Consider the following 69,239-nt stretch of genomic DNA (forward strand, 5'->3'; position numbering starts at 1 on the left):
ATCAAACGAATGGATAACAACTGTCATATTCCTGACTTGGTACAGGCATTTTCTTATGTAGAAAATGGTGGATTGAACCTGGTTTTAAAGCTAGCTAAACCTCTCACTTGTATGACAGTCGCATCAAATTCAGTATTCACAATTGTATCACTATTTAATGGTTCTTTGCCGAACACGGGGTTAATTCACTCCTACTGCACAAACTATTTGTAACATTAGAATTCACTCCTGCTGCACAAACTATTTGTTACATTAGAAATGGTATACTCACCTGAACATTCATGCATATCTAGCTTTTGGAACATTATTTTAAACATGTATATACAGTACGAAATGGTATTCAGAAGGATCCAGAATCCTCCTAGTGCAAATTGAAATTCCAATATCTGCTAGTAGAAATTTGAATTCTTATTTTAAATAATTAAAATTCTGTACAAATCAGAATTCCAAATCTACTAGCAGAAATTTGGATATCCAAATTTGCGCTTGGAAGATCCTTGATTGTACTAGATGATTACTAAAAAAAACATTAAATGAATTATTTTTTTGTACTTTATAATGAAATAAACTCATATAATCAAACTTGTTTACATCAAAAAGAAAAGAGGTACGACCAATTGCCTTTGAATTTATTTCACAGCAGAGCCTTTTCTAAAAGTCAATCAATCTAAGTTCATAAGAGGTACTTTAAGCTTTTTCAAACAACATTTTAATGTACATGCATTTCAGAACATTTGATCAAATTATAGTTTCCTTCAATTTTTGAAAGTTTGATTAATAATAAGGATTAACAAAAACCAAAATTTCATCGGAAGTATTTTAAATATTGGCTATCACATAAAAAATAAATTCATGTATTCTAATGATGTCTATACAAAATTTAACAAAAATATCTTAATTTTCAATAAAATTGTTAGTTTATCCAAAATAAAAAAAAATGATTAAGTGCATTAGTGAAAATAATAAATAATGAAATAAAAATAAAGAGTCCAGAATCATATTAAAAATAAATGTTAGTAATATCCTGGATCCTACTGGAAATTTAGTACAATCTAGAATCCTACTACTACAAATATGGATATTTTCCATCCCAATTTCTACTAGAAGATATTCGAATTCGGATTTGTACTGGATTTTTACTAGTATAAATAAATTCCAATTTCTACTAGCATATATAAGAATTCTTATTTGTACTAGAAAGATTCTGGATTCTACTGAATTCCAATTTTTACTGTGACACATACATAGATTTGTCATTTGGGTTTCTATTGTGGTATACATATTTAAAAGCGATTTAGTAAGATTTTGTTGTTTTTTTCTAAACTTTCACGGGTTACCTACAATTGAGTTTGTAATTTAAGTACACGGTCGCATAAAGTTCTCACATTCATTTTATCTGGTTGACTATATTTGTGATACCCTAAACTTAGAAATGGAAAATAAAATGTGATAACATTAAAACGAAAAGATACAGAATTACAGAAAAATTTACTAAAGAAATAACCTATGCAAAGAGCAATAACTGTTTTTGTTCATATAAGATTCGCTAGATAGACAATCAGCAAGCTTTATTGACATGAATGTATACAAACGTTTCTTTTTTAAAATCTTTTTATTCTTTGACCGATAAAAATAAAAAGTGAGATTTGATATTTTTAAACCTTTTATATGTTACAGGCATTTTCTTAATTTAGGCAATTTATTAAATGCCTAATCTCAACAGGCGTTATATAAAATGACTGAAAATACCTAGTCATTTTGTAAAATGACTGAAATTTTCAAACAATATTCAACAAATTGCCTGAACAGTTTCAGGTAATTTGTAGAAAATGGAAAGCATTAAGATACATATGACTTAAAACACAATATCTTGCAAAAAATATACAAATGGTTCAGAAAAGTAAGGTTTATTCTTCAAATAGTAGCTTAAAGTTTGGATGTCTATTAATTAGTTCTTCTTAGTGAAATTATGTTAAATATGTACTCACTCTGTATTTCTTATATAGTAATCTTATGATGTTCTTGTCAAGATGGCAGAAGGATATATTTTTCTTGCAATAGAACACAATTTACTTACGAATCTTTAGAAAATCTAGAATCAAAACGGAAATATGTAATATGAAGGAGAGGAAAGAAATGATGGGATGCATGATTGATTGGTGTTTGTTTGTGTTCAGTAGCAAATATTTCATGAATAATTGGGAAGAGAACAAATTGAAAATAAATCAAATAAGTTTTGCAATGGACTGACTTGAATAAAAGGACAGGAATATTGACTGCCACTTGAAATGAAGGTATGTTGGATAGGAACATAAATATTGCCTTCCAACAGGCTACCTACGGAACGGTCAAAGAGTTCTTAACGTGCAGAGAACGTGGCACTCTCCTTACACGAGGCATCAGATTTAATATCCCAATTCACACAAAGAATGCAAATTTATACATCCTGCACAGTCAAATGGATTCCCCTCTTTAGCATGGGGTTCACCATACAAGGCTGTGCTTATATCTGATGTAAAGATATGAATATCGTCATCTTCAGTGCCGCATAGGAATTCTAGGGTCTTTACAATCTGATGAATTTAGGCGACAGTACTCTATCGTTCTAAAATCAATCACCCGAGTGACCGTATGAACTCCATAAGAAGCGAGACAGGGTGCATGGACATGGTAAGCGTTTCCTTTTAAGCATGCATCACCCGCCATACGAAGATCTGTATCAGCTGTTGAATGCTCTAATAAATAAAGGCAACAGTTGTATACCGCTGTTCGAAACTCACAAATCGATAGAGACAAAAACAAATCCGGGTCACAAACCAAAACTGAGGGAAACGCATCAAATATAAGAGGAGAACAACGACACAACAAAAACACAACATTAAAATGTAACACACACAGAAACGAACTATAATATAACAATGGCCATTAATAAGCCAAAAGATGTAAGGCAAACCTAATCGATTTAATGTTTTTTTTTATAAATATTTTGGGAACACGTGAAAAAGAAGATATTGATGTGTATGCTTTTTTACAAAACCCCATGCATGTTGTTTCGCACTTTAAGTGTTTTATCATAAAAATTATTGACAGAGTTGAATGGGTCATGAACGGTTTTCACCAACTGTGATTGTAGTGCTGGCACATGTGTACAGAACCTGTCATTTAAACATTTTATAAAATAACAAATAATTGAAGAATGCTTGTGTGAATTTAAAATATCTTATCACTGCACTAAATTTCAGTAATTATCAAAGATAAAACTGCTCTGTTGTTCAATACTTTCAATGGCTCATTTATGTGAACATTTCATTCTATAAAATAATTCAACTTTACCCCTTCATCTGAGACTACATGTCCAAAACAGGACATTTCTTCTTCTGAACTGCATATTTCTTTGGTTTGATTTTGAGGTTTGCTGTTTTGAGTCGTTGGAAAACAGTAGTTAAGTTTTGTAGTGTTTTATTAAAACATTTCCCAAAGACAATATCATCATCATGATACACAAGTCATCTCTCTCACTGCATTTTCCATAAGACGTTTAAAGCTTGCAGGACTGTAACATGTCCAAATGACATACAATTAAACTGGAAGAGCCCTTTGTGAGTGGCAAATGTGATCTTATTTTTTCAGTTATCTTCATTTAACAATACCAGCTGGTAATTTCCATTGTAGAGAAATATTCGGCGACCGCTTGAGAGATACAAGAAATAGGATAATCATCCTTGCGCGTAATATCGTTCAGTTTTTTGTAGTCATCGCAAAAGCGCTTGGGTTGGATCATTCTTTTTCGCCTGCACAGTTGGCGCCGCCCAGAGTTACTGTGCTGTATAATGTGATATCTATCTCCGCAAGTATGGGCAGTCGCTGTCGTCCTTGTTTTATCGCGTCTCCTCTCACCTATCGATAATACTAGATTTCTAAAATATGGTAGTTTGTCCGAGTACCTCATCCAGTTCAAAAAAAATATCGGCATAAATTTGAATGAATGGAGTCAGTGCAGCAGCATGGTTTTGTGTTTTTTAATGACTTGTCTACAAATTGCTGCATATGCGATAAAAGGTTAGGACTTTCTTCCGGTCGTATCACTGAGATTTGTTTTTGTTTTAAATCACATCTACCTGCCTTCCTTAATTTATCTTCGAATGAACCTGTATCTATTCGACAGGGTGCACCGTTGCCACCTGTGCATTTATCTTTAATATTTTTGATTTGGTGTGGATTTCATTGGAAAGAGGAGACCGTTTTTAAATATTATCCTGGTCCAAAATGTCCAATTAATAGGAAAACGTAAGGTTAACGAAACCCTTGTGGTTGACATTAAAGGTATTTTAAAATCAATGTTTTAATCAAAAACATAATAAAAAAATATTATGACGTTAAAATCACAAGAAAAAAGGATTTGCCCCTAAACTTCTGCATTGTCCACGTGATATTAGTCTTATTGTATCCTAGGGACAATATACATTTGAAGGTGCAACTAGAGTTTTCCGTAAAGCAGGACTAATACCTCCCGTACAAACATTTTAGTTGCTGGTGTGAAATTCAGCTTTGAGACATTGAAATTTTGGGTTCATGTCATTCATTTTATATATAAGTATTGCATCTTTGTTATGTTGACACATGGTTACTGATAGGTCAATCTGACAGAATTATACTGACTCAGGAACAATGTCTGGGGTTTGTATACAGTAAATTCACAAAAATTAATGCATCCATCAGGTTTTAACTAACTCATTTTAAATTACGACAGTATAATAAGAATGGACTATACTTCTTATGTCTCATTTTTTAATCCACATCTGTGTTTAAAATTGGTGGACTTTTTTCCTCAAGAAAATTTCAAGGTAAAATATCATACAAATAACGTAAAGTAGCCTCTGTAAAGTGCTTTATTATTCCTAAAAAGAAGTTCTATTTTTGGTTGCAAAAGAGAGCCGAAGGATACAAAAGGGATATCCAAACTCATAAGTCGAAAACAAACTGACAATGCTATGACAAAAATAAAAAAACTGAAAACTACAGGAAGACAAACAACAGTGCATTAAATAAAAACCATAGAAAACAAGACTGGGCAACATAAATGATCTCAAGTCCTCAGGAAGGGTAAGCAAATCCTGCTCATGTAAGTACAAACCCGGTCATAAGTCTTATTAGATCACATTTGGAGAAAAGAGGACGGGATTGTGGTTACATCATTCGGAACATATCCGTTGTTCCGTTGTCATCTGTGAAACCGATAATCCATAACGGTCAACCAACTCGTGATGGTGTCAGTAAAATGCTCAAAGGGATGATTTCAACTTGGAAATCTTGGTACAATAGCTTCCTTGTAAACAGCAACCCTCTATCAAGGAAATCATGATAGGAAATGCAAGCCCTGAAATATTGTATCTACTGGGAGATATATTCTCCATATGTAGGTGCTGCTGGAATATTGCTACATAGAAATGGAAAGTTCACAATTGGAAAGCTGAAATCATATCTTTTGTCGTAAAGTTTTGTTCTCAACCGATCATCATTGTCAATTTCTAGATGTAAATCAAGATATGAGGCAGACCTAACTGTATCTGCTGTATCTTTTATTTCTAGTTCGATGGGATAGATATGTGCAACATACTAGTAGTCACCAAACTTTGATCTATTTAGTGAGAGGATATGTCTATTTAGCGGAAAGTGAAGTTAAAGGATAATGTTAGCTTCTTTTCATTCTTCCTAGAAGCTCCTGTATAAAGTCAGCCTCATACGAATAAAGGCACAAGTCGGCAAGATGAGGAACACCAACGTAACAAATATGTTGTCAATCCAGAAATCAAGCATCCTGATACAATATATATATATATATATATATATATATATATATCAATGTTGATATGCAAAATGGGAAGAATTTGATTATCTGTTTCTTTAGATACTGTTGTGATATGTTTTACACTTTTACGGCTAGTTTTTTGGAAGCTCTAATTGTCCGTATGTTTTTTTAAAATATTATATGTTGATATGATAAATAGAAACAGCTATGCTGTGTTGGGTCCTTCGTTGATTTACAAGCAAACTAACACAAACAGACATGACAAATTAAATACATTAAGGATGTTCTGACCTGCCACGTGTCATTAGACTTGCAGCCACTAACATAAAAAATGATCACTTTAATACACTGGAACAGGACTCTGGATAATTTCTTCAGTAGAAATGTTGATGTAAAAGTGATAGAGGAGTCTACCAAAGCTGTGTGTAGGTGATATTATAATTTGTCGGAAGCTATAATATTGCATAAAAAACTTTAAATTGTCTGTGTATTTGTTTTTCTTGAGCAAACCGATGTTGAAATCACCAGAAATAATACATGGACATCCATCAGGTACAGCATGAATCAGTCTCTCTAAATTCTGTAGAAATTTTAATGCTGGAGTCCTTGGTTTATTGTATAATAAAATGAAGACCAGTCTTACATCTACATCTGCCTTTGGAGAAATGCCAACGTACTGATATTTAATGTCTACATCTTGAACTCGTCTGTGTTGAAGAATGTATGTACAAATAGCTGCCTCCTCCTCTTTTTGCATTCTTTAAATTTTTATCAATGCGGGCACAACGCATGCTGTTAAGAATATTTTGATTGTCATCCGTAGACAAAAGCAGTCTTTACAAAGCCTGTAGGGTGAGATGTGTAACTATAAGTCTTTCTGCAGGCAATATACATGCGGGAGGAGAGAATTGATGATCAAGATGCTGAACTTTAAAATTATGTACTAATGTAAGTAGTATCTTGGCTACAAAGGATGCCTCCTTTTTAAGTCTTTTAATTTCAATTAGAGACGTCTGATTGACTTTAATTTTGGCAGCAGTCAAGTTTCCAAGCATGTTTAAGCCATTGTTTTTATTGGTATAAACATTGATTTTGTTATCAATAAATTAAAACCATACTAAATACTATTGTTATACACATATGCACATTCACGGTACTACAATCTGTCGATACATATATATTGGCATTGCACAAGGTCATGTTTTTCTCCGACTTTTAATGACGTCTTTTACTAAATCCATTGGATGTTGGATGTGTACTGATTGATACTTTAGTTTTAGATACATTATTTTTTTATTAGTTATTATTGGCTTTGAACTAGCTGTCAGTATTTGCGAGTACTCTCAGATCTTTACTTTGTGTCTTTTTTGTTGTGTGATGTATAGATACACTGCCACGTCCGGTCTATGTTTTCGTTAGATGTTTTCTGCCTTGTATCAATCTGATGAGTTAAGGCCTTTTCAACTGATTTTTATAGTTTGTTCTTTTGTTGAACTGTTACACCACTGTCCCAGGGTAGGTGGAGAGTTTGGTACCAGCAAACTAGTTTAACCCCGCCACATTCTATATGTGCCCGTCCCAAGTCAGGAGCCTGTAGTTCAGTGGTCGTCGTTGGTTCATGTGTCATATTTGTTTTTTCGTAAATTGTTTTGTATTGATTAGGCTGTTAGTTTTTTCAATTAAATTGTTTCGTATTTTTTCATGTCGGGGCCTTTTAAAGCCGACTATACGGTATTGATTTTTCTCATTGACGAATGCTGTACGGTTTCCTATAATTCTTTACATCCACTTCATTTGAAATTTGGTTGATAATTGTCTCATTGACAATCGTACCACATCTCCTTATTTTTATATGTAGTACATTCTTTTATCGAAAATATGTTATATGATCAATAATGTTAAGAAGGCTTATAATCTCACGATGAAATCTTTAAATTTCTCAATCACATATGGAGCATAAAAGTCAGCAGTATAAGGTTATTTAAGTAATATGTAATTTTAATAACTTTATCGACAATAGACCCATTATTGGTAAATATAAAGTAAATACGTAAGCTGACTCATGCTGTTACGACAATGAAATGATGCAGAATATTTTACACAATATTCTTGCATCTTTAAGTTGAAGACAACGAATACATATAACATTACATTAAGGTAGGTAACTCAGTCATATAGTTTTTCTGTTATAATCATGACATTATTTTAAAAGTAAAATTAGATAAAAATGTTTAATTTGTGTCCGAATATCCGTTCAACTTCGGTAAGTTGGTCACTACAGAAGGTTTAACTAAATATTTAGTGTTAACTTATTTCTTTCATTCACCGTTTGGGGTGATTATATGTCAAGAACACAATCGCATTCAATTTTTGTGAATACAAATAAATTTCACCAATTCGAAGCAGTGATTCAACAAGAAAAACAACTACAAACGTTTTGGATTTGTGGATGAATAATGTTTAAGTCCAATTGACTTACACAATTCTTCAAAAAATGTTTATTATAAATCTATTTTTCAAATCAACTTATTCATTTGCTACGGATAAAAGGATATGTGGGGTAAATGCCAATAAGACATCAACTCAGCGACACAAATAACGAAAAGACAATAACAAATCAGCGCATGTATGTATGTCAACAAATGATATAATTATTAAAAAAGTAATACAAAGTTTTTATGTTATGGAGTAAGCATAAATAGCGGAACGACCTGCCAATCAAAACAAAAGAACATAAATCTGCTTTGAATATGATTAAAATGAAGGGGTATCGGTCAATGAGACAGCAGCCAAACAAATACTAAAAAACTTCAAGAGGTCTACATACAGAATCATAAGCAACAGATAGTTGTCTATACAATATGTCAAGCTCTAACTTAAGGCCACACCAATTTGATTTTTAGTTTTTCGGACAAAAGCTCCAAAAAATATGGGGCGAGCGAGCGAAATTTTTTTGATTGTATTGACTTCTTGAAAATGAGTTTTGTTGAGGCGGGTGCTCTACGAGTGGAGCGAGCGGTATATATTTTTTTTTAAATTGTGCGATTTAGAATATTTGTACATGTTGAAACTGGGTTACTGCAAAGAAAAAGGAGGATAAACATGCTCTTATGCATATAATTTAAGTTGATGTATTTGTGCCTGTAGTACAGCCTGTACCATACCCAACTTTTTGGTTCGCTTTGGTTTAGTATAATTTTGATTATTTTCGTCAAATAAGCTTTGACTGCGTGAATTTTCATTTAAATTCATACATGTAAAAATAAAATTGAGAATGGAAATGGGGAATGTGTCAAAGAGACAACAACCCGACCATAGAACAGACAACAGCAGAAGGTCACCAACAGGTCTTCAAAGCAGCGAGAAATTCCCGCACCCGGAGGCGTCCTTCAGCTGGTCCCTAAACAAATATATATACTAGTTCAGTGATAATAAACGCCATACTAAACTCCAAATGTGTATATATTAAGGAAGCATATCAGATGCAGTTTAGCAAGAGGAATTATGTTAGTTAGGTAAATGAAATGTGTTGAATACAATTAAAATATGTGTATGTATTCCCAAAAAATGCCCATGAATAATAATAAATATCTTTTGATATAGTTGTTTTCATTATATGGTAATGATTGTTTATAGGCTGCTTGACATCCAGTTGGAACTATTTATCAATAATAGGATCAACATAATGAGTGAGGTGAATAATTCAACAACATCCTGAGTAAGATAATTATATTGCTATGCATGCAGATCTCAATGTATTAAAACATTTAATCCCGCTGCAAATGTTTGCACCTGTCCTAAGTCAGGAATCTGATGTACAGTAGTTGTCGTCTGTTTATGTAGTTCATACGTGTTTCTCGTTTCTCGTTTTTATATAGATAAGACCGCTGGTTTTCCCGTTTGAATGGTTTTACACTAGTAATTTTTGGGGCCCTTTATAGCTTGCTGTTCGGTGTGAGCCAAGGCTCCGTGTTGAAGGCCGTACCTTGACCTATAATGGTTTACTTTTATAAATTGTTACTTGGATGGAGAGTTGTCTCATTGGCACTCATACCACATCTTCCTATATCTATTCCCTTAAAATACATTTAACCACATTCACATGCATTATTCTGACTTAGCAAAATACTTTTTACATCGAGATGACCTTGGGGTCATTCAGATGTATTGCTATCGCCTAGATTTCCATTATGTAAATTAGTTTTGGGTTTGTAACCGATCTATAAACATGATAAATATGCGCACATAAACTAATGCAAAATAACATTCCTTATCGTTTGATATAAATACATCTCTTCAATGAATACTGATAAAAATATTTTTGTTTACAACATAAATTAATAATATGAAAATGTTTTGTAGTTAGATATATATATATAAGTAAAAAATCATTGATAATATCAATGCAGACGTACCGAAAAATTGTGTTAAAGCATGCGGAAGAATATCTCAGAGAACTTTTTGCGAGGACCGGTAACTCTGTAATTGTTTTTGCGGGAAAATATGAATGCCTACTCGTATCCAATCTTAGAAAAATCGAATTTTTACAGAAAAGTGTCCACCATGTATACTGATTTGTATCACTACAATATAATAGTTATTACGGTGAAGTTGAATTTCCTGTCATTTATTCATCATCCACGCACGAACTTGTCTCAGAAAAAAATATATCTCTGTACATTAACCTCAGTTTCAGGTAAAGAGATATGTTGTTTTTTTCTGAGACAAGTGCTTTTGACCATCATCAAGAACTTGTGGTCATCCGATGTTCAGTACTTCAGTACTTTGATTCCTTTTGCCCCTGAAACCTGCAATTAATGTATTTCAAACTGGAAGTGGTTGCACCAATAACACATACCTAATTATTATCAGCAGGCCAATCCCAATACCACCACTTTGGTCTAGAATGTTGGAACTCTTAAATTTTCCCTTACAAAAGAGTTCTGATTGCATGTCAATAGACTAACAAGGAGATATGGAGTTTTCATTAAAATAAGATAAATCTGTCATTTTTCAAAAATTCATGTGAATTTAATATTAATTTCATTCAAGACAGATAGATCTAGATACCTATGTCTGTTGTAGTCCGAGATTACTCTGACGTCCAACGGCTGTTTTGCCAGTCAAGCTCGGGCCGTGAGACAACAGCCCCCCATCTTGTCTGGCAAACAGCTGTTGGACGTCGGAGTAATCTCGGACTATGTCTGTTGAAACAATGATCGGGGATGACAATGGTTCTAACAAGTACTGATGTGATCGTGGTCATCTAACGAAAGATTTTTTTATTTTTGTCTCCTAGAACAGGTAAAACGAAATGCATTTCAAATAACTGTGTGTTTAATAACTACGTGTCCTCGGCAATGATCTGACACAACTTCATGTTGGCATCCCGATTTTTGACCTTTTATTTACAAATCGATTTATCACACGTGCGTTTGAATCGCTCGGAGCAATATATGCACGAGAAAAACGTCTAAGAGAAAAAAAAATGTCAAGGATAAACTAATTTTGGAGCGGCATGCGGCCCAAAAATTGGCGGAAGCGGTAATTATTTTTTTTTATTGAAAAGTCAATTTCTCCAAAACAGGAGCGGGAAAATCCAAAGAACTATTAATCAAATTGGTGTGGCCTAATGGTGGAAATATAGTCATGATCACAATATTTGTTTTTACGTTATTGCGTCTGTAAAAGAGCAAACAAGCTTTTCATATTTTGCATGGCTACGGCGACTTTCACAACAAAACAATGAGACTCTGCAAAGTTTTTACAAAGAAATATTGACAGAATAAACTTAATATGCATTCCTCATACGCAATAAAGCATAGCAACAAAGCATGAAAATTGAAGTAAAAGATAGTAGTAAAGAACTTCAGATTCTATTAAAGTCACAATCTAGTACGAGTAGTGTTAATATCAGATATTGAAAGACTTTTACTAAATTTCGGTCATGTAAAAATCTGCACTAATACTATATTTTCAATCTAGTGGAACCTTACTGATTGAAAAAGATCTTTTTTCGAAATTGTTAATTGTTGTTTCCCCAGAGTAAATTTAAGAAAAAGATTCAGTATCTATATGTTTGTTGAAAAGGATTTTTAACCAGGATGTGATTTAGTTTCAAATGGTATGAGTAAAGATGAACCGGAATACCATACAGAAGTATAAAACGCAAATGACAAATTATATTAATTCTAAAAGTGAAAAATACGATTGACCAGTTTGAAAAATTAAATAAATACATTGGCATAACTTTTTTCGGAAAAAAGAATGTGTTACATGACAAAACAATCTTTTGGTAATGGATAATGATATTACTTTGTCACAGTACGTACTATGGAAAACCTTATACCGGTATCGAATAGGATTCAAAACTAAAAGGTTGATATATTCAGAGAAACGATCGAAAGAAGAAAAGATTTAATTGATTAACGCATTTTAATAATTTAGAACAAGCAAGGGAAAGAAGGTTCGAACCTAACTATTTAAATGAGAACAGAGTTGACACTAATCATACATCACATCAAAGGACTAGTTCTTATGGTTCAAAAATTAGAAAAAAGTCCACTTGGTAAAGGAAAAAGATTTGAGGAGTTAAATGATGGTCGTAAGAATTACTTTCAACCAGGATGTGATTTAGTTTCTAGGGGTATGAGTACGAATGTACAAGAATATCATACTGAAATAAATACAGAGGGTTGAAAATGAGCCAGTACCAGCTTTTCAACAGAAGTAGCGTGGAAATGTACAAGGAGTCATTCCACAGTGTTCGTGTTTGGCGTATTCGAATTAACTAACTCATGAAAAAGATAAAATCATACATTTTAACTAAAGCTGGTGTGGAATTCGATAGCCAATCAAACAAAACAACGAAGCTCTGTCAAAAAATTAAAGCTAAGAAAATTGACCTCCTATACAAGGTAGATGAAAATAAAAGTACATGAACTACATAACTTCCTCCAAATCATTGCAATTTAAGCCCTATTGAACTTTTTCTTGGAGAAGTATTAAACTGAGTTATTGGAAAAATTATGCTATACAGGATTAAATATAAGGATTAAATCAGACGTTGAACTTTGATAGTGTCAATGATCTGATGAGACTAAAGATTATCACTAGCCCTAAAATTAAATTTGATATGATTAATGTTTGTTTCCTTTCAGAAAGTTTTAACGGAAACAGTGGATAATACCTTCCATAATCCATGTCTAATAACATAAGAACGTATATTTATAAAAAAAACTGCTGTATTCATTGCAATCGATAGATGTACAGCTCAATTATATGAAAACTATGTGTTTGATATTTATATACTATTTGTTTACATGCACAGATGGTTTGTGAAGAGTTAAAAAGTGAGTTACGGTTGAAGAACTTTGGTTTTGGTTACCCTCGTCCTAAAGTATGCATTCTCTCTCAGGTAATATAGATTTCAAAAGCCAAAAATTGGAAAATACAAAATGGAAAAAGTTAAAAATACAGTTTATGTTGATTGTTACTCATTTCTAGTAAAAATTAACGAGAACAACAAATTTACATAGAGCAATATTCCTAAACCGCTAAAAGAAAGATGAAAAATATGCAAAATGTCAGAAACCTATTGAAGTATGTTCGCCTTACGCATTGACTAGATAGATGAAAATAATGGTATTTAATTACAGATGTGAGGGAATACATACATGAGACGACAACGATGCGACACAACAATTTGTCATGGATTCTCGAAAAGTAGCACACATTTAAAAATACTTCGAGTGTTTGGCCTAAATGCATCTCAAAATTCGACCTTACACCTCTTTTTGTTAATATAAAACATTTAATGATGATATTGCCACTTAGAGCTGAATTACATTCATAACTATCCTATTATATGATTTCAGTGTGGACCCAAATGGTTATACCTTTTATGTACTACTGTGTTTTTGATCTACCATCTGAGCTGGTTGTGTTATGATATCTACGTACATGTAGAGAATAAAGAAACAGATGATGAACTGTATTTTACGAAACTTCCGAATTGGAGCTATACTCTTCTTATCACTTCATCTAATCTGATAGATTTTATATGTACCCTTAGTATCCACTGTAGGAGAAAGGATATTTTACATCAGAGCAAAGGTATATTATTGTTTTATCAAAATAAACAGGCGCACAAGCATCCTTAAAGAGGAGCTAATGTTGCCACTCCCTCGGGAAAAGTTGACCTAATAGAATACAAAAACAATTCGATTGCCAAAATGATTATACTAGAAGTCAAGTTGTATTTAACTTAAACAGTTAACTGAAACTATTAAATAAATAAATAAATAAATAAATAAATAAATAAATAAATATAAAATTAAAATAAAACGAAATTTTCAAAACATTAAGACGTTCTATCAGATAATTGAAGAGTAGACTGACTTATTAATTTTATCTGGAGTATTTTTCATAGAAAATAATGATATAGCAAATGTATTTTTGATAAATCTACAGAAAAATCCTGTTTGAAAAGGAAACACAATCAATTTACACTCTTACCGATACGATTTGCAAGACTTTAAAATTTCAATTAATTTCATGATGTCAAAATGTTCAACTATAGCTTATACAAAGTTAAATTTAATATTCTGTTTTGAAAGTGTAAAATATTTTAAAAAAAAAACTACATGAACGATACCAGGCATGTAATTTGTACGCCAGACTCGCGTTTAGTTTACTCATCAGTAAAACTAAACTACTGGTTTAATATTAAAAAAGACGACTGAATTAAATAACAATGTATATTCAGACTAAGAAAACATTACAATATAAACCAGTTAGGGAGTTTCTGCTAAGTGGGAACATCAAGATGTTCGACAGAAAATTTAAAATATGTATTCATCGGTAAGGTTAGAAACTTTACAATGCACTGGTTCTTCTCCGTGCAAAAATCGAGATATTTGGCATCAGATTTAACATCCCCCAGTCCAATCTGACGTGGCTACGTTTTATACATTCCTAAGAGTTAAACGGACGAACACTAAAATATGTTTTCTTGTCGGAAGGTTACCTAATTCTATGCTTTAAAAAACCTTTAATGAGGTAGGTCATAATTATGTATGGATTATACAAGAGGCTACCGCGAGCCTGAGTCGGTCTCCTTGTAAAATATGCCATTTGATATTCATTTTTACCTTATTTGCAATCAATTATGTCTGTTTATTTGTAACTGTTATCTAGACATTTTGTATTGCTTATCATTTTTTATTTTTACATTTTATGCCTTTAATTTTAATTTTTTAGATACTATAGTTCTTTTTTCTCACAAAAATGCAAAAATATGGATAAAAATAATCATTCAGAGGAAATAGATCCTTTAAGAAGTCTTACTGTGCTGAAAATATTTGCTGTCACTGTTTCTTTCTATCTTTTTAAGTTTCTTAAAAACCAGAAAAATAGATCATCTTGCAAGGTCAGTCACTCCTCTATAAAGGGTCAACTGACGATTTCGACGATATTGAATTATTTGTAGATCTTATTTTACTAAACATGTTTGCTCTCTATTTATGTTAGTTTCTACATGATTTAAAGGCAATAACTCCTGTAAGGAATCACTTGACTATTTAGGTTATGTTGACTTATGTGTTACAGTAGATTGTAACCTCTTTGATATTTATATTTTCTCTCTATCTATTATGGTTTCTGCAAAAAATGGGAAAATATCGTCTTTCAATGACAATAACTCTTTTTAGGGGTCAATTGACGATTTCGACCACGTTGATCTATTTGAAGAACTTAGTTTGCTGATTATTTTTCCATTTACAGTTTCTCTCCATCTATTAAGGTTTCTGAAAAAAAAATCATAAAAGGGTAAAAACCATGGCAATAACACCTATAAGGGGTCAATTGGCGATTATGGCATGTTAACTTACCTGTAGATCTTATTCTACTGAACAATTTTGCTATTCACAGTTTTCCGAGAGAAAAAAATTGGCACCATTCATCTTTCAAGGGCAAATTTTCCAAAGAGTGGTCAATTGACGATTCCGGATCGGTTGAGATAATTATTGATATTATTTTGCTGATTTTTTTTTCTTTATGCAATTTCTATCTGTATGGTTTCTATAATGGGTAAAAATCATGTTTCAAAGGCAATTACTCCTATAAGGGTTTAATTGATGATTTCGGCAATGTTGACTTATTTGTAGAACTTATTTTTCTGACCAGTTTTGCTATTCTCGATTTCTCTCTATTATATTTACTGGGACAAAAATGATAAAATCATCTTTCAAGGGCAATTATTCCTGTAAAGAGTCAATTGACGATTTCGTGCATTAAGCTTATTTATAAATCTTATTTTTCTGAACAATTGTAATAATGAATTTTTTTTTATCTCTAGTGTATCCGCAAAAATAATGCAAAAAGGGCAAAAATCAACATTCAAAGGCAAAAACTCTCAAAAGGGGTCAATTGAAGATTTCTGTTGTTCCGTTGTTTTCCTCTTATAGTTGATGTGTTTCCCTAGGTTTTGGCTTGTGACCCGGATTTGTTTCAGTTAAATCGATTTATGACTATTGAACAGTGGTATACTACTGTTGCCTTTTTTTATCTGGCATGTTGATTTATTTATATAGATCGTATTGTTCTGGCCATTTTCACTATTTAAAATTTCTCTGCATATATTTTAGTTTTCAAGATAGCAACCAAAAACTTCGAAATTTGCTAGAAATTAACATTTCAGGGGCTAGAATTCCAACGTGGATTGTCTGATTTAGACAAAAAAAAGAGATAGACCTTGGCCTGTTGATAATAGTTTACTCTTAATTGTTCTAGTTTTTAGGTAAACGCCAAAACTGTGAAATTTCTAAAATTTGACATTTCAGGGGCAATAAAGCCAAAACAGGTTGAAAATTTCTAAGGATTAGACCTTGACCTGTTAATTATTTTTATCGATGTCAATTTTGCTCTAACTGCTTTAGTTTTTTAGATATAAGCCGAGATCTGCATTTTCCTTCGATACTCTATTTTTTGCAACAGCAGCCATTTTGTTGAAGAATCGAAGCCCCGGAAAAAGTATGGTTACATTTGGTCCAGTAGAGAAGATTTTCAAAAGGTTAACATCGAAGGACGCCAAGTGATCGCAAAAGCTCACATGGCCCTGCAGTCCAAATGAGCTATTACAAAGGCCATAATACATTTGTCAAGGGAGTATTTACTTTACCTATAAACGACTTCCCTTTTTTATAGATGAAGCTGTTGCGATGCCATGGTACTCTCAACTGAACTGGTTATTCTTTGAAATAAGTAACACCATTGCAGTGATTATAACAATAGGGTTTTACAGCTTTCTAAAGCCAGGTAATATAGTACACATTGCCGAACTTAATGAAAATAAGAAAGCAACTTATTTAAAATAAATTCTTGATTCTTTTGAATAAAATCTATAAAAATAAAACCACGCATTGGTAATTTTGCGCATTTGACTTAAATTGGGTTATCAAATTTCAAAGAAAAAAATACAGTATACTTAATAAACTCATCATAGATAACAGAAACAGACCAAGAGCCAGATGCGCGTTTGTACAAAAAACTCATCATTGACGCTCGAATCAAAAAAGTTCAAAAGGCCAAATAAAGTACGAAGTTGAAGAGCTTTGAGGACCCAAAAGGTTTTGCCAAATGCACCAAAGGTAATGTTTGCATGGGGTAGAAAATCCGAAGTATTTTGAAAAATCAAAGTTTTGTAAACAGTTAATTTATAATTATGACCATATCAATGATCATTCATGTCAACACAGTAGTGCTGACTTCTCGACTGGTGTTGCCCTCGGGGAGGAAACCTCCACCAGCAGTGGCATCGACCGAGTGGTTGTATATATACTCATCTTAGATACTACTAGAAGGGTAGGATTAAAATTGTGTGCGCCATACGCCAGTTTCGTTTTCAAAAGACTCATCAGTAACGATCGAATCAAAACAGTTTAAAAAGCCAAATAAAGAATGAAGTTGAAGAGCATTGAGGACCCAACATTCCGAAAGGTTTTGCCAGATACAGCTAAGGTAATCTATTCTGTGGGTATAAAATCCTCTGTAAAAAGGCCAAATAGAGTACGAAGTTGAAGAGCATTGAGGATCCAAAATTTCGGAGGTTTTTGTGAAATACAGCTATGGTAATGTATTCCTGAGGTAGAAAAATCCTAAGTATTTTGAAAAATTCAAAGTTTTGTAAACATTTAATCAATAACTATGGCCATTCATGTCAACACAGAAGCTCTCTGGCTACTGGGCTAGTGATACTCTCGGGGACGAAACCTACACCTGCTTGTAATAGAGTGATGTTTTTATTTCTCAATATGCCAAAATCCGTTGGTTCGATTCGCACTTGAAAAGACGTCTTAAACTTACATGAACGTACAATTTACATTGCAAAAACATGTATACAATAGATATACGAAAAGCTTTTTTTGGTGAAAACTACGTTTTATCACAAATATAGGGATTTATTATAAAAGTATGTATAAGCTTTCTATACCAGCAGGTCAAGATTGTTTTATTCTGTCTTCAATAAATGTTGTTTATTTGGTCGTATGTTTTGTTTGCTTTTATTTTTTTACTATTACACCGGTAATGAGTCTTTTGGTTATCTTATTGTTTTGTCCTATAGTGAATGGCCTGTTGATGATGATGGCATATTTTGTTTTGTTTGTTATTTTAAACAAAGACCGACTTTACTACAATCTATACATAAAATGTCCATTTTTAGATAAAATATGCAAATTTTTCAACATTGATTTTAGATCATTGTATGTCTTAATACCATTAAAGCCGACATTTTTTAACTGAAATTGCTAGATCTCATTTTATTTGTTCATCAACAGAACTAACAAAATTTTGAATGGATTGAAGAATTTCACTATGTTTACAATTCCACTTGTCAAATTATGCTTCTTATCATAACTCCTCTTATAAGCGGGAGTAATGATCCTTAAATTATAATTCAAGTGGAAAATTGTCTTGTAAGCGATCTCACGCATATATTTCTTGTCGGATTGAAAGGAAACGTTTATGGTAGGATCTCAGTCAAATTTGTTATCGATTTCATGTCTACGTTAATTTCGACAAATTTTTACCAAATCACCATGAATGGTATTCGAGTATACAATGGTTGGAAAGTAAAAGTTAAGCTATTTATATTTTTGTACGTTACCTGTTTGGTGTCAATAGGAAATTGAATTTCCATTCGTCATTTCTTTGTTTATTAACTTCATTGATCTTTAAAGATACAGAAACAAAACGGCATCAATTCAAATTGAGTGCTTCCAATATGAATAAGGCTACATTGAACAAATGGCTATTTTTTCACGGGAACTAATTTGATTAAAATCAACATATTTTTTTTAAACTAGAGCACGAAATGTGCTTACTTTCTTCAGTCATGCATGGACTTCTCTCACTATTTGACTTCTTATATGATATCTACAGCGGGGGGAGACACTGGAACGCTGATTTTTGTCTCGCCTTGGCGGAGTAAAAAAGCGAGACTAGGGTATGTTGTTTCCGGCGTCGGCGGTAACAATGTATAAGTTTGTGATTAGGTCAGTTTATGGGGAACCACTAATGGTAGGTCAATGATATTTGGTATGCAGTTGTATTAGCATTGGCACATCTCATTTCCATAGAGATTATTTAGCCCCGTCCATCAGCCATGGTCTATTAACTTTGAAACTTTTGCTTACTTTACATGTATTAGTTGTTGATGAGGTCATTTAAAGAGAACCACTAGTGTTAGGTCAATGATATTTGGTATGTATATGCATTATCATTGGCACATCTCATTTCCATGGAGATTGTTTGGCTCACCCCCTCAGTTGTGGTCTATTGACATGAATGTTTTGCATAGTTTACATGTTAAAGTTTATGATAAGTTCAGTTTAAGATAAACCACTAATGACAAGTCAATGATATTTGGTAAGCACTTGTATAAGAATTTGCAAGTTTCTTTACCATTGAGAGTAGGTGGCTCCACTCTCTCATCATGGATCATTGACTTAAACTTTTACATTGTTTACAAATTACAGTTTGTGTTTATTTTAATGTTAAGTGAACCACTTAAGACAAGTCAATGGTATTTGGTATGCAGTTTTAAAAGCATAGGCATTCCTCATTTCTATGGTTATTTGGTCCTGCAAAATTAACTAATGGTTCTTTGAATTTTTGGGCATAATTTACGTTTTTAAATATTGCCATTTGCAAAACATTATCAAAATTACAAAAAGGCGAGACATATCTCGGTGTCAGCAGTTTATTAAAGAAATAGTTAATTGTGGCCATGGTTCATTGGATGGTTTAACACGAGTTGCTTTCTTTGCTTTTGATTTTATCTCGATCTTAAGCGAGGGCTTACATTTTTGATTGAATGATGCTTGTGTAATGTCCAGTTGCAAATATTTTAAGCGTATCTAGGCTAAGAACAAAAAAGTTAAGTCGACAAGTTTGAACTGCAACTAGAAAATGAGTACATTTTAAATAGGCGCAGAAATTTTGCCTTGCAACTAGTCACATCAAAGAGTTGTTTCAATGGTTCTATAACGTGCAGAGAACTTAATACTCTCCCTACACGAAGCAGAGTGTGTTACGTACTCATTCTAAACAGACGTGGATGAATATTTATCCCCCTCCTTTTGAGAAAAGGTTTTACTATCGGAAGGGAGAAAGGGGTTCCATATTTCTACACCCCAGTCAACCCTTTTGATGTTCAATTTTGAAAAATGATGTAAAAATCTTAAATAAGCATTGACCGCTATAAATTATTTCGATTCTAAAAGAAAAATTCAACACTTTTTTTGGCGTTCGAAGCGGATCTTCAAATCATTCGATTGTCAGCCATATTGTTATCATATAACAAAAACGTTATAAAAAACAAGTGTTTCACGAGTAAAAGTGTACAAGTATATAGACATACTGAAGATTTAATTGAATTTCATTGCGTACAAATCCCAAAATAATATGTCCATTTGGATATTCAACGTAAGATTTATAAGATTAACATGACTTTGCGAGAGAGAGAAAAAAGAGCGTTATATCAGAAAGGTATATTTTTATATTTGTACGAAGAGCATATTGATATTGTGTTTGTATTTGTAAATTACCTTTAATATCATTGACAGTCTAATAACTTGCGTTTATCATTTTCGATCATATGCTACATTTACCTTGTTTTATTTTACAGTTGGCACGCCTCTAGCCTTGGAATATCATGTCATCAACTCAGTATATGTACTGCTTAGTTTTTTCATCTGTTCTAAACCAGTACGCGTATTGCATTTTATATATCCCGAAATTTACATGGGTATTTATATAGTGTTTTCAGTTATATATCAACTTGGAGGAAATAATCCTGCTATATACTCGATTCTGGATTGGAATCAACCTGTCCGTGCTATGTACACCGTCTTAGCAGTAATATGTGTTGCAGTTCCAATTGTTCATATGACATTTTTTGGTCTTCATATATTTCGTGACAGGATTTATAAATGTTGTAAAAAGCAGCCAGGCATTGAAGACATGGAATATGAAGACAAAGAGGTTAAGGAGGCAACTGTTTAAGAGAACTAATGGAGATTTTATGTTGTACGACAGCCATGTACATTTTCCGTCATAGTAAACTTTTCGACGAATCAATTACTAGTATACAGTAATTTATGAGAGGCGGTCCTATAGACATATACACTATATCTAGATATTTTATCAACTAAGACGTCCTCTTGATCCATTGGGCCAGTGTTAGCTTTGGCATGTGTTGTCCACTTTTATGTTAATATCTGACAGCTTGCGAAATCGAGACAAAAGTAGTTTTTTTGTGAATACAAACATAAAAAATAGTTGTAGTATTGCTAAATAGACAACTGTCCACCGACGGACAGGGAAACTACTTCACTAGAAGTAATGCAAGGAATGACCTTTTATGATTTCTTAATTCTTTCTATATTGTAAGGCGGGATGTTTAAATATGTTTGGTCGAATTGGGGACGCTAAATACAATGCTTCGTGTCAGGAGATTGCAGTGCTATGTGCAACGAAGAAAACCCTTCAAATAAAACTTTGAAATTCCCCTATTTGACCTATTGCAAGGCTGAATCCCTCCCCTGTCCTTTTTCCTTTGTCCTTGTCGACCACTTTATGGAACCTTCCCAATATGTATTTTTTTCGTGATCTTGAAGGAAGGTGTGATTCATACGATATATTACAATCCATTACAAATATACTGTATTAAAAATGATTGAAGTCATAAAGAATCATGGTATGGGTTTTGTTCATTGTTAAAGGCCTTTAGTAATTGTTAACATCATTGTCCTTTGTATTTAAGGATAGTTGTCTCATTGGCAATCACATCAAATCTTATTTTTAAATTACATGATTATGATCTAGTGAACTTTCTGAAAATGATTTAACAAAACTCATCCATTGGTTATCCTACCAATCTCTTTTAAGAAAATTTTGAATCAAAGTCATATTTACGTAAAACCTATAGATTCAGATCAAATTATTGAGTAAGGTTTTGTCCGTAAATTTTCACAATGCTGTCAATTGCAATCAATTCAATATTTAAAGTGTTAAGTAGATCTAAGCTCCCTAAGCTAAGCAACATGTATTAAGGTTCAAGTAACTAAACAGATATAGATTGAGTGCAAAAAAAAACTATAAATCCGTTCTGAATCTACTACAAGGTAAAGTGATTAGAAATCTTCGCAAGATGTATGTTTTTTTCTGTGTTCGGACATTGTCGATTGTTATATTGTATATTCGAAGTTTCGGAGTGATAGAGAACCATAAAACTATAATTAATTGTCAAAAACTGAGGTTTGGCAAACATTAGTATGTTTAGTAACAACATTTTCTCACGGAAAATGCCAGTGTTCAGACATTGTAGATTGCATCAAGATTAAAATTTCAATTTCAGTTAATATAACTGACTTAGCATTTGTTCGTGTATAAAGAATATTAGCATTACTAAATATTTGAAGGTCAAATATATGTTTTGCAACATCTTGCAGTTTATCAGTAACAAAGTCATATTCTGACTAATTTTTCGCCTTCTTGAACCCGGATTTTGTAAAAAAAAACAAAGTAGTCCTATAATAATAGGGAAAGATAAAATCTAAGATTTGAGAATCTTAGGTATTAAAATTAGTTAACACCCAAATGGTTACATGGACATCTGCACCAAATCGAACGGTAGTATGACACCAAGACTATGTGAATGTGCATTTTAGAATTGCGCCGATATTAGCGATCAACATGCCTGCTGTTAAATACAGATTAAAGGTAAAGCATTATAGGTCAAAGTACGGCCGACAAAAGCATAATTAGTTACACCATCTACTCAGGAAAATGCCAGTTCCAAGACAAGAATATATCTTGTTCTAGTAGTTCAGTGGTTGATTTTCCAGGTTTTGTCCAAATTAATTGTATTTTGCAAATTTCATTTCTGCATATCTACTCTTCGACTGTGGTTAATTTTGTTATTCTCTTTATTACAAAAAGGTATAATCTACACCAAAGACGATAGTTAAGTCTGATTTCTATGTAAAAGGTATCAGATGAGCAGTAATGTACTACTCAAAAAAAGTTTAGCAACACAAATTCTGACTGAAAATAACGTATACCAAATTCTAAATTTACAAGTATCTTTAAAGTTTTGGTTTTCTTAATCTTCAATCATTTGGTCATATTTCAGACAGCTACATAGTTCGCAAACTTTGAGAGAAGTGGTAAAAATTTTATCATTTTTTTGCAACGTAGTCAAGTTACATAATGCATGCAACTCACAAAATTGACGAAGTAGTTAATCTGATGGCACAATTGATTACATATGAACAGAAACTAACATTTCCCATTCAAAAAAAGATATTAAAAAAAGGAGATGCACTTTTTATACCCCTCAAATTTTATCGTAGCTTTTTTAGTTTTCTTCTTTAGTTAATTCAACATCCTTTCAAAACAGGAATGTTGTTAATTTCAGATCATTTTGAGCAATTTCTACAAAGATATGAGCCCTCAAAGTTTGCCCCCATTAATTTCAGTGGAAGTGTTGCATTTTTTAGGTAAGTATATGGCTAGAAGCTTCCCTAGTTAGTGCCACGACCACTAGCCAGAGAATAAGAACATATAAGCCTAAATAAAAATAAATGTTAGCGGTCATCATTTTAATACAGAACATGTAAATACATAAAGAAATTCATCTCCGATGTCTCCAGAGTTACAAAGTAGACATTTTCTTTATTCTCTTGCAATATTTTGCCATCTCTCAAACTCAATAGGCAATGTATAATTTCCAGTTCTAAACAGGGAGGATGGTTTTCAATCAAAATAAAAAAAAACTGCTAAAATAAAAAATACCAGAGCCTGCAACTTCATGCATTAATCGTTTAGTAGTTCGCGGATTACATAGTCATAATACCGCTCCGTTTGTATACACGAACAAAAAGGAGGGATTCTTCTGTAAAAGAGAACTTAGTGAAAAAAATTTTGTCGTCTAAATTTGTGTACATTAGTGTGCCATGTCTGTTTAAACTGGTTAACTAAATTTTGTTAGACCGTATAGTCTATTGCCATGTACCACATGGCATCCCACACAAATGACAAACCGCAATTATCAAGTATGGATTTTACGTTTATAATAGATATAGGAAACCTAGTTATATCATTTCTTTTTTATATAATCAGTACTTATATGAAATTACGCAAGATCTTTTTTTTTTTGTTTTCCAGATAACAACTTTGTCCAGTAATTAATTATACGGAGTTTAATATTGATTTTCAATTGATATCTGCCCAATTCTCATATATTATAAATTCAGATGTAGATTTGTTTAACCTTTAGCAAAAGTATATAGAATTTCATATATATCCAGGTAAAAAACGGATGTTGTTAATATGAAAGGAGTAAATCTTGAACTTCATACTATTTAAGTAACACAATTATTTGTTTAGATTTAACAATAATGTATGAATAAAATAGTGTTTCATAAGTCGTTTTCGGCTGGCATCCTGTCACTAAATGTTAGGTTCTTATGACTTTATGTATATATAAATAGATACTGTAGTGGATGGTGACACTTTAATAAAATAAATTATCCATGTACGATAAGCTGCAAAAATTTCTTAACATCATCCGTTTTTACCTGGATGACTGCACGCGCCTGATGAAGCTAATTTGTTTAGCGAAATATTGCGTGAATATATAATATGTAACAACTATTTTTATAACACTCATTAGCGTGTTAAAGTTACATTCTTAGGCATTAATATATATATTTTATATACCTGTTCAGTGACATCAAAATACCAGATCAGTATTTAATAAATTCTACAAACAGCAGTTTATTTTATTGACAAGAGTTTTGCAGATAGGAAGAATAATTTTCAATCAAAATAAAAAAAATATACATAAAAAAATAAGAAATACCCTAGCTGTAGCTGCATTATAACAGTTTAGAAGTTCGCAGAGTTATATTACCGTTCCGTTTGTATACACGAGTGCACACGAAAAAAAGGAGGATTCGTCTGCATTTCTTGCTTGGACCATCCACATTTAATAACTTCAATGCAGAATCGAAGATAAATTCCGAGTTTAAATTCATTTTAATTCAACCCTGGTTTTTGGTTGGGATCGTGTTGTTCAATCTTTAGATTTCTATGTAGTCTTTTTGTCGTTTTTTTTCGTTTTTGCCATGACGTTGTACGTTTGAGTTTTGTATGTTCCCGCGTCTTCTTCATATCGTAAGTGGTTTTGTCCTCTTAACACAGTAAGACCCCGTTCACACTGGGACATTTAGATCGATTTAAACTAGATCGGTTCACTTTAGATCGATTTAAGGGCCAATGTGGACGCTTTGAATCGATATTTAATCGGTCTAAACTTAAACACCAAAAGAGGTAGTTTAGTTTGAATCGATCTGATGTGAACCGATCTAACTTTAAATGTGAACGCAAAGATCGGTTTAAACTAGTACGATTGAATCGAAAATAATTTATGCACAGTATAGCGGCAAAACTACACGTGTAATAACATAACATCCCTGTATATATCGGTGATTCGTTGTTTAACCCATACGTCTCTGTAAACAGACCTTTGTGTACATGCAAGTAAAAAAAAAAACGGAAAAAAGTTGTCTTCGCCGTAGCATAAATTTGCGAAATCTGTCTTCTTTTTTTCTGTTGATTTTTTTTCTTTTCAGTAACCGCAACATTTCTTCATGTTGTAACTTTCTTGCTACAGTTTTTTGTTTCAAAATTAATAAAAACTGCAAGAACAACAATATAAAAATTTGAACTTGTGATTCAAGAGAAACAATAACTTCATCCACTTTTTGTTTCAAGTGTGCGTTTCAGTGTATCAACACATACATTTGATTAATTATTTCTATTTATACACAATGTTTACAGTTTTACGGGTAGTTAGGTCAGATCGATTGCATTTTTACTTGTAGTGTGAACGCAGTGGTTCAGATTAGACCGATAGAGATCATTATGATTAAAGATAATGTGAACGCTAACTGGTTTTATTTAGATCGATTAAAAAAAATGCTAGTGTGAACGGGGTCTTACAAATTTCATGGTTTAGTTGATTTGAGCAGACATTCTTACAGCGTTATCCTAATTATATCCTACATTTCACGAAATTCGAACATCATTCTCAATTGTGCACGGCCATCATTCAGTTTATCAGAAATAGAAAAGTTCATTTGGAAAGGTCAAACGAAAGTTTTATATTAAATGCCGATCGTAATTCAACTGAATTTTTCGAAAAAGTGAGATTATTCAACTATAAAAATGGGAAAATAATACGACTTTCTCGGTGATTTGGGCAATCAAGAAATCTACTGAAAATTACAACCACCGATATTAGAGTGTAGAACGGTATGTTTCATATTAGCATGTTAAGAACTTTTAACTTGCTTCCGGTACAATTTTATTTATCAAAATTAATTACAAACAAGTATTTATACAAAATTAAATTGACAAGAATAAACATAACAGTTTATCTGAGTGATATTGTCCACTCTCAAAGATTATACTATTTTTAGAACTTGAAAGAATAAATGTGAAGTAATAATTTGATTATGATAATTAAGAACATACAGTTATGAATTAGGTAAATTGTCACTTATTAGGTAACAGATTAAAACATGTCACTAAATATCCAAACTGAGAATTTCAAATTACTAAGTAACAAATCAAAACAAAGTCATATAAAAATAAGGAGATGTGGTATGATTGCCAATGAGACAACTATCCACCGAAGTTCAAATGACGTTGATGTAAGCATTTATAACTAACCGTACGGCCTTCAACAATGAGAAAAACCCATACCGTATGGTCGGCTATAAAAGGCCCCAACATGAAAAATATGAAACAATTCAATTGAGAAAACTAACGGCCTAATTTATAACAAAACAATTTACGAAAAACAAATATGACAGACATGAACCAACGACAACCACTGAACTACAGGCTCCTGACTTGGGACAGGCACATAAAGAATGTAGCGGGGTTAAACATGTTTTTGAGCGCTCAATCCCCCCCCTAACCTGGGACAGTGGTGTAACAGTACAACATAAGAACAAACTATAAAAATCAGTTGAAAAAGGCTTAACTCATCAGATGGATACAAATAGAAATACATCTAACAAAAACACAAAGTGGACGCGGACGAGTACTTATACATCCCCCCCCCCCCCCCCCCCAAAAAAAAAAAAGACACTAAGTACAGATCTGAGAGTACTCGCAGTTACTGACAGCTAGTTCAAAGCCAATAACAACTTATGAAAAAAATCATGTATCTAAGACTAAAATATCAATCAGTACACATCCAACATCCAATGGATTTAGTGTAAAGACATCATTAACATTCAGAGAAAAACATGACCTTGTCAAAGTCATGTTGATAAAAAGTTATGGATAAGAAATGTAAATAGAAACCAAAATATAAAATGAATAATCAAACACAATGAATTTTAGTCCAAAATGTCAGAATTGTTAACTTTTAAGTAAAAGTCCGAATTAATATGAGAAGCGACTTTTAGCTTGGTCTCAGCTTGACCTATCGTATGGACACTTGTATATTGTTCAAAAATATATAATAGCTATAAGAAATGCTCCGATTTTATCTACATGGAACAGGACACAAATATGGCTATGAGCAAAACAACTTCAATTTATTTCAGTGATAAAACTATACATGTATAATGCTCTATATGCGACATAAACATTCCCCGGGGTTAAACTAATGTATGTAACCTCAACGGATGGAAGATGGAGGGAAAACAATTTAATTCGCAAAAATAAGAAATTATTCTTAATCTTAAATTATTATTAATACGCGTATATTTCGAAGTAACGTACCAGTAAAAAAATGTCAATGATGTCCGTAACTGATCATTTGAATGCCCGTATCTATTAACATTAATTTCATAACTCGAAAGTAATTCTGCCCCCTAGAATTCTTTTTTACTAGACGGCGTCGACGGTTACAAAAAATATAAGGAAGTTTTAATCCCCGCTGTCCCATAATTATACATTCAAAAATTAACAAATACTAGTTGTTAAAATTAATTTTTATCTTTCATATCGGTGCCGAAATTCAAAAAGTTCTGGTTTTAGATGACTTGAACCCCCAAAAAATATGCGTCATTTATAAATGAACTACAAACGGATGGAAGAAAACTAGTATTCCCATCTTTTGGAGTGCATGGGTTAATAACAAAACTAACTAAATAAGTTAATCTATAAGTTACTGCTTACATGTGATACCTCTATTATAAGGACTCAGTAAACAGGAAGATGAATAGCAATACTCAAAACACAGGATTATGATACCAAATTTCAGTTTGTTCTGAAATTTAGTTCCTGAGAAAACTTAAGTGATATAAATTTCATACATAACTATTATCTGTAATCATATATTTGTCTCTGATTCAGTTTAGAGGTAGCTGATTAGCAATGATTGTAAAAATGCATCACACTGTATATCTTACCCATAGAAAGCTTGCTACAAAAAGTTTGAGTTCCGTAGTTTAACCAATTTTCATTGACGGACGAACGGACATTGACAGGAGGAAACCAGTAGACCCCTCCTTTCGGGATTGGGATATTAAAGAACTAAGCAACAAATTAGCTTCAAAATAATCGATAACACAAATAAATTCGCCAGAAAATAGGATTTATTTTCGCATATCAAATGATTTTGTTGTTATATGCTTCATTACCGGCTTTTACATATTGGTTCACGTAATATTAATATCTGCATATATTATGTCTCAGTAGCAGTAGACCAGTTTAATACAGTAGCAATAAGATAAAATATCAACAATATATCTTTAATTTTGTTTTCATTTCTCAAAATTTTCTGTGATCCGATGATATGCATGCCATGGCGTGTTAACGTATATGGAGCCACGCCCCTGAAAGCTGTTGATGTACAGACCTGATTATATGGGAAATAAGTCTCACAATAAGATATAAAAATATATACATTTACATGCTTCTGAAACATAAAAGTGGGACACTCCGAATTTTTAAGAAAACAATAATAATCTGCTGCAAGAACTGTTAAATTGCAAGATTTTTTTTTTTTCAAATTAATAAAATTTGTGTATATTTATGGTCACCTGGATTTTTCCCATTCGGAATCCATGCGTTTGGCTGTGCGGGATGAATAAATAATTTTGACATTAAATCCGACGTTTCGTGTAGGGACAGTGACACGCTCTCTGAACGTGAAAGTACCCTAGCAACAACTATTTGATGATTCTTGAGCTTGCCTGTTTATCTTATTTTGCTTCATTTTCAGTGGCAGCTCTATTTTTTTCGCCGTCATCCCGGTAGATCAACTTGCAGAACCTTATACATAATGGATTTACCTTTAAATTGTTCTCGTCCTGCATATGCATGAAATATATTTGCTTCTAGACATTAATCATACAACAATCACCCTTTGTAGATCAACTCGTTCATTTCTGATGTTTAAATCTTAGAAAAAACTGAATGTTCTGGAAAATCTATGAAGACGGCACCCAACAATGTCCATTTCTTTCGAATATTTAAGATACCTAAGTATAGATACAACTCTCAACTTCAAGGTATACAGTTATAATTTTGTCTATCATAACCACCAGCATTGGAATAAATACAATGGCAATAAAAAAAAGTATTGCAAAAGAGAGGCGAAAGATACCAAAGGGACATTCAAACTAATAAGTAGAAAATAGACTGACAACACCATGGCTAAAAAAGAAAAAGACCAACAGACAAACAACAGTACACAAAACACAACATAGAAAACTATTTACTGAGCAAGCAGCATGTTTGGACTGTTAACTTAACTTGTAATTGTTTTTCATACAACACAATACCAACTTCTTCTGAAAATCTACAGAATGGACATTATTAAGTTAAAGCCCAAGTAAGCTTTTGGCAAAATCATATGAGTATTTGATTTCCATGCGCGACAAATAAACAACCGAACGAAAATGAGGAGCAAGTGCGGAGAACTAATTTTAATTAGATTGTTTTAGTCCGTTCTTGAAACCTTTGAAAGAATTTTTAGTACATAACAATCGTGTCTGTAATCACCATGAGCAATTCTCCCAAAGAAAAGTGGGCTAAGGACAAAACAGTAAAAATAAAATGTACCTACTGTTTTAGTCCGTTTTAAAACACCATATTTTAATAAAAGATGCAAATATATGCAATATGATATTGTTTTCACACCATCAGAATTAATAAAATATTGCATATTCCTTAGGATTTCTAACAATTAATGGTCTATTATATCACACATAAAGATAAATATTCTGGCCCAAAATTATTCAAAATGTTCAAAATATTTTTGGCTCGCTTTGCTCGAAACATTTACAATTATGGTATATAATAGTTATAGATAATCAAGAATTATTTTTACATTAGTATTGTCAGTGGCTGTTTCAGAAGGGTGTACAACCCCACCCCACCCCACCCCCTTTTCTTATAATAAAAATCGTCAAAAAACAATCTGCCTCGCTACGCTTGGAGGATTTGTTTTGCATTTTAAACAATTACACCTCTGATTATTATTCTATTTTATTTTCATTTTTTAATAGAGTCAAATTTCTAGACTTTATTTTGACTGCTCTATTTTCTTGAAGTTGTTTGTGTATCATACCAAAAAGGTGATTTGTATTATAACATTTTAATTACTTTAGGGGAGACCAGTTGTTCTGAGGGGAGGCAATTTTTGTGTCACTTTCTGAAAGAGCAGAAAATAAATACTCTGGCCTCTAATTAAATAATGTGGCTGCCTTTCAGTTTAAACTGAATCAAATTTTCTAAGCCCTCACCTCAGAATTGAATGGTCGTCCCCTAAATTGAAAATATATGATTGTAACAAAAAAGCTGAGATCTTTATTTGTAAACAAACAATTTTAATTCAGTTTTATGTTTGAAGGATAGCTGTACGACATCATTGTAATAAAACTGATCAAAAACCAATCAAGTAGGTGAGTGACATATTTAATAGGCATGTAGTCATCGTTGTGCTAAGTTGGGCGTAAACTTACGTTAAACTATAGGATTGTTGATTTTTTTATTTTACATATTTATTTTTCTGTATATATAGTGTACTTTTAAATCACAAGGTAAAGAACTGTATACAGTGGATTTGTATTTGTAAGAATAATATGTTTTCTAAAAGGGGCTGTTTATGTGATATCATTGGATAATTCAACTTGTTTTCGTTATTGTCTTTAGGTAAGTACTTCACTTAAAGGTAAACAGGTTTTCATATGATGTACGATCTAAGTAATAATAGTAGATTGCGTTGTCGACTGCGTTTGTATAGATTGAATTGGCTTTAAGATTGTATTAAGATGGCGATTGAGGGCCACTACCCCACAAAATATTTCACTTCAGTGGCATTTGAAAAGAACTACTAAGCTTTACGAAAATTTACAATATCAAATCTTTATGTGTCTACTTTGACGAAGGAAACGCTATGTTTATCTTTCTGTTACATATTACATGTAATTAATATACTAGTATAACCTACCTTATTAATTACATGTAATATGTAACAGAAATGTTAACCACCATGTCCTTCGAAACTAAATTTACAAATACATGTAAAATGCAATATTGTTTCAAATTAGATGTCTATGAACAGCAATATACGGCACTCAATAAGATTTTTATTTCATTGATATAATTATGAGAAAGTTCAGTGGTCTTTTAAATATTTTAGACTCTCTCATCCTTAATTTGTAGTATGTTTTAAAACTTTGATTTTGGCCTAACATGTCAATTTCTGATACACACACTCTAAAAAGGCAAATTTGAATTTTACATTAGATTTAATCAAGATATCAACCAGAAAGTCAGTATATAAAATATTTATGGGGTGTGAATTCAGAAAAGTTGTGCAAAATACGACTGAGGCAGTATATGCCTGGGTGGGAGGGGGAACCTTATAGTGTTTCAAGTTATTAAAAATTTTGTAAACAGCAAATTTACAGAAAATGAAAACTTCAATGATACTTTATGTGAACACTACTTGTAAAATATATAATGGTATTGTTAATGGCTTACTATATTGATATGAATCTTTCTGTCTTTCTATTATTTTTCTGTGCGATCTTCAAACAGTCTGTGGATAAATTTTAAAAGATAATTTACAATTGATTTATAAAAATGATTGGCTTCATAAAATTAATTTCCACTGTAATTTCCTACTTTTTTAAATTCCTTTCGATAGTATGGCTTTTTATGGGGGAAATTAATGTAGATTCAACTATAGGCTAGATTTTACTAGTATACAGATTGAGAAGATAACGCAAGACAAAAGACGGCTCTTCATGTATTCTTTGAAATGGATATAAGTTTCTATAGTTCTTTGCTTAATGTCAAATTATTTGACAAGATTTGATACTGTGGAATAATAAGGACCGGTGACAATAGAAAGATTTGCAATTTTATTTCAGTTAAGCAAATACATAGGTTTTCTGTTTAATCCAATGGCTTGTTGTGGTGAATTTAAGACAGAATTTCAATGCAGAAAATTCGGATTAGGTAATGATGATCCAAAGAAGTTTGTACTCTCTGAGGTAAGCATTTATTTTAAATGATAATTATAAACTATTATTTAAAGCATTTTATTTATACGATCTTCGTTTGTTTGAACAGCAAAGTTTAATAAAATATATATAGTATAACGGGAAAAAAAGTGAAGTTTAGGATTTTTTTACAAGAATTTGAAAAGTGCTAAGTATTATCATTGCTGTGGTTTTAAGTTGTATAATTATTGATTTGAAATGTTACTTTATTTTTAAATGCCGAATTTAATTGTTGATTTAATCGATTTACATGTTAAGCCAAGAGCTCTGAGATAATCCGTTGTCTGTTTAAGGTGAGAAAGACAGTATTTTTACACTGCCAACTACAAAGAAACAATTATCGCTTTTTTACGAAAATTGCCCTGAGGACACTTATATAATTAATATTATATAAGATGTAATTACATTTGCGCGCATTTGGGGATTAAAAATTTTTACGTTTGCGCACAGCTTTCGATTACATTCGCGCGCATTCATTTTACAGGTAACACAGGTAAATTAAAGGTAATTCATAATAAATATGACAATAGTTAATATGAATTTTGAACATATTCTATTTGTAAATTTAAATTATATATTTTTCATATTGAATTCTAAAAAAAAATATACAGTGATCATGAGAAATTTCGAATTAGCTTAAGACATATATGCAACTTAATTGCAAATATTTCAGAGTAAATAGCATTCTGTCTCATAATTTTACCGAATAGCAATTTAATAAATAATTTAAGTCAGTTTTTTAAAGTTGCGTCAAGGCACGCACGTGGAGTTTCGTTTGTAAGAAACAAATTGGTGGGGGGGGGGATCATTTGTGTACGATGGATTTACTTTCCGTATCGACAGAACACTTAAGTCGGGAGATATTTCATGACAATGCACTGTAAACAATTGCAAAGGTATTTCACCAGATTCCCTATTTCCTCCAGGTATTTGGACATCATTACCGTCAGCAGAATCCAGGCGTACTTCAAACGGCCCAGAATCATGACTACAAACGGCCCAGACTCATTCCATGCTCACTATAATGAGCAATTTTATTCAGCAGATCCATGTATTTTGTGCACGTTACGATATGTAAAATCAGTAATTTACATCTTTAGAATGATTTACTGTTTTTTACATTTTTATCTGTATATATTTCCAAGACTAGGTGCTTGTGCACAATGAAACGAACTTATTCTTCTCGAAAATAATGGTTAAATAAATAAATAAGTATAATCTACCTGTAATTACTTGTAAAACAATGCGCGCAACAGTAATCAAAACCTGCGCGCAAACATAATGATTTTTGCACGCAAATGTAATGCACCGGATTTAACAATAAAAGTAGGTATTTTTAAACAATAATTAGTGTCTTTTTATAAGATTAATCTTGAATGAATGAATTGGTAAACTTGTTTGGGAGTATTTCCCTGGATTCCGAACTGTAAATATATATTATAATGATAAATCTGTATATTCTGAAAACAACCTTGCGATTAAAGCAGCCAAAAGGTTGATTATTGACCAAATAGACTTTCATAGTAATCCGCAAAATTTACAGGGTGATGTATACAATATTTATTTTTTTAATCACATTTATCTTATTGAAGCGTACTTGTATACGATTTTGAAAATGAGATAAATGAAATAGTAAAATAACAAAAATACCGAACTCCAACGAAAATTCAAATCGGAAACTCATCAAATGAAAAAAATGCAAAATAAAAAGCTCAAACTAATCAAACGATTGGAAAACAACTGTCATATTCCTGACTTGGTACAGGCATTTCCTTTTGTAGAACATGGTGGATTAAACCTGGTTTTAAATTTATAGCTAGCTTAACCTCTCACTTGTATGACAGGCGCATAAAATTCCATTATAATGACAACAATGTGTGAACAAAACAAACAGACATAATAGGAAAAAATGTCAAAAAGGGGCACATCAGTCAACATTGTGTTATAATCTTAATCACTATAAAAACAAACGAATAGAGTCACCAGAGAAAAACAAAATGGCATATAGACAAAGCACATAAGCAAAAATGAAAGAAAAGAATATACAAAATGACCATAGCAAAATAACACAATGGCGGGATGTATAAGTACCGAGCCACGCCAAAAGGATATTACCAAAAATGGACTAAACAGTAAAGGTTAATCATTTACAAAGACAAATAAAAGAACAATATAACACGTAATTACGATGATAAACAACGTCAGTACCTAGAATCTATACTTCAAGACCATCATGTATTATTTGTGAAGTTGAACGGAATATTTATCAACAAGGTCTTGGTATCTTCCGATGAACTTTTTTAGAAAAAGGACGAGAAGCTCTTTGACATAACCCTGGTTCATCAACTTTCTGCTCAGACACTGGTGGCGTTTTATAAAGTCTGAGTAGCAGCTGCAAGCTCTTGAATACAGAACGAGTTGGGAAATGTATATCCCATATGCAGGTGAAATTGGTATATTGCTACTAAGGTGCGGGAAATTGATAATTTCAAAATTAAAATCGTCTCGTTTGTCATAGATTCTGGTACTGAGATGACCGAAATTCGAGGTATAAGTCTAAAAATGAGGCGGAGGAAGCCGTGTCTGTTGTTTCTTTAATTTCTAGTTCTAGAGGATATATTAATGGAACCCAATCAGAAAAGTTTGGATTGTTAATGGAAAGAACATTATCAATATATCTGAATGTGAAATTAAATGAGCTGGCTTCTTTGATCTTCATGTTTTTGACATGTGTCTGAAGGAACTCCGAATCATATAAAAAACTCCAGCATACTGATCACGTGTTCCTCTGTGTAGCATGTTTTACCTTTTTGTTCACTACTAACAAAATATGCCGTATGGTATCCCAAAGTAATAAATTTATAGCGTATGCTACCATTTTGCTATTGAAAAGCATTGTAGATTATTTCTTTTAGACGATTTATCAATTTCACACGGGGAATGGTGGTATACAGGGTTGAAAAATCAAAAGTTTTGATAGAATTGATTTCAGAGAGAGATCGAGATTTAAAATCATCCAGAAGTTCTTTAGAGTCTTTTAAAATGCACATATGGTTAATACCACTACGCGAGTAAACAGTTTCACAGTATTTCTGAAGACTCTCTTTCACTGCGGAGAGAATTTTTGTCAATCTAATGGACAATTACTGAACTTGTGCTCGATCCATGTCAATACCTGAATAAACATCGACTATTTTCCCCTGCTCTGAATTCGCCGTATAGAAAGGATGTCAGTCTCTGCCCGTTTAAGAAGCAGTGCAACAACTGTCTAAGGGGTCCGTTGGTGGCCTGTAGCAAGGCAAATTTTCTGTGTATATCCAATATAGTTACCCTCATTTTCTATTCTCTGAGCTGTATTGCTTACGAATAAAGTTATTATTATTATTCCAGTAATCAGTCCGACCTTTATCTCATACAGTATACATCCTATATACTTTTTGTATTCTTTGTTAATTCGTACGTCAAGAACATGCATGAAATATTTGCCGCTGGACGTTAAGGAAAAAAAAAATAATAATAAGCAATACCATAATTTACTAATGGTTATTTCCAAGTTCGTATTCCCAAAATGAAAATAACATCACGTCATTGGTTGATTTTCTACTCTTGGACGTTTTTACAAAGTTTTGGTGTACTTTGAAAATATTATTCAGAATGCACTAAATTCTAAAACGGCTAGTTACAACCTGGCTTTCCTAAAAACAAGGACGGACTAGGAAGATGTTCGTTTTGTCAACGTCTCGTCCGTCGAGCAAATTTATTTAACACATACATTAAAAAAAATGACATTGACATTATCATATTCAAGGACTGTAGCTTTGATCTGTTTGGGAACTTCGTAATCCTGAAAATATTTTAGTGGAGGAAATGAACATGTGTATCTTACCATACAATTTATAGTTCAAAATTTTCCACTTATTTTAGCACTTAGTATTTGTGATAAATAGATTATTACCTTCCTTTTCTATTTTCGGCCCTGGTATTATCCCTGAGTTGATGCCAGGAACTATATGCAAAAGAAAAATGTTATAACATAGTGTTATCAATAAGAATTTTTCATGTGGAGTTTTGTGTTAGCTCGAGGCGTACCTTTTTCAGTATATACCTCAGATAAAACAAACTTAAACAGAAAACAATTATTAATATTTTCAGTTTGGTCCCAGATTTTTATATCCGATTTGGACTACATTTTGGTTTATGTACCATTTAGGATGGATATGCTACGATATTTATACGAAGTTTGAAGGGGACAATAATGGCGATCCAGTTTATTTCTCCAAACTGACAAACTGGACATTTCTACTTCTCCTGCTGTCTAACTTCATTGATGTCGTTTCCACATTGTATACACATTGTAGAAGAACTGATATCTCCAGCGACAATCAAGGTATAAACGTTAAACTAGGGTCAAATAATGTTTTCAGTTTATCACGTGTATTCACGAAAAGTCTCGATATACATGTATCCCCATTTCCATTTTCAATTTTATATAGTCTAAACATTCCTATTTAAATTCATCAAAGATACACGAGTCTAATTACTGAAAAATAAACAGTCACACATACTATACATGATACATGTAATATCTTTAATATGTAGTTTCAATTATATAAGAGATTTAATAGAATACAATTATCTCTGTATGTTTTTCATTTATACAGGTGAACCAATACCAACTCCTTGGTATTTACAACTAAACTGGTTATTCTTTGAGATGCAGAATACATCAGCACTTTTAATTACAATACTCTTCTACAGCCTTTTAACTCCAAGTAGGTGTTTTACATTTTTTACTTTGTTGTGTATTTGCGAAAGAATGCTAACACTTATATCCCAATTTAATAGTCTGAACATCTTGTAAAACAACTGTCATATACTTGCTTTTAAAGCAATCCGTTTGTAATGACGATTATGATGGACAAGGTAAGTTATTTTTGGGGTAAAATCCACAGTTTATCGTCTTTATCAGGGAAAGCCACAATTTTGAGTTACATAATTTATTTGTATGTGATTTCGTTAATTATAGGTAAAATAATTTTTAATTAATTAAATAACTATTCCGAAGAAATAGTATAGTACGAAAGCCTATTAGGGTCGCAAAATTTTTTTTTTATCTCGTAATTACCAGAAACCTATCGCGTAATAACACGATAATTATCTCATAATTACGCGATAATTATCGCGTAATTACGAGATAATCATTGTTTTATCTAGTAATTACGAGATAACTATCGCGTAATTACGAGATAAGATTTTTATCTCGTAATTACGAGAAAAGATTTTTATCTCGTAATTACGAGATAATTATCGCGTAATTACGAGAAAACTATCGCGTAATTACGAGATAAGAAGCTATTTTATCTCGTAATTACGAGATAATTATCGCGTAATAACGAGAAAACTATCGCGTAATTACGAGATAAGAAGTTTTTTATCTCGTAATTACGAGATAATTATCGCGTAATAACGAGAAAACTATCGCGTAATTACGAGATAAGAAGTTTTTTATCTCGTAATTACGAGATAATTATCGCGTAATTACGAGAAAACTATCGCGTAATTACGAGATAAGAAGTTTTTTATCTCGTAATTACGAGATAGTTATCGCGTAATTACGAGATAAGTATTAGGTAATTACGAGATAAGAAGTTTTTTTTATCTCGTAATTACGAGATAACTATCGCGTAATTACGAGATAATTATCGCGTAATTACTACGAGATAATTATCGCGTTATTACGAGAAAACTATCTCGTAATTACGAGATAAAAATTCATTTGGCCAAGTAGATTAAGAGGAAAAAGATTTTTGTAAAAGATTATAAAAAATTACTTAATTGCAGAAATGACTTTAAAGGGCAATAACTCCTTAAGGAGTCAATTGACAATTTTGGTCATTTAACTTATTTGTAGATCTTACTTGGCTAAACATTTTTGCTCCTACAGTTTATATCTTTCTATTATAATATTCAAGATAATAACCAAAAACTGAAAAATAATCATTAAAATTACCAATTCAGGGGCAGCATCCCATCAACGGGAAGTCTAATTCGTCTGAAAATATTTACCCTGTCATATTTGCTCTAAATGCTTTATTTTCAGAGATATAAATCATAAACTACATTTTACCCCCCAATTTTTAGCCACGGTGGCTATCTTGGTTGGTGGGCGGGGTCTTTGGATACATTTTTTAAAACTAGAAACCCTAAGGATGATTAAGGCCAACCTTGGTTCAATTTGTCCAAGTGGTTTCAGAGGAGAAGATTTTTGTAAAAGTTAACGGACGACGACCGACGACGGACGCCATGTGATGGAAAAAGATCACTTGACCCTTTGGGTCAGTTGAGCTAATAAAAACGGGCGTTTTATCAGGTGCCCCGGAAGGGTAATCATGATCTGTATATCTATATATATGTATGTAATTTTATCTCGTAATTACGAGATAGTTTTCTCGTAATTACGCGATAATTATCTCGTAATTACGAGATAAAAAATGATTGTCTCGTAATTACGCGATAGTTTTCTCGTAATAACGAGATAAATAATTTTTTTGTGTGACCCTTATAGGCTTTCGTAGTATAGGATTTTAAGCTCGGCCAACTTATTAATTTTCTTTTAAATAAGCAGAATGTAGAATTACGTCTGTATATGACTGGCGGTTCTTTGTTTTTTTCAGCTTGCCATAATGAAATAGGGATCCAAAGTATATTTTAACAGAAGTTGTGTAGGAATTGCTTCTTTGCACGATTGTCATCATTTTTTAAATTGTTTGGGGGTTGTTGGTTTTTTTTGTTTGCTTTGGGGGGGGGGGGGGGGGGGGGTTCGGTCGAAGTTCAAAAACAGCTTATAGTATAATAATGTCGGGCTAAAAGTAGAAACAGTGGGTACCTTATTTGTGGAACTCATTAATTTGTTTCTTCAAAATTTACAAAAGACGATATTAATTTTGTGTAATCCACTCCTACAGTTTTCCTTCCAGATCTTTGCAGAATGATTGAACATATATTGAAGTTGTTCACCTGCTTTTATCAATTTTGGCTCATATTTCCAAAATTTGAAATTTAATGATTTTTTAGTAAAAAATTTCGAAAGATGGTAACAATTTTTCTTTTAACCCCAAAATGTGGAAATTCACAGTGAGTTTTCAAACCTTTTGAGGTTGTGCACCTTCCTTTATGAAGTGAATAAAAGATTTCCCTATTTTGACGGTTTCAAGGCGGTAAGACCATCTATAGCGGTTCCTAAAGAGAACCATAAATGTATCATTTATTTAAGACAAGTTTGGTAGCGGTTGATCCTTTACATGAATTCAAGAAGTATTTTATTTGATTCTATCAAATTTTATATTATGAGTTTCAGTTGGAAGTCATGTTTTAAGTTGGACGGGATAACCAACCAAATAAGTGGATCACAAATGTATAATCAAACTAAAGTATTCTTACAAATTGGTCTACACATAAAACTAAGAGGTTGGCTTTCCCTTGCGCTAGTAGAACACGTGCTAATGAGAGGCGTTCGTTTGGTTGCGTGAAATGTATAAAAAAATAACCATGTCGGAATGGAAACATTAAACTGATGCACCTAGGAGGGATAGTGCTGTACTCGTTTTTAACTTGAAGAACCCTTGCAATAATTCACTTATGTCCGTAAGTGGCTTATTGCAACGCAGAATTTCAGCCCCTATTCAATATGCCTCTTCCAGTGGTAGCCCAGTTGACCACCTTTACGGACCCGACCTTTTTTTTTTTATTTCAAACATTCGATCTTGGCCTGAATATGCATAGTGTTTGCAACTAGACATGAAGCAATCAACATTCAATCTTTCACATATCATATTTGTTAGCTATTTCAATCTCCTATTTTGCCCATAAAGGTGACAACCTTCATTAGTGTGTCGTTTAGCACTGGGTCTATACCGCCGCTGCTGCTAGTTCACGAGGGTACCATTACCTCAGTAGCCATTGTTTCGGTACGAAATGACTTATAGCATACCATCTTTAAATTCTCCGCAGAACAATTTGGATGGCGATCATGCTTGAATGTAGGTAAGGTTGTAATAATGGTAGATACCACGTTCGAAGTTGGTTTGGGTCCTTAAACTGTTGTTTAAGAAGAATACCTCATTTTGTCAAAATGGCACAGCGGTTTCAGGGTAGATGGTTGAAATACATGTAGTTAACCTAAAAAAGAGGAAGAACATACTGAAGTGGAAATCTAAAACTATTACTAAATAAAACCAGACAACACAATGACAAAATGCTGCACAGAAAACTGAGATTGAGTAACACGGATCTTAAAACACACAAGGGTGAACTCAGATTTTCCAGAAAAGTAACAACTCTTTCTTTAATTCACCAAGAAAAACAACGTTGAAAAAATACACAAATTTAAAAAAAAATGTCTTTTGTATCCCGATTAATGAAATATGCATAACAGGGAAATGCTTATTTCGTATCACTCCATTTTAGGGATAATTCTATGTGGATTATAGTTCATATCACATCTGCAATTTTTTATTTTAAGCTCGTACTAATTTTTATTTTATTTTTTCAGACACCACCCCTCTGAGTATACAGTATCATGCAATAAACTCAGTGTATGTGATCCTGAACTTTTTTGTGTGTGCAAAGCCCGTTCGAATATTACATTTTATTTATCCAAGCATATACGGAGTAATGTATTCAGTGTTTTCGGTATTGGACCAACTCGGCCTTGGTAACCCTCCTGTGTATAGCTTTATTGACTGGACAAAACCTGAAAATGCTATTATTTATTGTGTTGTATTGGTATTTGTAGGAGTACCTATAATCCATGTGACATTCTTTGGCTTCTACAAGTTACGTACGTTTATCAAAGAAAAGTGTGATTGTAGTAATCGCATATCTACCAAACAAAACTACAATGTCAGTGTAGTATGTACTTGAATGCCACATGTGTCGTCATTTTGCATTATTGTTAAATGCTTATTGTCTCAATTCTACCTATAACTCAAAAGAAATAAGCATTATAACAAAAAGATATGCAATCATTTAAAATAACGGAATGCATCATTTATATATTCATCAAAAATACAAGGCTTATTTTACTAACATCGACACCACTTTCGTTTTACGAATATGTTTACGGAAACGATGTGTATGTGTCTTGACTCACTAGTTACATGTATAGGCGGTTGAAGATCTTTAGATACCAGAATAGTCGTCTGGTCTTTAATTTTACCATTGCGACTGTTTTGACTATTAGCATGGAGGGTGACGCATGTATAGCAGGAGACGCTTACCCTGCACCCAGTATCGCTCCTTTTGGAGTTCATGCTATTCCCTAATTCTTTGTTTGTTGCCTTGAGATCTGTATCTTAATCGATTTATGAGATTTGAACATCGGTTAACTATTGTCGGCTAAATTTATAATTTCTTACGCTGGACATGCTTTTTGATTACATAAGACTCATCAGGGGCACTAGACTCAAAACAGAAGGCCAAATCAAATACAAAGTTGAAAAGTATTTACAACCTATAATTATAATTAAACACTCAAATGTTATTAATTGATTTAACTTGACAACATGTGCCCATGATACATGAGCTTCCAAGCAAAATTCCTTCAACCGTATTTTCTTCCGATTGACTTGATTAAAAGACAACGTCTCTTACTATGTATTAACAGGTTCAAAGATAGTAAAACACACGAAATACAACAAAATGTATTTCGAAAAATTATATGCCAACCTCTTAGACTATAAAGTGATGATTTGCAAAGAAAAACTTAACTAACACTCTATATTTTGACCAATCTCTTTTAAATTTTTATCAGATAAGTATTTTTTTATTTCACTGGTATATTTTATACTCCTTGTGTTTATTTGTATTTTCAGAGGAGTAAAAGGTACATCAAATACTTTGTGTATAGAAACCCAACATAACAACTTTTTAAAACAATCAGTGTGTTCAATCTCAGGTTTGCATAATACTTTTGAATATTTCCCTCCAAGACTTTTTGAAATAGTCATGCCTGATTCTGAAAAGGTAGAGCCGCGATTCTTAAACCAAAATAAATGAACTAGTTTTTAAAGAAAACATAGCTTTATTTTTAATATAATTGCATGATTTGGTTTGGAATTACTGCTGACTTCAAAGGTCCAAAATAGTCCTGAAATATCTGTCACAAAAGTGTGCGATTAAGGTAGCAAACTATAAAACATCTTCATTTTCTAAAAGAAGAATCAAGTCAGGACTATAGTCTAACGCCAATTATTGAGATTCACTGATGAGTCTTTATTAGACGAAACGCGCGTCTGGTTTATGAAATCATAAGCCTGGTATCATTGATCTGTGTTTTTTTTTAAATTAGGATTGTTAAAGGAGATTTCCTCCTAAACAGCCAGTGATATGACCATTTATGTTTGAAGAATGTTCATTGAAGTTTTGTATTCCCTATTTTTGTTACGATCGTTTATTGTCAGCATTTAGTTATATCAGCATTGTAATGGATTGTTGAAGTAATCATATTACAAACACGGCATAACCTTTTTATCATTTTTTAGCAATACTCCATTTAATTGATTTTTCTATTGCTATGTAAATGTAATCATACGATTAAATAAAAGAAATTCCTACTCTGAGAATTTTGTTTTCTTGTTTTATCGCGCATTCATCACTAGACCATGCTTGAATTGATACTTCGTGTTCCTTATCGTTGCAGGTTTTTATAGTCTATTAAAATCTTAATCCACACGCTCTAAATGATGGTATTAATGTAGAATTATGAAGAAATATTCACAAAACCAATAACAGTTACAATTAAAAATTAAGAAACAGGGTACATCTTTTTTTCTTATATAAAACGGAGAAGTTATCAGTGTTGAAAAGGAAAAAAAAACTACAAATAAAACTTAAAATTGGATACCATGAACTGCTCCAAGAACTGGGGTTGCACTATGAGTTATCAGTTATAGCCGATTCTGATTCACTAGAACTTACGTCCAGTTGTAAATATTTCATGCATATTCAGGACAAGTATAAAATTAAAAAGAATAATAGGTAGATATAGGTCGACTAGGATGAAGGACAACATGTGGTCTGTCACTGGAAAAGAAGTGAAGTTGGATAGGGATAGACATTTTGGTCTTGCAAAATGTAGGACAAAATACAAAATTGGAAACTAAAACAAAGCAATACGGACGTCTATAAAACGAAACTAGGAGTGAAATCAAATGCCCGAGAAAGATAAATAGTTCCTGCTCCATTAGTGGCACCCATTGTGCTGCTAAGTACAAATCAGGTGACCAAATACATTCCCAATCGCGGAAAAGAGGGTGGGATAGTATTCACACACTTTTGTGACAAACATTCTACAACGGTCGACTAAATAAGGACGGAGTCTAAAACTTGCATGGAATAACTTCAACTTAAACAAGTACTACTTGTTCAAAGCTAGCAGCTGCAACCTTCTATCAAGGAATCAATATACAGGTGCTACTATAATGTTGCTTCAGAGTAACGGAAAGTTACAAGATAAATCATTTCTAGGTTATCCATTCTTTTTTTTTTTAAACAAAGTTGGTCAATATTTTTTAAGTTAAGAATGGAAATACTTAGAAGGGTACAAAAGTTTGATTATTTTATGCTAGTGTAGGATCAAAAGGGTCAGATTGAATGTGCTGTACCATATTTTTGGATTTTGTGTGAAGAAAATTTTGCTTTTTTCATCATCGTGACAAATGCTAATTTGTTCGTTGTATAATTGTCATTTTGAAAGACCCACTCAGAACCACTTCATGACAAATTGAAAATGGAAATCGAAACTCTTCACTGCACAACAGCCAATATAGACATAAATTTAGTAACGCCATTTGAAAGTGTGTTTCAGCTATTACATTGAAAACAAATCATTGAAAGTTGAAAATAAAATTCAATAGAAATTCAAGGCGGATATGTAAATCTCAACCATGAGGATGATTGTAGAAATGTTTGCACATGATGCATGAGAATATTTTTAAAAATATTAACAATTGTGGAGTCACATACACTAGGGAACACATACATACTCCACTAAAGATTAGATTTACAAGACCGCATTAGAACATCATATTCACATTTAATTGAAAACAAAAATACGTCAAATATAATGGGGAGGGAGGAATAATAATAACCTTGAAAAACTACCAAGAATATAATTTTGCAGAGGAAAGTTGAACAGTTTACAAAAAAATAAAAACCTTGCATAACCACCATAGAATTCAAACAGGGTGAAACGATATGCTTTAATATTCCACAGAGTTGCCAAAGTTGTAAAATGGTAAACGCATTTCTGTCTGCCTCTCAGATTTCTTACTTTCTTAAGCAGATTAATATTAATGAAAGGAAAACAAATAATAATTTTGAGGAAAAAGCATCGATGCAGAGGAAGATATAAATCAATCATATTAAATTTCAAATATGACCGGATATATTATAAAGTAAGACTTCCCTAGATGTCATTTTATCAATTAGTTGCTGTCCCATTGAAGTATACTCTTTATCATGTACTTTCATATATATGCGCATGCGTCAGTGAAAATGGCAGGACAAACTTTAATCGAGAGAAAAAATATTGTTTTCTGGGATTTATTGCAGACTTAATACTGCAAGACCTATAAAAATATATTTCCAACCGATAGAATTTTTCTGGAACGCCTAGACAAAAGAGGAAACGTCAACGAAATATAATAAAAACTGTGAATGATTCTTCGTCATCAAACAACACGAGTTTCTTCGACAAGAGAAACTGTTCGAAAGTAAATAACCATGTACATTCTAATTTACGTTGTAATGAAAACAACTCAAGTGATAGTTGCAATCATAATTATACGATGAATAAATGTACTTTTTAAAGTTGAGCATACACATTTATGTTAAAATGTATGTGTTTCTTTATAGGGGTCATCTATTGGTGTTTATATTAAATAAACAGGTTTGTATTTTGAATATATGATATTTCGCATTGGTCATTATTTGTCGCAATGCGTAAATATATTGAGTATGATATTTGATATGTAAATGGCACGGGAATTTTAAGCGCGAATGGTTTTCTTGTTAATAAGTTAAGGAATATTGTCATTCGAAGATCATATACAGTGCAGTTTAGTTTTGATGAAAATATGACCGAGCCAGTCGTAGATTTGAATGAAGACAAACTGTCAAGGGACCACTTACGTAGTCAGTCTGATCGCCATAACGCTTCCAATTCACAAGCAAGTCAACAAAACCGTGACTTTGTAGACACGTTTGGCCTTTTCAAAGATTACCTAGACAGGAAACTTGTTGATTTAAAGTCCGACATTCTTTCCGAGCAAGACAATTTGTAAAAGAAATACAGAGATGAGGCAAATATTAAGTTTAAATCAGAAGGGAATCGTATTCAGTTTCGTTTTAACGAGAATATCATTGAGGTTCTAAACAAAATTCACAAGGACCTTGTATCTGTTGCTTCACCTCTTTCTTCAATTGCTGGTAATTGCTGGGTAAACTGAAAGCAATAAACTCATCAGGATTGCTGATAACTCTGCCGGGGGTTGGGCTACTGTTAGAGAATATGAGAGCAATGATATCGCCGATAATGATGAAGACTAGAAAAAGATTCGTCAGGCAGAGACTAGGGCCCTTGCATTATCAAAGAGAAAAGACCCACCCTCAGCCGTACACAGCTAGACCAACTCCTGCAGTTGAACATATCGCTACTGCCCTTGCTCCTCTCCAGCTTATCAACGGCCATTTCGTGCCAGCACCGCAAGGCGTGAGCCGTGCCCCATGGACATCTGTCACTACTGTAAGCATTATGGTCACTGGAGAAGAAACTGCCACCTCAAGTTCAAGTCAGCCACAGCTTCTGCACCTAGTATCCAGTAACAAGCCAGTCAGCCAGCCAAACAGCAATGATCCACTTACTGTCAATGATAAGTATCTAGATTTAAGTTTATTATCTTCTTGCTATGAAAGCAATAATGGCGAACTTTAACGTATTTATGTCACAAATTCATTTTCTTGAAAAATTAGATTTGTTTGCAAGTCAAAACTTTAAAGGTGTTAAAGGCAGTATTGCAAAGCATTACGATTTTTGGGTTAAGATTGGAGCTAGTGATTTTGTTTTAGATACAATTTATGGGATTCTACTCAATTTTGCATTTCAATTCCCCCCAAAAAAAGAGTAAATTTATTGTTACAGTCTATAGATGAAATTTTAGAAAGGTTTTTGTTTTTCTCTGCTAGGCAATTAGCTCTAAGTGACTGGTAAGTTTATTTCTTTGTCACCAGTATTCGGAAATTTGACTAGATTGATGACAATAAATTGTTACTTGTGCATCGTGCAAAGATTGGGCTGGGATATACTATATTCAATAATTTTATCCAGGTGAGATTTTGAATGAGCCTAAGTTCTGGAAATCTAATGTGTACTTATAGCCCTTCTTCGATAGTAATTTTTACAGATGCTAGCAATGAGGCCTGTTGGGCTTATACTGTAGAATTAGAAAATAAGACTTTTCACAAAATGTGGAATGAATTAGAACGATGTAAAAGTTCCACCTAGAGAGGGATGAGAGAAGTCGAACCGGCCTTATTGTCATTTTCTACTTTATTTATAGGCAAAAGTTTGAAATGGTTTACCGATAACCAAAACTGTGTACGTACAGTACAAGCTGGAAGCATGAGGGAAGATCTACACAATATTGCCTATTCTATATTTTGTATTTGTTAAGAGCATAATATTTTCATTGAATAACAATGGTTTCCTCGCATATTGAATTCAAAGGCAGATTAAATTAGCAAAATGAGAGATCATGAGGATTGGCAAATTTCAGATGATTGTTTTTTTTTTTGTTTGAATTATTAGAACGTTTATGGGGGCTTTTTGCTATTGATAGGTTTGCTAGCATGATGAATACCAAGACAAAAAGGTTTAATTCACTTTCTGGAATCCGACTGCAGAAGCTATAGATGTTTTTACACAAAATTGGCATGGAGAAAATAATTGGCTTGTTCCCACTATCTATTCAGTTGTACGCACAATTAAACATCTGATTTATTGCAAAGCAAAAGGGTCTTTGATTGTTCCACGATGGGTTGTGCGCCATTTTGGTCTTATATTTTGAATGAAATTTTGACATATAAAGCATATGTGAAGGATGTGCTAGAATTTAAAGAAACGAAAAGTATTTTTGGAACTGAAAAATTTGTATCGACTGTTCTCGCAGTTAGACTAGACGCTAGTCTGTGATTTTTCACATGGTCTTCATATCAATTTTGGTATTGCAGAGACATGGTGAATGCGTTTTTTTATTGTACATATTACTCAGTTGAGAATGTAGAAGAGTAAGGTTTTTTAGCGACATGGCCCTAGTATCATATGTTGTAGTATGATATTGTAGTAGACTCGGTCGATTTTTTTTTTATGTCATATGCATTTTATTATTTTAATACTTGTTTAATTTTCCTTTATTGGGTAACACATTTTTCAGATGTCTTCAAAACCGGGAGATGGCTTGATGTTGATTCTTTTCGTCAGACACAATCCCCATACTTGCAGCTCCTCATAGACCAGATATCAACCTTTTTTTTGTCGTCTAGAGCTGACAACACGACGACTGTATAGATATAGGAAGATGTGGTATGAGTGCTAATGAGACAACTCTCCATCCAAGTAACAATTTATAAAAGTAAACAATTATAGGTCAAGATACGGCCTTCAACACGGAGCCTTGGTTCACACAGAACAGCAAGCTATAAAGGGCCCCAAAAATTACTAGTGTAAAACCATTCAAACGGGAAAACAAACGGTCTACTCTATATAAAAACGAGAAACGAGAAACGAGAAACACGTATGAACTACATAAACAGACGACAACTACTGTACATCAGATTCCTGACTTAGGACAGGTGCAAACATTTGCAGCGGGATTAAACGTTTTAATGGTACCAAACCTTCTCCCTTTTCTGAAACAATAGTAGAACATCACAACATAGAAAGACACACTATAAAATATCAATTGGAAGGCTTAACTCAATCAAAAAACGTAAATTAACACACAATGAACGAATAAATTTGATCTGTGATACCTGAATGCAAATACATAGTTAATAAAAATTATAAGGGATAAATACTTAAGGTAAAAAGTAAATACACAGGTTTAAACAAAGTTAAAGTATGATACCACTGTGAAATGTTAAACAATTTTTAGAAAATCATCACTTTTGAAAAAACCTGCGTCATATTATACACAGGTAAATGAAAATAATTTATTGTTTAGTATACTTCTTCTGTGTGTATAAAATCTTCCGTTTAGGAATACCAAGAAATTTCTTTAATATCAATAAAACTAATCTAACACTTGGTACATATGGGGTGAATATCAACAATAAAACTATACAATTAGTGCTAGATAAAACTTCCTGTACAGGAGCAAGAACAGTATTTAAGGAGAAATGAAATAATTTTGATGTTCATAGTACGAAGAAGTGAAAATTTGTAGTAATACCAAATAATCAAAGCTGGTATATAGACAAGATCCATGTTAACATTAAATAACAAAAAAGCATTATAAACAGTATCAACAGGTCAAATTAAAAAGAAAGTACGATTTGAGAGTACTCGCAGTTACTGACAGCTAGTTAAAAGCCAAAACAATTAATAATAAAAAAAAATCATGCATCAGAGACTGAAATCAACTAAAACACATCCCAGGGATTTAGAATTTTAACGTCATGAACAGTCAAAGAAGACATGACTTGTGCAATGCCAAAAATAAATGTATCGACAGGTAGTAGGATAGTTAGGAGTGATTTCTTTATGGATAAAAATGAACGTGTGTGTGTCTCTATACATCCCGTTTGAAAAGAAAATACAAATTTAGTTATGTTTTAATTTGCTAATGACAAAATCGATATTAGTGCCAATGTAAACTATATTCAGAGATCTTATTACAACATTGGTACGATAACCCTTACTAATAAGTTTGTTTAAAGGTTCGATCAGTTTACACGGATCACATAGTGATTTATAGATATGTTTTCAACACTTGCTTTTTCAAGTGCTGTTTATCTATTAATATTTCAAACACATTACCTGCTTCAAATATTTCTGTTTCATCATATTTGGGCTCAAAGATTAGCTGGAGTTGAGAATCAGTGTAAATTGGATTTGGTTATCTCTGTGAAAGAAGGATCTTTGAGATCTGTTGGACACATTGTTGTTAGGAAAGAACCTATTACAACAGAAATTTTTCATCAAATTGTTGTTATATATGGTAACGAGAAATCTAATCTTAAAGATGTAAGAATAGCTTGCATGTGCCTTATAAGTTATGCTGGTTTTTAAGGTACTCTGCATTAGCAAATCTCAGAAGAAACCATATTGTTTCTCATGATTCATTGTTTTAATAGAGACTAGTAAAACTGATATTTACCGTGAGGGTAGAGATGTTCTCATATCGAAAACTGACAAAACAACATGTCCTGTTAAAATGTTAATGAGATATTTAAATTCAGCATATATCTAGTCGGACAGTAACGATTTAATTTTTCGTCCTTTATCTTTTTGTAAATCTGTAAATGGTTACCAATTAAGCTTTCTTATACTACAGTATCTATTGGATTAGACAAAAGTATATTGGTTTGCATAGTTTGAGGGCCGGTGGCGCTACTGCCGCTGCAAAAGCGCATGTGGAAGATTGTATCTTCAAAAAACGGTCGCTGGAAAACAGATCGGTCTAAGGACAGATACTTCAAAAAGAGCATCAGTGGACGTCTGACAGTAACTTAAAATTTAGGAATCTAAAATACACGTTTGCGCCTTTCTTTGTTTTGTCGGAAATAGCTGCACATGATGGCGAGTTATTCCTATGAAACAAGTGTTTGTTTTCATTTTATAAATACTTTATGTTCGTTTGAGGTAAAAAAAAAAATTAGAATATAAATGTATTTATTAGAATGAGCATACACGTGTTTCTATTTATGTAAACAAACACACGTGAGTGTCTTTATAGGGGTCATCTATTTGTGTTTATATTAAATAAACATGTTTGTGTTTTGAATATATGATATGTAAATAACACGGGATTTTTTAAGCGCGAATAGTTTTCTTGTTAAAGTAAGTAAAGGAATATTGTCACTCGAAGCGCGTATACAGTGCAAATTATTTTAAATGAAAGGGTACCCCCACCCCTCTTAATGAATGTAGTTTTGTAATGTTTTATGCATTGATAGATAAATAGATCTATTATGACATTAGTTAAAATTTTAGACCTATATATATATCATATGATTTCTCACTTTGATTTTCTATTTTGAAGGCTGTTGTGTACCACGCAGCGGTGTTGACGTTGCCGCATTGGGACTCATGTTATTTCATTTTTGTAATAAAATAAGCAAGTAAACTGCACATGACGGCGAGCTATTCCTATGAAACAAGTGTTTGTTTTTATTTTATAAATACTTCATGTTCGTTTGAGGTAACGAATTAGAATATAATTCCAATCACTAATACACAGGCCCAATGGCGAGTTCTCTATGTGATATCATATCAATCGTACCCTCATCATATGCACCGATCTACTAATACAAAGGTAATATAACTTTCACTTCAAGAACTTTGTCACATGATGGCCAACATAAAAAACAAAACTATCACCAGTTGATAAAAATAGAATCCCAGTTGAAGACAATGGATATAAAAGTTGGTCCTGTGGAAAACGAAATTATAGACTGTAAGAAGTACATCAGAACATAATGCACAATTTTTGTCAGATGCATACGTCGATCTAAAAGGCCAGGTTTTTTTAATTGGTTGGTTTACGGATCCGCCGATATGAATTTTCCGATTTTTGGAGAGAGAAAAAAATCGTAGTTTCTAGCTTTTTTTTTTTATTTCCGCCGAACTTACGAAATGCGTTAGCCATGAAATATTAATAGAAAAAAATTGTCGGCTTTTGTAAAGTTTACCTTGAAACTGTGTTATTTTAAAAATCAATCGCTTTGTTTTGTTCTAAATGTATGAACTACGCCAATAGCTGTTTAGATGAGAAATGTAATTTTCAAATAAAAAAATTACGGAACGAAATTTATGTAAATAGTTCGTTACAATAAGTTCGTTTTTTTTTTTGTCATTGTTATATATAGAAGATATATAGTTTTACACATATTTTACGCACTTGTGTACAAATTATGTTATCGTTATAGACGATACAGATCCTTCTTAACGAGAAAGACAGCTAGTGAAGATTTCGGAAGATGATCAAACTATCGGTGATTTCACATCTGTGCAAGTAGTACAGTTGGGAGAAGAGTTATATCTACTCTCACTAATACCCTGTGGTATATTGATGTCTTCCACCAAAACTGTTAGGCAGAGGAATATACATCCCAAATTTATTCAGTGACCTGAATGGATATTATGATTGGATCGCGCAGAATAAGAAAACAACTGTTATAACATCATCCGTTTGTCTAAAAGAACACATCAATATGATGTCAGATGTTCTTATGTATCCATGGTTTCTTAACAGTCAGATGTCTGAATTAAGAAAGAGCTGGACAGATATGATAGAATCTTTGATGAAATATTACCGATTTTTAGAGGATCAGAAACAAAGAACATCATACATCATTAATGATTTAGCAGAGACAACATCCAGATCCCTTACAGATAAAACTGCCATCGTTATGATAGACAGTATCCTTGATTATCAGTCCAATGATCAGTATAAAAAAACTTGAAGAAAAACGGAAAGAGACAGAATTATATGAACAAGTTAGCATGTTTCATTTGAAGCCATAAGAGATATATTATAGAAAAAAGTGGCTAACAGAAATGAAGTTGTCCTTTCCTGTTTCAATTTATAGCTATCAACATGGAAACTATATGAGTAATCTGAATTTTGATTGGAGGATACCCCAAGAAGAGAATTTCAGAAATGGCATGAAACACTTATCTGCAGTTGAAAAACGCAGAAAAGAGATTCCAAAATATTTAACAAGACAAGTAAGGAAAACTTTTTTTGACATGTACTCTAGAACAGGACTTAACCCTTTATTTTTTACGGGAGATGTACAAATTTTTGACGAAAGATGAAACAGCTTCAGAATCTTCTTTACAAGATAAAATTGGCATCATAGTTATTGAAAGTATAATGGAAGCTGACGGTTCGAACCTTCAAATGACATCAAAAGAAATAATAGTTATCCTAAATGTGAAGATTATTAGCTTTTTGGAAAGAGTTTGGATCATTTTTGAATTGAAGGCGAGTAGCTGACCATGAGTACATGCCTTGTGGTATATTCTTGTTCGATATACGTAACCGGATATCATCACGCTTGCCAAACGAATTCCGTATTCCAAACCTGTCTACAATAAGGTACATTTTTGGCCACCTAATCCAAGTAACACCAATGCAGCTAATTTTACAGGACGGTTTAACATCAAATTTGGAATAAAACAAAGACTTCTGCATGGCAACCATGAAGATAAACGCTTTACAGTACACAATTCAGTTTATTTAAGGAAATGGTAGTTACCGGTATATGGAAAGTAAATTCAAGATTTAGTCCCTTAGACGATAAGCCATAGTCCCAGTTGGAGAACCTTCTCAGGCATTATTTACTGGAGTGAGAACTCACAACAAATATATGACACTTGGGGTTGGATCATTAGTTGCACTTGGCCATGATTCTCATGTACCGGTATGGGGTATTGTTCCAACTGTACTTTTTCTGTTGATATTCCTGATGATAGAATGGATAGTTTCTACGATGGGCAAGTGTTTGTGACATTAAAAGATAAAATCTTTCAGCCTTCTACAGCTACACGTCATGCTGTTGAATCAGTTGAAATACTTCGTAGTCTGACAGGGGACTTGAATCTTGATGTGCAATAACTTTTTACGTACATAGAGGGCGGTCCAGATCACAAGTCTACATTTTGGTCTGTGCAGTTAGCCTGTATATGATATTATATTTTAGGACTTGGACATGCTGGTCACTGCGCGAACAGCACTGATGGCTAGCTATGCAAATCCAGCAGAGCGAAGTATGAGTTTATTGAATCTTATTGTGCAAAATGTAGCCCTGGAAAGACCAAACATGATAGAGGACTATGAAAGGAAGTTGAAGAGGAACGGCTCAATTACCAAAGTAAGAAACATTTGCGAGAAAGAACCAACATTCTAAGGTGCATTGTTACAGTCAACAAAAGATTTTATAACTAAACTTGATGACATATTCAGTAAACTTAAGAGGAAGGACAGAAATGTTACCAGACATGGAAGCGCAAATGGTGCAGCCATAGCAGACATTTGTCATTTGCTAAGTGTTCTTGACCACCTGGATGAAGGCCTTTCAATCGAAAATAAAAAGGATTTAGAGAAGTTGAGATGTCTAAAGAATGTTATTGATCTGCACACAAAAGAAAGACTGAACACAATTCAAATTAAAAAGTGCGGATACTGTGCCTATTGACCCCCCCCCCCCCCCCCCCCCACTTTTCACTTTGTATCACAATGTTTTGTTAGGAATTCTACACTGGCTGCCATATCCTGTCCCTGTTCAGAAAGACAGGGATGAATATAATGCTTTTGACGACGTTTATGGACGAGAAACAGATTATTCTGAAAGACCAGGCTTAGTCAGCAAAAACGCGCCTACTCTATCACTTGCAGAGAGTGTGGAGAGGAGAGTAGTGTACTCCGTGAAGCTGCTAACTGTAGACCAGATGAAAACAATAGAGCGGGTACAAGAAGATTTTATATATACTTGTGGGGTCCTATTATTTCCAGATGGAGTCCTGAAAGAGACTGTTTATGTCAGAGAAGGTCAAACAGTAGAATGGAAACTACATATTTTTCAGATGTAAATTGATAGAATACACCAGTTTGTTTCTTCTGTGAAGATACTGAAGCAAATAAATACAAATAAATACAGAACCTAAAACAAGAATATGTTATCGTTCAACAAATATGTGACACATGCTTCCAAGGTGGAAAGAGACCAACAATGAGTATACACAAGAAGTGTAAAAACATTCACAATGCATTAAAGATGTTTACATATGATAATATTAAATTATAATTAAAAATTGTTATTTTTTTTCCCGTGATAGTGGTATCCAGACATCACTGGGTATATATGATTAGGTCATAATACACAATTTAGTCATTTCCCATTTAAGTCTAAGTGTTTTTTTTTTCGACCGACTTACCTGGACTTTTCAGATAAAAAAATCCGTGAACCAACAAATTAAAAAAAAACCCTGGCCATAGGTTTTAAATTGATAAACGCTGTTGGAAACACTAATCAAAGTGATGAAAAAGTTAAGAGAGTGCAACGGGAGACACAGTTGGGGTGGGTGCAACGGAACCAAAGGTCAATGAAAACTGTATAAATAAAATTTTGGAATTCTGTGAAAACAACCTGAAAATAGAAAATGCAAAAGACAAGATTACTTTGGAAAAAGCTTACCGTTTAGGGAAAAGGAAAACGGACAAGAAAAAACCAAGACCGATTGTAGTACCCATCATATTCAAAGAGAGAGGAAAAAAAACCCCAAAAGCATATATTGTGGTAGACAAAATGATGAGCTATGGAAGGAATAGGAGGTAGCGGAGAGTGATATTGCTCAAAACAGTGGTTCCATGACAAAACTGACCAGATGAATTTGATCTGAAAGACTATGAGAAAACGTATGTATCTAGGGACAAAGGTATAGGAGGATGTGCGGTTATTTTTTTTTTTTTTACAAGACATGATTAATCCCATATTACTACTATATTAAAGTGTTGTGCAGACAATATAATGTGCTTAAAAATAGATAAAAAACCATCTTTAAATGGTATTGATTTGTAAATATGTGTTGTTTATAGGGCGCCTAATAGAAGTTTTTATTACCGTAAATAAATGAATATAGATGTTTAAATATCCTGCAAGAAATCATTAAACATTATAGTACATTAGGAGCTGTTGCTGTGAAAGGTGACTTGAATGGATGAGTATGTCAAAATACAGACAATATAGTTAATGATACATTAGATAAGGAAATGATAAATGGTATTTCATTTATTGACTATGGTAATGAAGAAGGAAATCTGAAGACGTTAAACCTCCAAATAGTTTCGGCCAGCGTATATTGCAGTTATGCAAGTCGTCCGGTCTACGTATATGTAACAGTAGATTCGGAACAAACAGTGAAAAAATACATTAAACATTAAAAACGATAGTAGTGTTATTGACTACTTTTTGTGTATTGTTCAAATCTTTTTAAATCGTTTTATGTTGAACCATTAAATAGTAATAATGTCATGCTCCAATAGTAGCTGAATTGGTAATAATCAGAATCGCGACGAAGGTCATTTTTTTATTAAAAGTAAATTTAATGTATTTATCTGGAATGAGGGGTTAAAAATTATCTCTGGCTTCGTATGAAAAACAAGATAAATAAACTCATCATAGATACCAGGATTGAAATTGTGTACGCCAGACGCGCGTTTCGTCTACAAAAGACTCATCAGTGACGCTCGAATCAAAAAAATTAAAAAGTCCAAATAAAGTACGAAGTTCAAGAGCATTGAGAATCATCATACATATTTTGGCCGAATATTATTCTACAAATTCATTACACAAATATTTTATATACATTCATGGATAATAGAAAATTGCGGACCCTATAAAAAATAACCCGCATAAATATATACTATAGATTGTACATCAATTTAAATAAGGATGGGAGAGAGGGTAACTTTTCGAAAATTTATTCAATTATGACTAAAGAACAGATTAACTGAAAACTACTAACAATATGCCTATAACCTACGATATTTACAGAAGACAGTGTGAAATGAACTTCGCATAAAGCTTTGCGTTTTTATATAAACACTGTACAATTAATTCTGGCTCCGTATGAAAAACTAGATAAAAACAAAAACTTCTATAAGACTTAATGACAGTTATATTTTGTCTTTACATATACTGTATAAACTTTGCAAATAACCACTTCCTTACTGCCTAATCGATGATAGTCAACCGGTCATTGTAAATCAGAAGAGATCAAAATATGCATTCATATTTTTTTATTCTTAAAACTAGTAATCAAATTGATGAATTTGCAGTTGTATGATCTGCAATATCGTTTATACCAAAATGCAAAATAACATGAGAAACATTATTTAAATTTCGTGAATACAACTGTTCAATATCAATAATAGATTTAATGAAACCTAAATTTGATCCATGAAAATTTTGTACTACCGTAACCTTTATCCCATCCAAATATTATCTAATTGAATCACACAGGATCAACCACTACTTTTTTAACTGCAATTAAGGGATAAACTTAGTCATAGCCTGAGCGACTGATACCTTTTCGGATAAAGAAAACTGAAGATTCATTTTTAGGCATATCTAGCCCAATTACCGTGAACTTGAATTAGTTTCACAGAAATTTTAGATTCAAATGCGAGTGAAGCACTCCCTCTATGAAGGATATGTGTAGAAAACAATAGTGGAATCCTACCTATACTAAAAATATAATCTTGAATATACTTTTGAAAATCTGTATATATGACTGGAACTAAAGTGTGTTTACTGTGAAATAAAAAGGCTGGACTTTCTTCATTTGTTGGGATCAATCTACACATACTCTTATACGCTCTAATTGGATAAAAGGATCTCTAATTTGTATATCTGGAAACTTAATTTAGCATTAATTAATTAAAATAAGTGGTTCGGCACAGTCCAATTTTCTAAACGTATACAATGTGTGATTTTGAAAATGATTTAGCATAAAAACTATATAAATGCAATCGAGACAACACATCAAATAAACGATTGTCAACACCCGCAATGTCAATACTCCATAGTAATGATTTATTGCTTACAATGTTAAAAAGGACAAAATCGTGTATAAAATTCACGAGTTGGTCATCTTTTAATTGTAATCTTGTAAACTACAGTCAGCTTGTTAATAGCTGCAAGAAAATAGCTCTACCGTACGCAAGACTAAAAAGATGTTTTAACATTTCGCAGTGTTAATTAACAGTAACTTTCACCTAATTGTCATGTTAGGTCAAAATTCGTTATCTTTTAAATCCAGTTCCCCTCAAATTCAAGGATAAAACTACTGTTAATGTTTCTAACTCATTAATGTGAAGCTGTTTATTCACACTGAAATCAGGAAATTCAGCATGAAAAAAATGCTCTTTGAACATACTACCACAGCCCGGAATGCAAGCATCCGACTGGTATATTTCGTTTGGTTTATACCATTCTTCTTCTGACATCATTTAAATACCGTTATATAATTAAATAAACTTTTCCGCAACATAATGTCTTGTTCTGGAACAGCAAATCGCACTACAAATAGTCCTTAACCAATTAAGTATTTTGGATATAAATGTTCTCCCAGGTCTAATACAACAACCAACAAAGTTTAATTTACATGCGATTGAATTTCCCGCTTGGTCACTGATTAATTTCCTTTCCACTCTAATTTCCATCTTAAATTTCTCATGATTATTTATTCTAAGTCATAAACAGTGCCTGACAATTTCATTCTTGTAGAGGGGCCAACTGATTTATGTTCAGACTTTTCAATTCTTAAGGATTTAACACATTTTTGTAATTTAAAAAAATCATCCAAATAGTTTATGATGTCGAATCCCAAAGATCTATAAATATAAGTAACAGCATTTGTCACACATTGACATGTTTGTGCAGCTGATATTAACCCCAAAGAAAACATGGTGTAATAAAAAGATATGCCTATTCCATGCATGTCATACTTAAAAGGTGTTTTTAATATAAATGTGTACTTGTCTATAAATCTAGGCAAGATCCCGCTTTAAAAGTTGAGACCCACTACCTGTTTTTCTTCATTAGTGAGACTAAGTCGTCTACTCTAGGAAATGTTAACGACACAGGATCACATAAATATTAGCCTATATGCATTGTCTATAAACAAGTTTCCCCACAGTTCCACCAGCCGCACTCATATCTAAGATCATCTATCTTTCCAGGCTATACAAAAACGTCACCAGTGCCTGAGCAGAAAGTTGATGAACCAGGGTTATGTCAAAGAACGTCTCGTCCTTTTTCTAAAAAAAATTACATCGGAAGATACCAAGACCTTGTTGATAAATATTCCCTATCAACTTCACAAATAATACATGATGAGTTTTCCCCCATTTCCACCAGCTGCACTCAGATCTAAGATCATCTATATTTCCAGACTTTATCTAAGGTACCTGGCTTATAATTTTATACGCCAGACGCGCGTTTCGTCTACATAAGACTCATCAGTGACGCTCAGATCAAAAAAGTTTGAAAGCCAAAACAAGTACAAATTTGAAGAGCATTGAGGACCAAAAATTCCAAAAAGTTGTGCCAAATACGGCTAAGGTAATCTATGTCTGGGATAAGAAAATCCTTAGTATTTCGAATAATTCATACTTTTGCAAACAGTAAATTTATAAAAATGACCATATAATTGATATTCATGTCAACACCGAAGTGCTGACTACTGGGCTGGTGATACCCTCGGGGCCGAAACGTCCACCAGCAATGGCATCGACCCAGTGGTTTACACAGTTTACAAAACGTTACCAGTGTCTGAGCAGAAAGTTGATGAACCAGGGTTATGTCAAAGAACGTCTCGTCCTTTTTCAAAAAAAAGTTCATCGGAAGATACCAATGCCTTGTTGATAAATATTCGGTATCAACTTCACACATAATACATGATGGTCTTGTAGTATAAATTCTAGGTACTGACGTTGTTTATCATCTTAACTACGTGTTATAGTGTCCTTTATTTGTCTTTGTAAATTATTAACCTTTGCTGTTTAGTCCATTTTTGATAATACCCTTTTGGCGTAGCTTGGTACTTATGCATCCCGCCAATGTGTTGTTGTGATGTGGTAATTTTTTGAATTGTTATCTTTTGTTTTTGCTTATGTGCTTTAATTATAATTGTTAACTTTTTATACATTGTGACTTAAATGGATAGTTGTCTCATTGGCACTTATACCATATCTTCCTATTTGTTTTGTCTATATGCCATTTTGTTTTTCTTTGTTAATATATTTGGATTTTTTTATAGTGATTAAGATTGTAACGCACTGTTGACTGCTGTACCTTTATTTTTGACATTTTTACCTATTATGTGTGTTTGTTTTGTTCACACATTGTTGTCAATATAATGGAATTTTATGCGACTTTCATCCAAGTGAAAGCTAGCTATGAAACAAGGTTTAATCTACCATTTTCTACATAAGGAAATGCCTGTACCAAGTCAGGAATATGACATGCAGTTGTTTTCCATTCGTTTAATATGTTTGAGCGTTTGATTTTGCCATTTGATAAGGGACTTTCCGATGTGAATTTTCCTTGGAGTTCGGTTTTTTTGTTATTTTACTTTTTCCATTGAAACCTTTTTAGGAACAGTATATAAAAGTAATACAATAATACCTTGATCGAAAGGATTTACATGAGAGAGAAAAACCTTTAGTGAATATTTCTTTATATATTTTGAAAAATCTTCGCTCCTCGATAATTCTAACTTTAAAAATATCTTTCGGATCCTTGAAATCTCGTTATAAATTTGATTCCTGATACATACGAAGAACAATTGGAAAACCAAAATTCAAAATCTTAAATTTCCTTGTCTGGATAATCACTGAACATGAACTGAAAATAATCAACATTTATTTTGGATTCTGTCTTTATCTTACAGCTTTCAAAATTGAATTTTGACCATCCTAACACCCATTTGTGGTCGTTTATACATACGCTTTCAAAGACTAAACTTCAAAAGCCGTATTTGCAAGTTTGTTTTCCATCTTTTTAGTATTCAGCACTTCTGTGTTGATTTGAGTTATCATTGATATGTTCATAATTATAAATCAACTGTTAACAAAACTTTGAATTTTTGAAATACTAAGGCTTTTTACCTCAGGAATAGATTAACTTAGCTGTATTTGGCAAAACCTTTAGGAATTTTTGGTCCTCAATGCTCTTCAACATCGTAATTTATTTGGCCTTTTTAACATTTTTTTATTCGAGCGTCACTGATGAGTCTTTTGTAGACGAAACGCGCGTCTGGCGTAAATATAAAATTTCAATCCTGGTATCTATGATGAGTTTATCTATGCCCCCGCCGTAGCGGTGGGGGCATTAAGTTTTACCCTTGTCCCTCTGTACGTACGTACGTACGTACTTCCGTCCCAAAATTGGTTTCCGTTCTCTAACTTGCGTTTGCCTCAACCAAATGTTATACACAATGCTTAATACCACAAAACTCAGATCAAGTTCAAATTTGGGTAGCGTCACTTTTACCGTTCTTCAGTTATGTCCCTTTATAACTATATGATATGAAAGCGGAGGCATCATCTGTGTCCACATGTGGATACTATCCACATTTATCTTCTTTTATTTCAATGTAAGATAGAGTTATCTCTCTTTTAACGTATATTTTCATATATTGTGGATAAAAATATCTCCACGTCTGGGTCGTTTTTTTGCGGTTTTTCACCCATTTCTATTTTCCGTTAACATGCTGCATAAAAGGCAAGAAGACCCTTCCACGCATATTGAAAATTGTAAAATGTTATTTTTTTTAAATAATTTTATTTCCCATTTTTTTCCGTTTCAGAAATATAAGCACTCGTGATGATTTCAAGCTCTCCAGCTGCAAACAATTTTATATCTATTTTTTAACGAAGTCGATTCATTTACGTACTCATATTGCAATGCGGAGTGAGGCCACAGTAATATATTTAAAACTTCATCTAATTTCTTATCCGCTTTCAAATTAAGCTTTTCCATCTTTCTAAGATCTGCTCATTTAAATTTTTGATCGACTGTAGCATCCTCACCTTTGACTTTATTGACTCATTGACTTTAACACATTTACTCCTTCTGCTAATTTTTCTTCTTTTCAAATCTGTTTTCTCTTCCTTTGAAACTCCTTCGAATGCTTTCTACCATCTTTTTCAGCTTTTTACATGAATTTTCTAATTCTTCATCAGCGTGACTACCGTTATTTTAATAATGCAGTTTTTCGTTTACGACCTAATTCCAAACCCAAGCTGTGTCCAGTTCTTACTTCCTTCTTGTAGTGGAGCTTTTCTCTGAATCACTAACGTTAAAACAGACCTGGATACCACAATCATTTAAGGGCTTGTAGTAAGTACCTTTGCTAGTACGTTATTCTTGCAAACTTTTAGCCATTCGACAAACCTGTAAAGATCTCTAACAAATTTTTTACCCAATTATATTTCTAACTTATCGAAAATTATCCGACAATGACAAAAGAATAGATTAACTGAAAACTACTCACAATATACCGATAAATCTACCATATTTACATAATTTAGTTTGAAACAAACTTTACATATAATTTTTAGTTTTTTATATAAAAACTGTACGATGATATCAGAATTAAATTGATACTCAAAATACAAAAGTTTGATGATTTACTAGTAAACTTCGATGCACACACCGATATTGGTACATGTGTAGAAAGTCTTAATAGTCTTCTTACCGATATTTATGATTAGTATACGAAATCTGAGGTAACATCCAAAGAGCATTGCAAATTTTGTAAAAATAGTAATAACTTACATAACATCAATGCAGACAAGCATTGGTTCATTGAGGAATGTAAAACGCTATATAGACAATATCAAAATGCGCTAGACAGTTTCAACAAATACCGCTCAGATGAAAACAGACTTAGCATTAACCTTGCAAAGCAAAGATTTAAGTGCTGTGAAAACCGACTTAAAAGACAATACAAGAATTTACCTGGAAATATGCTTTCGTCGTTCAGAAAGAAAAATCAGAAACGTTTCTATAAGAAAAAATTTTAAAACGCAAAAAACAAGTTACACATACATTTCATTGGACCAATTCGAGGAACATTTAAAAAAAACTCCTGTCAAAACCGGATATGAATGACGGAAAGAATGATATCGCAGAAATTTTTTTGAGGAACTAGATCGTCCGTTTAAAGAAGAACTTGATTCGTGCATCAAAAATTAAAAAAAGAAGCAAGTCCAATGATTATAATAATGTAGTGAACACATATACTTGTCGGTCAACTTTATTGAAACCTGGCAAACTTTTAAAAACCATTTTATGTTCCGGAAATTTTCTGACATCTTGGTGAAATATATTTTTTTCATTCCAATCTTTAAGAAAAGTAATCTGATGGTCCTGGAAACTACAGATGTATTTCGTTGCTATCGCATTTGTGTCGTTAATTCAAGACTACTAACATAGTGATTAATTAACACGGATTAATAACACTCTAAAAGATGCACAGTTTGGATTCCGTTCTGGATACGGCACTTGTGATGCCATTTCTGTCTTCATTCTATAATTTCTTAGTCATTAAGTAAGGGCAAACGATAGTATTGTTGTTTCATTGACTTATATATTAAAGCCTTTGATAGTGTTTTTATGTAAAGTTGTGGTTAAGACTAGTTAGATTTGGGGTCACTGGTAAAAATCTCACTGTAATCAAATCCATGTATTCAAAATTGAAATCTTGTATAGAGAGTAATGGACATAAATTCAGATTCTTTCAAATTTAATACTGGCTTGACGCATGAGGAATCTTAATCTACTTTATTGAACTTGTTGTATGTTAATGATATGGTAGTTGAGCTAATTAAAAATGGCTGTCAGTCATATGAATTGAAGAAACTTATTTTTACATATGAAGACAGACGACACTGTTTTAGCAAGTGAGGACATAGATGATTTGCAAAATATGATATGTAAACTCTTCTTCAAAAGAGTATGGTTCATACATTAATATGTCTAAATCTGAAGTAGTAGTGCTTAGAAATAGAGGTAATGCAAAAGTCAAAAAATTGGTTTTTTAATAACTTGATATATGTGAAAATTCTGTGTATTTAGGTATACACATTATATTTACAACGGTAACGGTAGCTTTTTACATAAGCAGAAAATGTTAGCTAACCAAAGTAGAAAAAGCTGTTTTTACTTCATGTAGTAAAACTGTGATAATAATTATAATTGTGAAACGTTACTTTCCTTATTTGATACCGGAAGACACAGACGAATGATTCAGTTTTGGTTTAAAATATTAAATACTGATAACTGTATATCAAAAGCATGTTATGAAGATATGTAGGAGAGATCATTTAAAAACCCTAACGAGAATTTGAATTGGACAAGTTTAGTCCAAGACATTTATGTAAATATGATTTTCATGATGTATGACTAAAACAAAGCGTAAACAATGTTTATATATTTTATACATGAGCTCAAACAAAGATTGAAAGATACCTTCATTACTGATGTTAATGCATTTTTAACAATTCATCGTAATGTATACTTTATGTCGCAGACATAGTGCTATTTTACTTCGATAGACCTGTTTATTAGATACATAAACCTTTCATAAGATAATACAATAGCAAAATAGAGACAGGCATATTTTACAATGTAGGTGGAGAAAGTAGTTTATGTACTACGTGCAATACCAATACTGTTGAAAATGAATACCATTATATTTTAGAATACTAGTATAACAGGAATACTGATGTTAGAAAACAAAATATTAAAATTGTTATTGGCAAAAGCAATCAAATAGGGAAATTATACAGTTGTAATCAGTTCACATGAAAAGGTAAATACCGAATGATCCTGCATGTCATGTTTTATGACAGAGGTATTGGAAGGAAAAGAAAGAAGGGTCGACTACGTAAAAAGTCTCCAGATACAGATGTTTCATCTCCATTCTCAATTTCTTCGAATTCACGTCAATGAAAAACAGTCAGGAACTGTGGTTTTATAGATTACCTTAGCTGTACTTGAGAAAACCTATCAGAATTTTGGGTCCTCAATGCTCTTCAACTTCGTTCTTATTTGGCCTTTTTAACTTTGTTTATTCGAGCGTCACTGATGAGTCTTTTGAAAACAAAACGCGCGTCTGACGTACAAAATTTTAATCCGTTTATCTATGACGAGTTTATTCAAACAGGAGGTACAATAACCAGCAATAAAAAAGGTCGTAGATTCCTCCTGCAATGTCTTCAGATTACTTGCAAGATTTACTTTGAACCTGTAAATCTGTCTTGCACCCAACCTTGTCTGTGTCAAGGCGGTGAAGCGTGCTAATACGCTTACCGGGTTCGCAAACAACGACGAAGAGATTGACGTGTAGCCAAGATTCTTGTATATAATTTCCAAGTGTGAAGCATTTTTTACTGTTTATCCCTATTTGATGAAGACCAGAGATAATGTGTGTAGCCTTTCAAAGAAAAGATATGTAAGGATCTTGGCCGATTGTCAAATAACAAGATAATCAAATTGACATTATAATCAATCACGTTGCTAAAAAAAATAATGAGACTACGCATTTTTACCAGGATAATCCCACAAAGAGAATGTTCATGGCATAAAACTAATTTTGTTTTACACTGAACCAACAAAGCAAGTGACATCTATGATTTTTTTTTAACCTCGCTTTCGCCTCGGTTGACAATATTTTTTCTTTTGGTTATAACTGATCTTTCGACTCTGAGTACATGATATTTGTGAATCTATTACCACATACTAATTTTTCCAAAATACACATCCTGTGTATGCAAAATGGAAAAACACGGTTTCAGTGTTTTAATTTTGTTTTTTGAATGAAGAAAAATAACTGAAATATATCGAGAAAACTGCTGTTTTACAATTTAGAATATAATTCTGTTATATGCTGCGGTGGAAAATGATAAGCAATGTAAAAGTAGACGGATGTGAAAAGGTCAGGGCTACATAAATGAGAAAAAAAATCAGAAGATTCATCATTGACGCCATTTTGTAACGGCAGCTGGTCTTACAAATAGCTACACTTGTCGTTTTGATATCCTTTGCAGTATGTGCTTTTTATTAAATCGTTTTTGTAGCATTCTACTGAATATATCTCAGAAAATTCCTCCTTTTTTCTTCTTGTTTGAATTTATGATATATTTTAGGTTTTACCTTTAAATTCAACTTCGCACAAAATGTGCCCATTCTAGGTTTTTACGACGAAACTTTTCGTATTGTACACATTTTCCTCTTTCCATCGATATGCAATATAGGTGTGTGTTCTTCCGGTACCTTTAAGTTTAAAAAATGAACTCTGATTGCAGTACTATTATGGGTATCTTTCGCCTCTCTTTTATCTTTTGATTTTTGTCTTTCTCCGATATATGTGTATATTGTATAATGTTATTATTGTGACACTGATGCATTGAACATGTATTTTTGCAATAATGTGATTTCCATAAGATGATTGCTTTTGAATAAAGTATTATTATAATTCTTCAAAATATGTAAAATATGTAAAATATGTCGGTAATGATGATATAAATTCAAAGCTTAAGGAATTGGAATGGCTACTGAACCCTTGTTGAATGCATGTCTAGTTTGATAAATCCTGGATAATCATAGGTCTGTTCTATGCTCCTTTGGAATTTCAATCAAAGATGAAGAACTGGATCTTCGATCACTGTATTGGATACCTAAACTACATAAGTGTCCTTACAAACAACGTTATTTTCCTGGGTCTTCCAAGTGTTCCACGAAACCTCTTTCTAAATGATTAACATAAATTTTATCAGCAATCAAAGCCGGGCTTCAGAGTTATTGTGAAACTACCTATTCTAGAGGTGGTGTGAATTGGATGTGGATACTGAAAAATTCGAAAGATCTTTTAGAGTACATACAATCTAAGACTCTTTCATACAGAAACTAAGGTTTCAACTCCCTCAGGCAAAGTTGGCCTTAGATTGATTTGGCTATTTTTTAGGTCCTTTTTGGTTTATAGCCCTTCAACATTTTCGGTCCTTATACATCCTTGGGTTTCAAATATTCGGCTTTGGGCGTTCCTGATGAAGGTAAATCCAGAGAAGCGGTTCGGACGCATGAAATTTATAACGTGTTGTTTTCATTTTTTTCATCTTGCAATAGTATTAAATGATGAAAGAGTTGCTCCTGCTTTGTTTCATAAAAAAGATAGCCAACGTAGATACAATTATCGTTTCTAAGGGAGGGATAAATCGTACTTTGTAAAAAATTACTCTGATTCAAACAAAAAATTCTCTGAAACTGACATTATCAAGATGCTTGATGTTTTGATTGACAACATATTTGTAACGTTTGGAGGACGTGTTTTTCTACAAACAATCGGGAACCAACTGTACTCCTCTTCTTGTCGACTTGTTCCTTTATTCATATGAGGCTGACTTCATGCAGGAACTTCTTAGGAAAAAAAAGAAGTTAGCAGTATCCTTTAACTTTACTTTCCACTATAAAGATGATGTTCTCTCACTACATAATTCAAAATTTGGTGACTGATGTTGCACGCATCTATCCCATCGAACATCAGATAAAGGATACAACAGATACAGTTAAATATGTCTCATATCTTGACTTACATCTAGAAAGTGACAATGAGGGTCGCTTGAAAACAAAACTTTACGACAAAAGAGATGATTTCAGCTTCACAATTGTGAACATTTCCATTTCTATGTAGAAACATTCCAGCAGCGCCTGCAAATGAAGTATATATCTCCTAGTTGGTACGATATTCCAGGGCTGGTATTCCCTATCAGGATTTCCTTGATAGAGGAATGCTGCTCACAAAGAAGCTATTAAACCAAGAGTTCCAAGTTGTGAAGTTGAAATCATCTTTTTGTAAATTTTACGGTTATTCGTTATGGAATATCCGTTTCACAGATGGTAGCGGATATGTTCCAATTGTCGTAACTACAATCCCTTCCCCGAATGTGACCTACCGGTTTTGTAATAACATGAGCAACGCAACGTGTACAACATGTGGAGCGGGATCTGTTTACCCTTCCGGAACACCTGAGATCACCCCAAGATTTTGGTGGGGTTCGTGTTGCTCATTCGGTTTATTCTGGCTAATCCTACATTTTGAATTTTATAGGTAAAATAGTAAAATTTTATATTTGAGTTCCCAGAATTTTTATGTAAACAATATTATTATGTAGGATTATGTTGTAACAACACTAAACTAATGAACCAAGGTAGATCCAGGTAAATTTTGTGGAAAATACAGAAAAAGAATAGTTTATATTATAATATTTTATTTAATAATTTCATAGCACATTTTGTGTAAACTATATTCAAAAGCACAATATGAATTTATAGGCACAAGGTTATTTACAAGCAAATGAAATTATTTAGGTGAAAATATTAACATATACAAGTAAATAATATCAATTGAAATATAAATATATTAAAATTGTAGTAATTATTCTTTGAAACAAAGCACTAAATTTTAAGTTACACTACATATTCATTGAAACAAAGCACCGAAAAGTACACTAAATTGACATTAAAACAGAGCACTTACACAGTAATACATTGCACACAGTTGAACTCAAAAGAGAATACAAAGTCTTAATCAATGTGCAGGAGATGAGGAGCAGCATCTTCATACTGGACTAGCGTAAGTTCATCATTCTGTAACCTTGTTTTCAGTGTTTGAATATAAAAATAAGAAGATGTGGTATGATTGCAAATGAGACAACTCTCCACAAGAGACCAAATGACACAAAAATTAACAGCTATAGGTCGACGTACGGCCTTCAACAATGAGCAAAGCCCACACCGCATAGTCACCTATAAAAGGCCTCCAAATGACAAATGTAAAACAATTCAAACGAGAAAACTAACGGCCTAATTTATATACAAAATAATGAACAAAAAACAAATATGTTACACAGCAACAAACGACAACCACTGAATTACAGGCTCCCGGCTTTGGACAGGCACATACTGAATGTGGCTGGGTTAAACTCGTTTGAAGGCGCCAATCCTCCCCTTAACCTGGGACAGTGGTGTAACAGTACAACATAAGAACAAACTACTAGTATAAAAATCAGTTGAAAAAGGCTTAACTCATCAGATGGATACAAATAGAAATACATCTAACAGAGTAGACGTGGACGGGTACTTATACATCCCCACAACAAAATGACGCTAGATATAAGAAGATGTGGTATGAGTGCCAATGAGACAACTCTCCATCCAAGTCAAAATTTATAAAAGTAAACCATTATAGGTCAAAGTACGGTCTTCAACACGGAGCCTTGGCTCACACCGAACAACAAGCTATAAAGGGCTCCAAAAATTACTAGTGTAAAACCATTGAATTGGGAAAACCAACGGTCTAATCTATATAAAAAACGAGAAAGGAGAAACATTTATGAACCACATCAACAAACGACAACTACTGAACATCACACAATTGCAGCGGGTTTAAACGTTTTAATGGTACCAAACAT

General features: G+C 32.7%; 2 protein-coding genes across 3 annotated transcripts; both read left to right on the forward strand.

The window, feature by feature from the left end:
• Nucleotides 1-7,870: 7,870 nt before the first annotated feature.
• Nucleotides 7,871-21,648, forward strand: LOC127726534 (protein rolling stone-like). 2 transcript variants are annotated; one of them, XR_007993564.1, is made up of 6 exons: nt 7,882-7,966; nt 9,446-9,527; nt 13,140-13,226; nt 13,687-13,924; nt 17,015-17,125; nt 20,997-21,648. XR_007993564.1 is itself a non-coding variant. In XM_052233925.1 (5 exons), the coding sequence occupies exons 2-5, from the start codon at nt 13,140-13,142 to the stop codon at nt 21,371-21,373; spliced, it is 813 nt and encodes a 270-aa protein (XP_052089885.1). In that variant the 5' UTR covers nt 7,871-7,966; the 3' UTR covers nt 21,374-21,648. The 2 variants fall into 2 exon arrangements, 1 of the variants encoding a protein (XP_052089885.1); XM_052233925.1 differs by lacking the exon at nt 9,446-9,527 and having other exon boundaries at nt 7,871-7,966.
• A 15,433-nt stretch (nt 21,649-37,081) lies between these two features.
• On the forward strand, nt 37,082-43,535 carry LOC127726545 (protein rolling stone-like). Its single transcript, XM_052233942.1, has 3 exons — nt 37,082-37,300; nt 37,575-37,685; nt 41,465-43,535. The coding sequence occupies exons 1-3, from the start codon at nt 37,111-37,113 to the stop codon at nt 41,833-41,835; spliced, it is 672 nt and encodes a 223-aa protein (XP_052089902.1). The 5' UTR covers nt 37,082-37,110; the 3' UTR covers nt 41,836-43,535.
• The last annotated feature ends 25,704 nt before the right edge of the window (nt 43,536-69,239 follow it).

The sequence above is a fragment of the Mytilus californianus genome, unplaced genomic scaffold (assembly GCF_021869535.1).
Source record: "Mytilus californianus isolate M0D057914Y unplaced genomic scaffold, xbMytCali1.0.p SCAF_1, whole genome shotgun sequence".
NCBI classification, from domain to species: domain Eukaryota; kingdom Metazoa; phylum Mollusca; class Bivalvia; order Mytilida; family Mytilidae; genus Mytilus; species Mytilus californianus.

Bases quoted from the DNA above. Each gene is read 5' to 3' on its own strand.
- LOC127726534 (XM_052233925.1), top strand. From the start codon at position 13,140: ATGGTTTGTGAAGAGTTAAAAAGTGAGTTACGGTTGAAGAACTTTGGT. The intron at 13,227-13,686 runs GTAATATAGATT...ATATGATTTCAG, and splicing joins AAGTATGCATTCTCTCTCAG to TGTGGACCCAAATGGTTATA. The intron at 13,925-17,014 runs GTATATTATTGT...CCTTTTTTATAG, and splicing joins TATTTTACATCAGAGCAAAG to ATGAAGCTGTTGCGATGCCA.
- LOC127726545 (XM_052233942.1), top strand. From the start codon at position 37,111: ATGTACCATTTAGGATGGATATGCTACGATATTTATACGAAGTTTGAA. The intron at 37,301-37,574 runs GTATAAACGTTA...TCATTTATACAG, and splicing joins TATCTCCAGCGACAATCAAG to GTGAACCAATACCAACTCCT. The intron at 37,686-41,464 runs GTAGGTGTTTTA...TTATTTTTTCAG, and splicing joins CTACAGCCTTTTAACTCCAA to ACACCACCCCTCTGAGTATA.